This window comes from Dasypus novemcinctus, chromosome 14 (assembly GCF_030445035.2).
Source record: "Dasypus novemcinctus isolate mDasNov1 chromosome 14, mDasNov1.1.hap2, whole genome shotgun sequence".
NCBI classification, from domain to species: Eukaryota; Metazoa; Chordata; class Mammalia; order Cingulata; family Dasypodidae; genus Dasypus; species Dasypus novemcinctus.
The window spans coordinates 40,338,914-40,411,002 of record NC_080686.1 but is presented as its reverse complement, the minus strand read 5'-3'; the positions used below and the strand labels follow the sequence as shown (position 1 = coordinate 40,411,002).

General features: G+C 34.6%; 1 pseudogene; it reads right to left on the bottom strand.

The window, feature by feature from the left end:
• Positions 1-61,188: 61,188 nt before the first annotated feature.
• On the bottom strand, positions 61,189-63,202 carry LOC101426863 (cell division cycle protein 20 homolog pseudogene; annotated as a pseudogene).
• Between the last annotated feature and the right edge of the window lie 8,887 nt (positions 63,203-72,089).

Below are 72,089 nucleotides of genomic sequence, written 5' to 3'. Positions count from 1 at the left end.
GTTGGGAGGAGTGATACATGTGAATTCTGTACATTATGCAAGACTGTTTTGTAAGCTCACGACTTCTCTAATAAAAGATAAAAAAAGAGAAATAAACCATTCTATAAAATTTTAGTGATGGTAGACTTTTCTTCAGTTTAAGGAAATCCCCTTGGATCATGCAGCTATGCCTGAACTATTTAATTTCTTTAAGAGAAACATTATGGAAGGCTTTTGTCCAGATTTGGGAATTGTTAAGCTCTGTTGAAGTCTAATCCTTCAAGATGACATAAATGACCCCTTTGATCGCTCATCCTTGGTACTGCTCTGCATGATCTGATGGAACCTCATTTACACCATTTTCCAAGTCTCATCATTAACATGGCACTGTAGAAAAAGTTTAAATCAGTTTCAATATATTCCTAGGCTATTTTTTTTTTGTCTCAGGACATTTGAAAATTATATATATTCTAGATTCAATGTCTTTTTATTATGTTTCTAAGATTTTCTCTGTGAGCCCATGTTTAACATAAATTTAGTAGAGTATTTCATGCACTAATTATCAGATGCTTAACATCTTTTTTCCTGTGCACAATGTTTTTCCCTCTATTATACTGTATTTACACATATAAATAAATGTTTATTTAGTGGGTGTTTTCAGTTTTTCCTAACACCAATTTCTTCTCAAGACAATAAATTTTTACTATCATGGTTTTATAAGTAATTATGACTTTAAGAAATTTAAAATAATGATTCTTTGAGATGTACATAGATTATTCTCTGAACCCATTTTGCTTGGAGCCTTGAATTTGTTGCTTGGGTCTAATGTTAACTTGATAATTCTGTTTGTGACTATTTCCATCAAAATCCTCAAGACGTATTTATATATGGAAAGGTGACCACCATAAGTGATAAAAATTTGAGAAATGTATCCCTCTTAGAGTCACATAAGAAAAGTTGCTCAAGAGTGTATATATTCTCTTCATAAAAAATATTTATGAATTTGCAGTTTTCTCTGTCCTGTCATGTAAATGTTGTGAAATTCATAATTATTCAAATGCTATTTTATGAACAGATTGCCCTAACATCAAGACACTATTAAAATATATATTTTCGTATTACAGGTATAAGGGATTCTGATGTTTAATATATTTAATTCTAAATTTGCAAGGAAATTCTGTGTATTATCATAGTTCTTTCTTAGTCATAGCCAGCCACAGGTTCAATTAAGTCCATGTTAAAACATACAAGCAAAACTCAAGAGAACAATTGTTAGATACTGGACATTAGTTTTTTTCCTTGGCTGGTAGGAAAAATACTAAAAGTTATGAGTACTATATTGAAGTGTAGGATCAAGAGGTTATGATGAAGAAAGAGAATTTTTACCCAAAATAGCATGTAAAATTTTTCAAACATTTATTTAAACTGTGTGAGGGAGATGGATTACCTATTGCTTTTAAATATCAACTGACAGTATAAGAAGCAAGTTTTGTAAGAAATAGCCATTTTTAATCAGTGGAAAGTAATGTAGCAATCTCCTAAAGTGATAAAAGGAAAATAAAATGTTGCAGTATTCTATAGTCAAAGTCAATAAAACAATTAAGTCAGTGCCATGACTCACAGCATAAGAAATGAATGGATCATGGAAATACCCTTTTTTAAAATGTTGCCATCCATTCCTCTTGCAAAAATTAGCTAAATATAAATGCATATTTTCATTACACCTAAAGTGAGTACCATAACCTCAAGGTAGAATGTAATACCTTGATTGTAGCTTGCTGTAGAAAACGGAAAGACTTAATCACTTATGATACTAGGCCACATTGGATCCCATTCCCTAATGTAAGTGTGAGATTTCAGCATGTACATGAATGTGTATAAGAGAGACTGGAAGGAGAGAGGGAGTAAAATCTTAGTGACTGTGGACTTTGTATCACACATTCACAAGCATACATATACACATACTCATACACACATAAAATCTCCAAATTCTTTGTTTGATTCTATTTTCTGTGTTTTAGAATTTAGAACAATGGATGAAAGCTTTCATTCCTAGAAACTTAATAAAATTATTTTGGAAATAGATATATAAAAGCCAAATTAAAATTTGGGCAAGATAGTTTCTAAGATATAACTAATGACAAAGTAATCAGCTGCCTTCCAGAGACATTAGGGAAGAAATGACCAAAAGCAAAGTGACAATATCAATAGAAGACAGGATAAGTTTGAAGTAATTTTGTATCAGCTCATACTATGTATTTTTGGTGGAAACAGACAAATTTGTAACATGCTGTGTTCAAATTTGTAAATCTTTCTATGCTTACTGAAATTTTAAAGACAGTACTGATATTGAAATGAGTAAAAAGTGTAAATCTTTTCTCAATAATACTATCATAATATAATCTCCCTTTAAAAGCCATTAAATCAGTACCATTAACAAAACTTAATGAAAATGTTCTTTAAAACACATATTTTTAGCACAACAAAATGTATAGTATTTCTAATGATCTAAAATGAAATTAGGTAATGGCTTAATTTAAAGACATTTAATTCGGTCACATTTCTTAATAATTTTCTTATTTGAATGTCACAAAATGGAAGTTTTGTGTAATGTTAAAAAGGATGATAATTTGAACTTTTTTATCAATGCAGAAAACTATAAGTGTGTAATGTCTAATGCTTAACAGAAATGACATAATCTGCACGCATGGTCAACAAAAAAAAATACTTAAATCTTTTGCTTATGAGAACATAGATTCCTTGGCACTGGTTCTAGGCTAATTTCCTCTAGACTTCTTTTGCCCTACAGCTATTAATGTATGCTGATCTTCATGTATTATTGGGAAAAAATAGACATAAACATGAAAGCAACAAAAATAATAACTATCAATTTTAGATTAATTAAAATAAAATAGTTGGGAATTCACTCATGCTATTAAAGAAAAAAGAGCATAATGGTGAACCAGTCATTTTGCATTAAAAATAGACTATCACATACACCCAAAAATGTGTTATAAAGTACAGATGTTCTCTTAGATTAGAAAAATAGTTTGCTTTTAGCATATTTAAACATACCATATGGAATTCATTTTCATCACTTCAATGCTTTTTAAAAATATTTCTTGAACAAATACTTTGGGAGTTTGATATGGAAATGTAAAACTCTCTAATGCTTGCATTTATTCTTTAGTATTAAAAGAGTTAAAGACAATAATTTAGGAACTAAATACTGAATGGTATAGCCAGAAACTAAAACAAAGTAAAGTATAAAAATTCCCCTTTCTTTTCATGGATATATATCTCTTGTGATTTTTTTTTTCTTCATGTAAAACCTCAAGTGTGTATAAATTAACTCTCACGTATTTTTGGTACATTCTTTTCCTTTACTACTTTTAGTCCATTCACATAGTTTTGAAATTTCTCCTCCATAAATCCTTGTAGCCCAGTGTGAGTCTGCACTCCCATTTTCATGACAATTTCTTCTTAATTTCTTTGTTTTCTAAATGGTGGTATTCCCCTCAATTCATGTTAGAAAAATTTTATAAACCAACAATTATGGTATAAATAGAAAAGTTTTGAAGTGCTAGTTTTATTTTTCTTATCTTTTATGTGTCCTCTATAAAAATATAGGTCATAGCATATCTCTATTGTTTCATTTGTTAAAAGTCATTTCAATTTTTTATTCTTTATTTTATATATTTAAAATTTTTCAATATAGTCCATTAAATTCAGAATTTTTAAAATGCTTAAATACTTTCCAACTGATTACTTTTCCTTTGCTCTCCTTTCATTCAAGTCTCTGTTAAGTCATATCTATTCCATGCTGGCAGATGAATTTTTCCATCTTTTCACAGAATGAGCATGTTAAAAATAATTGATAGACATATTCTTCATTCTTAGTTGCATTAGTAGAGAAATTCACATCTCCTTTGCTTTTTCAATGTGTTTTCTGTTTTATAAAATGTATATAAAATTCTTGGACGTGGAAGATTAGGTCAAAGTTTTTTAACTTTGCAAAAAAAATCAAATGGGCACTTCTTAAAAATGCAGATTTCTAATTCTACTTGCTGGAGATTATGACTCAATATCACTGAGTGGAAACAGAGAATCTGCATTTCTAAAGAGTGCATAGATGGTATAATAGATGTCATCCTTGAGCCACACTTTGAGAAACACTGAAATAGATAGAAGCGTGTACTGTCAAGCTTACATCTTCATCAAGATAGTATTCTTTGTATCTGATGCCCCAAATATATTTTCCTCTGTTTCCTTTGCTCTTGTGTACATCTGCCATCAGCATTATCACTGAATCATGAGACAAAGACCTCAAAACATAAGTCAGTATATAATTTAATTTATATTCTTCCCATGTAGATTATACAGAGAATATTTACATACCTATGATTTGTGTTCCTGTACAGAAATAACACAATAGTCTCTTCAATCATACCATGATATTCTACAGAAGCAGCCTGGTGCAATGGAAATTGTACTAAAATTCTAAGTCTTAGAGTTTGTGTCAATGAATTTGTTTCAATCAGATATCCCTAAGTGAATTATGAAGGAACTATTAATAGCATCCTTATTTATAACAATAAAGAATTTATTTTAATCAGATATCTCCAAGTGAATTATGAAGGAGCTATTATTAGCATCCTTATTTATAACGATAAATGTACTTTCAAATACTGAACACTGGAAAGACAATATCTATGGGGAGAAAGACAGTAATTGCTCTGTCAAGTTTTGCTCTCTTCCCCTTAGAGTTTTCTTTTCCTTTTTTTTTTTTTAATTATTTGCTCTTAGGGTTTTCTTGATTAGATTATTATGACTACCTGAGACTAATTCCCATTAATTCTCAAGTCCTCTTTCCAAGTAGCTGACCAAGCACAGATTTTATAAAAGGAAAAAAATAAAATAAATAAATAATAGCACAAATAACTCAGGCAACAAACTAAGTTATTTCTGATGCAAACAATGTTGACTGTCTTCTGTAGTAGAGTGTCAAGCTCTCTCTTAGGTTCCAAGCAGGTTTGCCTTTAATAGTCCTGGTTAACACCGATATAGTTATTATTCATGCTTCCTTTCAACCTCAAGTGTCCCTGTTAGGATCATCAATTATATGCTTTCTCAACCTACATACAATTCTGAACCCACCTCTTATTTCATATCCCAGTAGATGTCTATGTAGAAGACACAACTTTATTTCCATACTCCTGAAATAGAAGCCCTTGGAGAGTTATGTTCCCTTTGACTCCGAGATTAAAGAACATTTAAAACTCTGTGAAAATTCTAATATCTTGCCTGTTCACTTCCAAATTGTCTTCCTTATATAATATATAGGAAAATGATTATTGATTTTAAAAAGTGACTAGTTTGTTAGTCAATAGAAAATGAATGCCTTATTCATACTACAAACAGAATTTCTGCACTATAACATAGGGTTAGAGTGGCTGAAGCATAATTTACAATGGAGAGGAGAAAAGAAGAGTTTAGAGAGGGAGTCCAAAGCCAAAACGTAGGGTTTTTAAGTCTAGTAAGGAGTTGGGTTTTATTGTGATAGGAATCCATTATAAGTTTTAGGGAACACCATAATCCTATTAACATTTTAAATGACTAAGGAGATTAGATTGTAGAAGGTGAGAAATTCAACTAGAAGTCAATTGTATTAATATTTAGCTATAACATTGCATCTTAAAATGATGTGGTAATAATGGAAATAGTGAATAATGAAGATAGAGTTATTGAGAGTTGTGGAGGAGTGCATAGAAGAAAGTAATGAAAACAAATGAATCGAGACTACTGGGAAGGGGACTTGGCCCAGTGGTTAGGGCGTCCGTCTACCATATGGGAGGTCCATGGTTCAAACCCGGGACCTCCTTGATCCGTGTGGAGCTGGCCCATGCGCAGTGCTGATGCGTGCAAGGAGTGCCAGGCCACGCAGGGTGTCCCCTGCTTAGGGGGTGCCCCATAAGGAGAGCCGCCCAGCGCGAAAGTGCAGCCTGCCCAGGAATGGTGCCGCACAGATAGAGACCTGACACAGAGCTGACACAACAAGATGATGCAACAACAACAAAAGAAACACAGTTTCCTGTGCCGCTGATAACAACAGAAATGGACAAAGAAGATGACGCAGCAAATAGACACAGAGAACAGACAACAGGAGTGGGGGGTAAAAGGAGAGAAATAAATAAATAATAATAATAATAATAAAAAGAGAGACTCCCTAAGAGAGAGAAGATTTGGAATAGAGAAGAAATCAGAAGTTGTGTTTCAATTTCATTAATTTTGATAAAATTATTATAGACAATATAGAGAGTATATAAAAAATGTAGCTAAATATTTGAGTCAACTATTCTAGAGAAAGGTCAAGACTAGTAGATAAAAACTTGGTAGTCATTGGTGTACAGATGATCATTTCCTGAATTTGTTCCAGGGTTGGACAAAGGTCTATCAATCAGTTATCCAGTATTGTTCAAATAGTACTATAGTTCTGAAATATTATTTTAATATTCCCTGTTTCTTTAAAATAATGGACCACAGCCCAGAGATTCTCTTTTTGCTACTTTGCTAACAAATATATTAAAAAGAAATACACTACTAAGCAATAAAGATGTATATGTTAATTTCTTTAAGTAAATTGTATTTCAAATAAACACCCTATTTACAGACTCACTGTGTCATCACACACTGTTCCCTTTTTGGGAATGCTGAATGATGATCTTGGCAGGCTTCATACTCACAATATGCTGATTACTCTTTTGTTTGCCCAAGCAACCTGAAACTGAATGCTTACTAAAAATTGTATGCATTAGTTACTAAACTTTGTTATGGCAATTTTACTAGTTATTTAATTAAGTTGCTACATAGATTGATAATATGTAAATATGAAAACAGAATTGGTCATAGAACACCCCAGGATGGGAATTCAATATTCTTTTGGTTATTGTGTGAGTCTCCACACACTGAGACAGCACCCCATAAACACTTGAACATAAACATTTGTGCCTTATAAGTATGCCCCAGGTGAACCCCTCCCCATACATCCCTATCACTGACATTCTGTTCCAGTGATTCTCCCCTGCCACAGCTGTGACCTTTCTGTAATCCAAAACCTCTTCAAAAAGGAAGCCAACAAAATTACCAAATAAAATTAATAAGAAAATGAAATATATTTAAATAATAGCAAATAAAATACAAAAATAAAAAAAATTTGAAATAATTTTTTTTCAGACATTATGTGTTTCATTACTGTAAGATCTGTTGTCTTGTATGTACAGTGACATTTTATTCTGTATGTTCCCCCAGGGTCTTATTTCTTTCATTTTACCTTCAAAGCTTTAGCTTACTGGAAAGTCATATAGAGAATATAGGGAATTCCCATATACCTGGCACCCTCCCGCTTTTCCACTCTTTCCTATTAATAACATTTTACATGCAGATAGTACATTTGTTACAATTGATGTACAAATATTGAAGCATTGCTACTAACTATGGTCAATGGTTTACATTTTGGACCATGTACTTTCATAGGTTTTGATGAAATGTAAAATGCCCTGTCTCTGTTATTCCTTAGTGAAGGAAGACAGACCGTTATGCCAGGCCCTTGATATTGATGAATGTACTTATGAACATTTTCCTGTGAAATTGAAACTTAGCCTAGTATTATATATTGTCTAAAAGTTACCTCCTGAAGGCCTCCTTGTTGCTCAAATGTGTCCTCACACTAGTATTGTTTATGACCTTAGAGTAACCTCCTGAAAGCCACCTTATTGCTCAAATGTAACCTCGTTCTAAGCCAAACTCAGCATATAACCTCACTACCTTCCTCCCACTCCTAGTATGGGACATGACTCCCTGAGATGAGCCTCCATGGCACTGAAGGATTATTACCAAGCACACTAGTAATGCATATGGAAAAAGACCATAACCAAAAGGGATAAATGGTAAATACAAACGTATTTTTATAGCTAAGAAATTTCAAAGTGAGTCAGGAGGTCATTCCAGAGGTTATGCTTGTGCACGTCTCATCAGGATCTCACTGACTGCCACAGTAAACAATGCCTCAAATAGCAAGTTTTCTAAGGACTCTAGAGAAATCCAGACACTATAGGCAGGACAGACAAGCTCAGGAATTCAGCACCCTGGCAGTGGGCCTTACTTTGGAATTTATGGTCCCCAGTATAACAGAGTTAGACTCACTTACAGTTTCCCTACACATGACTCTGATGTCCCTTTTATTTGAACCTATAAGCAGCACTATACTTGTCAAATATATGTCCCATAGATTTAAATCTTTGGTCCATCCATTTGCCAGTGGAACTCTGAATCTCAGCAGAGTTGCAAAACTTACTCTCCAGTTCATTGGACTCACCCAGGACAACTAACAAGGAGATAATGTTGGACAATACCCTTCCCGAGGAACAGAGACTGTCTGCAACAGAAGGCAAGATGGTTCCATTCATCTGATCTTTGTGATCTAAGTCCCCTCTCAATTAGAAACAGAGTGGGCATCACCATCCCCAAGTCCTCAAGATTGGGGAATAGAAAATAGACCAAAAATAAACTTATTATTATTTCAACAATGGAAGAACTGTTATCATTAATATAAAGGCATTAGCCACCAGTGGTACTGCAGGGAAGGAGAGGGAAGAAAAGGTATACTATGGGGGCATTTGGGAACATTGCAATGATGGATAAAGACCATTATATATTTTGTCATAACCTACAAAATTGTGTAGGACAGAGTGTAAACTGTAATGTAAACTATATTCCAGAGTTAGTAACCATGCTTCAATATGTGTTCAGCAATTGTAACAAATGTACCACACTAATAAAGGATGTCATTAATGAGAGAAAATGTGAGGAGGGGGAAGGTGTGGGACAAAGGGGAATCCCTATATATTTTTTATGTAACATTTATGTAATCTAAAGCTTCCTTAAATATAAAAAAAATTAAAAAAATAAATAGAGTTGGATGCTTGAAACTTAAGTTGAATTACATGAAATGACTCAATAAAGATGTCACTTAAAATTATTTCTGTCAAATTGATTAAATATAAAATATAAAATGCTAAAATTATTCTGCACTCAGATTGCTTCAAAAGTGTCTAAATTTTTGTTCCACTTTCAAGAAATTTATACTGATACTCATAGTCAACACATCATTGATAGTTTTTGCAAGAGTTACAGCTCAAAAATGAGATAATTGGAATTATTCTAAGATAAAAGACAAGCTTTATACCAAAAGATTGCCAAATCAAACTGATATTTATATGTTTTCAATTAAAATCAGCAGTGTAATGTCCATTTGTATCATATTTATGATTTGTTGTCTCAACTGCCTTTTGGTTTTAAACTGGCCAGCTATTAGTACTATTCCAATAACATTACATAATAAGGTTTTGGCTATACCTCCAGAGGTTTTAAATGGGGTGGTAATTTTTAAAGTTTAATAGACTTTAAAAAAACAATAAAGGAAAATGTCTTACAGGATAGGTCTTTCAAACATCCTAAAATACATTACAACTAACACTATCTATTCAGAATTCAGAGTTTATTCTAACCACCCCCAAAGAAACTAGCATCATCACTGACATATCACATTATTTTTAAAAAAGCCAAGACAAGCAAAAGCAAATTATCCTTCTACTTTTCATAGTCACTTGCTATTTTCTGCTTAAGGAAATAACTTTCGAAATATATTTAATTTGACTTCCACCTTGTTTCACCTTGTGTACTATAATACTTAAAGAAATACAACATTTGAGCTTCTAAAACAATATCTGGATTTGAGGTCCAATTTTACAAAAGCAGTAGCATGGGAAAATTAATATTTAATGTAAATGGGAATTGCTAAAGAAGAAGAGATGAGATAAGGAAGAATAACTGTTGCTAAGAAATCTGAGAAATCTCTTAGTGAGTGTGTGAAGTCATTGGGATCTTATTGATATTTTTTGGACAAGAAAGAAACAAACAAATTTGATGATCACATTTCCCACACCAGCAAAATGTATACACATTTGACCAATTCAATCAGATGTGTGGAGCCTGCCCTTATGAAGAAAATCATGATGTCTGCTCTATGATGGGATAAGATAATGACTGAGAAGGTTTAGAGAATGTGTGATGCTTTGAGAGGAAGGATGCATGGAAAATACATTTTATGTAATCTGCTTAGTGTCTTAGTTTATCAGCGCCACTATGGCAAATCCTGCACAATGGGTTGTCTTAAACAACAAGACTTTATTATCTCATGATTTTGGAGGATAGATGTCTGATAGGTGTTGGTAGGGATTGCTTTCTCCAGGAGTATGTAGCAGTCTGGCAATCCTCAGTCATGGGGCATGAGGCATCTCTCTTATGTTTGCTCCTCTGATTTCTGCTGTATTCTGACTTCTTCTAACTTCTGGCTTCTACTGACTCACTGCATCTGAATTTTCTGTGATTATGATTTCTTCAATCATGCTGATTAAGGCCTAACCTGATTCAATTTTGGTCTCATCTAAATAGGGTCTTCAAGACCCCATTTACAAATGAGTCCATACCTTAACTAATGTTGCCATCTTCAAACTTCTATTTACAAATGGATTCATGCTCATAGGACCAGAAGTTAGGAAGATGTCTTCATGGGGGAACATGATCCAATCTCTCACAGGTAGTGATTCTGAAGTTATTTTCAGATCAAACTGAGTGACACAACAATATTTTATCCCAATCTTAGTCACAATACTATTTAAAAACTCTGGCTTGAAACAATATCTAAACAAATAGTTTATGTTTTCTTTCTAAATAGGGAGTCCGTGAGTTTTATTCAGAAATAGGAAAGAATATTAAAAATAAATTGCAGAAATATTAATAGTGGTTGGTATTTAAAGGGAAAAAGTAATTACCCTAACTCCTACTAACCACCTACAAAATACAACAAAACAGATATTGCCTGGGAGTAGTTGTTTTTTAAATTATTTATATTTTTCTAGAGATGAAAATTTATTTATTTTCTTTAGTATGATCTTATATTATAACTTAAGTTTTTAAGGAAAATATATGTACATCATTTGTACTGTTTCTTTGATAAGTGATTTTTTAAAAATAAAAATGTAAAGTCCTGGGTCATATGATATTCAGCAGGAACTCAGAGTAGGCAGAGTCTATTCTTACTGCTTTCTTATCTTCTTCCCTTCATGGCTATTTTCGATAGAGTTGTCCACATTTATTGACCTCAAATCATGCTTTGCCACTCACTGTCCAACCTACTGCAATCCAGCATTTCTTGACATTGCTTATGTTATGAACAGTTTTCATTATTTATCTAACATTACATTTATCACATGACATTGTGGAAATTCTTTCCTCAAAATATGTTCTGCCTTTGTTTTCAGTGACAAATTCATTCTTTTTTTTTTAAAGATTTATTTTACTTATTTTTCTCCCCTTCCCCCCCTCCCCCGCCCGCCTGCCCCAGTTGTCTGTTCTCTGTGTCCATTTGCTTTGTGTTCTTCTTTTTTGTCCCCCTCTGTTGTAGTCAGCGGCATGGGAATCTGTGTTTCTTTTTATTGCGTCATCTTGTTGTGTCAGCTCTCCATGTGTGCGGTGCCATTCCTGGGCAGGCTGCACTTTCTTTCGCACTGGGCAGCTCTCCTTAAGGGGCACACTCCTTGCGCATGGGGCTCCCCTACGCAGGGGGCACCCCTGCATGGCACAGCACTCGTTGTGCACATCAGCACTGAGCATGGGCCAGCTCACCACACCGGTCAAGGAGGCCTGGGGTTTGAACTGTGGACCTCCCATGTGGAAGACAGACGCCCTATCCAGTGGGTCAGGTCCGCTTCCCCAAATTGGTTCTTGATTTTCCTCCTTTCTCTCTGGATTCATAATGAGGATTTTCTTCATGCCCCTTAAATGTTAGCAATGAATAGATTCTTATCATATGACCTTCTGCTTCTTCTCCTCTACTACATAACTTATTCTAGTCTCAGTTTCAACTGATATCTCTATATGATGTTTCCTGTTCTAAACACAGCCAGATTTACATCCTGAGCTGTAGTCTTTACCATCCTACTGCTTACTAGTAATGGTAGCTGGGTGTTCTACAGGCACCTGAAACTCAATAGAAAAAAAGTATACATGGAAAATGAATATGGCCAATAATAGTAAGGAAACACATGAAAAGGTAGAAAAAGTAGAAGGCACAGTCTGATATCAAGAATAAATTTAACAGTAAAATATAAGGATCTCATAGTATTGGTTAAAATATAGGCAGATAGGCCAATAAAACTGAAGAAAGTACAGAATGCAGACTCACATAGATATGGACAACAGATTTATGGAAAAGTTGGCACTAAGAAGATATTAAAAATAAAGTGTTCTGAGCTCACTGGGATAGTTATATGGGGAAAAAAAAACTTACTCTATACATCACATCATAGAAAAAAAAACAGTAACTCTACATGAATTTTAGATTTAAATTTAAATAAAAATTAATTAAGTAAAAATTAAACCTTTCAGAAAAAAGTATAGTAGCAAATCTGCACAACTTTAAATAAGCGAAGATTTCATAAGCAGGGCACAAAAGCATTAAACATAAAGGTAAAGAATTTTAAATTGGAATATATTAAAATAAAAATTTTTATGTATCAAAAATGTGACAGTTTTAAAGCTTTTGTGAATCCCAGAATATGATCATATTCTTCAAAATAGTCCATTCCTGTGAGTGACGGACTCTGATTGCATTAGATTTAGTTAGGGGAATTTTGATTAGATTACTTTTGATTAGATCTTTTTAGGGCCTTTGATTAGAGTATATCAGTGAGCTGTGACCTAGGTTGGATCTTAGCCCTCTTGCTGGAGTCTTAAATAAGTGAATAAATGAAATCAGAATCACAGAGAATGTCAGCTGCCATTTTACCCTGCCATATGAGATAGGACTCCGGGATCACCTATAGCTGCAGGAAAACAGAGAAATGCCACGAGGCTGAGAGAGAGGCTAGAGTCTGGAATCAGCAGAGCAACCCTAAGTGAGGAGAAGGGAAAGAGGAGCCATGTGCCTGATCATGCTCAGCGGAGCTCAGAGAGAAAGTGAGCTTAGAGTAGAAGGCAGGGATCTCCGCAAAGACTGGCCTCCACTTTGTCTTGCCACATACAAGGACTCCAGGATTTCCAGCAGCCAGTTTGGTGAGAAAGCATCTCTGCTGATATCTTGATATTTTTGCGGTCTCAGAACTATAGGCTTCTAACCTAATTAATCCCCACTGTAAAAGCCAACCCATTTCTAGTATTTTGCTCTCAGCAGCATTAGCAAAGTAAAATAGAAAGGCATCATTCAGATTATAAAAACTCAAGTCATTTACCTGAGAAATTATTTGCATTACATTTATTAAACAAAGGATTAACATCCTGAATGTATAACTGACTCCTGCAAACCAACATGAAGACTACCAATTCAATTCTTAAAATGGGCAAAATGGGCAAGTGATTTGAACAACACTTTATAAAAGTTCAAAAATATATGAAAATGTTCTCTTTATTATTCAAGGAGGTGCCAATAAATACAGTCATTATAGATGGTGAAACATTTAAGTCTGAAATGCTGATTGTTAGAGAGGATGAGGAAAGACTGAGACACATATATTTGTACAAACTCACATGTATTCCAAAACTCATTTTAACTCCTAGTTTAATTGCAATAGACTTGAATACACCTATGATCCTTGAACAAAAATATTCTAATATCAATTATTATAATAGGCCCAAATGAAAACAATCTATATGACCATCAATAATAATGTGCATAAATAAATTCTGTTATGGAAAACCATATATACCAATTAAACAAACAAGCTTCAATCAAGCAGAACTACATATACATATTGGTTAGTCAAAGGGATGCTAATACAAAGTACCAGAAATCTTTTGGCTTTTATATAGGGTATTTGGTTTAAAAGCTTATAGTTACAAGGCCTTAAAGAGTCCAACTCTAGGCTGCTTTCTCACCAAAGCTATTTGCCACTTGGTGAAGAAAGATGGTGGGAAATCTCTACCTAGTCTTTCCTTCATTCATTCTCTTAAGGCTCCATGGTCCCAGCTTCTTCTGATCTCAGTTGTAGGCTGTCATAGGGCTCATATCTCAGGGCTTTCTGTATCAGTTTGGCATAGGCTCGTTTCTTTCCAGGCTTTTTCAACTGCTCAGTTGCAAACTATTGGCTGAATGACTCAGCTCTCTTTCCAGAACTTCAGCTGTTTGAAACTTCTTTATGTCAGATGGCAGGACAGAAATGACCAAGTTCTCTTCTCTTCAGTGTGTCTTCTTGAGTGAGTGTCCATTTATATTAGTCCATCAAGGGGGTGGGGACTCAACCAGAGTCATGCCCTACTGACTTGGTCAATCAAAGCCCTAATCTTAACATAATTTAATCAAAGACACATCAGCTGAATCTAATACAATCAAAGGGTATCACACCCAGAGAAATAGATTCATTTACAAATACAATCTCTCTTTTGGAGATTCATAAATAATCTCAGACTGCCACAATATGTAACTCCAACATGTATAAATTGAATGAAAGAATCCAAACCAAAAGAATATCTACAGTATTTTGATATGATTAAAAAACAGACAAGAGGAATCTATGGCATAAGATTTTATGATATTTAATACTATTGGGGAAGATCGATGAGGTAAGTATCCATACATGAGACAAGGGGCTTTCTGAGATGATAATAATGTCCTAAATCTTGAACTGTGAATTTATAAAATATGCACTTTTCTATATGTGTGAATTATAGATATAACAAGTAAGACTACCTAGACTCCCTAAGACTTGGATAGTTTACACATCTAAAATACAGAATATTAAATGGATAACACAGGGTTTTCATTTGAAAAAAAATGAAATCTAAAAAAAATCTAAAGCCAACTATCGCTTTCAAATAATATTTTGGGAAAAATATTTCTTTATACAGAGTTTTAAAATTAATTGTACAATTTTAAACATCTCATATTTATTTAAAGAACCTTTTTGAAACCTAAGGAAACACATATTTTCATATAAATTCACAATGATATCTCTTAGGTTTTACAAGAATCTGTGGCTATGTTGGGCAGAGAAGGGAAATGAAATTGAACTAGGCACATCTTCTGCTAAAACAAATACCATTCAATGGGTTGGCTCAATAACAGGAATTTATTGGTTCACAATTTCAGAGGCTAGAAAGTTTAGTTACTCCTGAGGTCATTATCTTCTGACTGGTGGTAAAATTTGGGTTTTCTTTAGCTTTCCCATCACATGACAATGCATATGCAACGTATTATGCTTTCTCTTCCAGGTTCCATTGACTTCCAGCTTCTGGCTACTACCTGTGTCTTCTCTCTGTGTCCAATTTTCTTTCCTCATAAGGACTTCAGCCATATTAGATTAAAGCCCACCCTAATTTAGTTTGGGCACACCTTAAGTAATAACATCTTCAAAAGCCATATTTACAAATGGATTCATACCCACAGGATCAAGGTTTGGGCACCTGAATGTTCCTTTTGAGGGGACATGATTTCATTCTCAAAAGGGTGCCAAGAAAGGCCTCACTGAAGAACGATACATAAGGAAATAACTAAAAGAACTTGGAAGGCACATCATGTGCATATCTGGGGGAAAATCATTCCAGTCAGAGTGCATAGCAGGTCCAAATGTCCTGATGCTGGTCCTTGACAAGCTTGCTCAGTGGGCAACTAGGAAGCCGGGATGACTGCATGAGAGCAAGCAAAGGGGCAAGTTGAGCTAGATACCAGGGCTCAGAGGTGACTGGGTAGCTAGAAAATGTACAGCCTGATAGACCTCTGACAAGATGTCAAGCATCAGATGTTTATAATAGAAAGAGAGAGATGTTTTCTTATTTTTGATAGGATCAGATTGATTGCTTTGTGAAGACTAGACTGAGGGGCAATCATAAGAATTAAAAGAATCAATAAGAACAGTTAAGAGGCACCTGTAAAAATCAAGGCAAGAAACAATGGTGGTTTACAGCAGTGGGGTAACTATGCAGGTGGTGGAAAATAGTCAAATTATGGATGTTGTGAAGATAGATATTTATATTCATGGAGAGATTAATATGGAATGTGAGAAAACAAGTTCACAATGATGCTTAAGGTTTGGAGCCTGAACATTTGGAAGATCTGCATTTTCATATACTGAGAAAGGAGAGAGAGGAAGAAAAACATGTTTTCTCTGGGTGGTTAAGAAGAAGACAAAGGAGTGAGTAGATATTAGGGCTGGAAATAAAGTTTGAGAATCACCTGCCTAGGTCAGTGTTTAAAGATGTGAGACCATGTGAGATTACCAAAAGAATGAATGTAGATAGAGGAAAAAGAGTTCTTAGAACAGAGCCCTGTAGCACAGCAAGGTATAGAGGTCAGAGAGGTAAGGAAGAAATAGGAAAAGGGCTGAGAGAGAGTATCCAGAATCGACCAAGAGTCAGGAAAAAAAGAAGAAAAACAATTGAGAAAGTGATTCAAGGGAGAGCTGGTGATCAGATAGGTTAAATACTATGGATGGGTTAATTAAATGAGGAAAATTCCAGCATTGGACTTAGCACTGTACGTTTCTTGTTAAGGGGATGGCAGTTTGACTGGAGTAAGTAAAGAAAATGGGAGAAGAGGTTTCAAAGATAGGGATTACAGATAACTCCTTCAAGGAGTTTTTCTTTAAAATCAAGACGATAAATGGGTGGTAAACCAAGCAAGAGAGGAATGCTCAGTATAGAAGAAAATAATAACACAGAAAGGAAAAATTGGTGGATATAAGAAGAAATGCTTAGCTTAACCCTTAGTTTTAAGATGGTCTGTATAAGATATTTGAGAGTAGAACAGGTTTGAGGTATTTGTGATGGAATGGAAATGTTTCTGCTTGTGCAGTCTCATAAATAAGACATGCCAACTCACTGGAATTGTTGCTGGCATTTACAATTTCACATTTTAAAAAAATTAGAAATAATAAACCCTGAGCAAAACAAAATATTAAGTCAAGTTTGAGGTTTTAGAATATAAATGCACTGACATTATATATCTACTCTAAGCCTCGTTGTTAAATTTTTGAATAACTATGTTTTATATTATGTTTCAAAACCACGTTTACAATTCTTCTCTCTCGGCACGTCATGAATTTGTCCCACTTAAAGAGCTTCCATTTACTTCAAAGAAAACATTCCATGTAGACTAAGACTAGGTTAAGAACTGAACCCAAAGAAAATGCAGATACTACAAATACAATGGGAGAGATGGTGGACCATACAGCTAAAGGATATTTGCAAATGTACAGAAAGCCCATTCCAGAAATGTATCCTTTCATAGGCAAGTTGAATTGTTATGACACATTTTATAAAAGTGCATCCATGCGCTATTTATGCGTAGAAGAAGAAAATGCACCTGTATCATCTTGATATAAAGCAAAGCCAGAATCACACTCATTAATTACTTACTTGTAGAAATACATCATGATTTTGAAATATTTAAAATTTTTGTAAAATCATTTTACTAAATATCTGTAAATATGTACAATGAGCCATATGAAAATATTTTGAAATTTAAACCAGTTTAGTTATTTAAAAGAATTTTAACAACCATATATTCAATTATTACTGAACAGAATACAATTTACCAGAAACTCTGTGAACTACCAGATAAACATGACATCTAGGAGGGCAGAAAGGGTATTATTTATGGAAGAGAGATGTTGTACTTAAACATATTCAGACATAATGATATGATTATTTATATATGGCAAACAATATCCATGTAAATTTGGGGATTAAGGAATAACATCTAGTAGTTTATAATTTCATTACCGATAATGACAGCTTTTTCTTATATAGGCAAATAAAATTTGAAAACTATCATTAGACTCATATCACACTTATGGAATTATTTCCCAAAACAGCAATCATTTCATTCTCACCATCTAATTTATAGCTTATGCTGCTATTTAATTCTATTTGAGTGACAAGTTCTAGATATAAAATATCATGTCACATACCACTTAGAAGGGCCAGTAATAATAAAATAATAATAAACCAGCCAGTATTTTGTGTGTACCTATTAACAAATTGACTCTTAGATTTTAAAAATAAAATTGAAAAGTTTTTCATAAGTCATTCTCTCCCTACACCCCTTCTCTCTTACCTTAGCTCTATTGACATGATTGCCAAAGTAATTTTTTATAAATTAAAGCTTAGTAACATGGTTCCGTACCAACAATATATTGAGCTCTGTATTCAATTGCGATATTCCTCCTGAGGCCAAAACATTATTTTCACAAAGAATAATGCTATGCAAAATAACAGGGAACATACTGTGAATAATGTCTTTCATATGGAACTCTTGGTGCTGTTACTAAAACATTGGTGTTGTGTATGCAAATCTCAGTAGCCATAAAGAAAAGACAACTTAACAGTTTGTGGATATATTAAGTAGATTTCAGTTGTGAGTATTTTATCAATTATTAAATAGAGTTAATTTTCCTCAAGAAAAAATGTCAAGGTTATATTTTTGTGGGTATCAGAAAAGTTCACAGCTTATAATTTTACCTCATCAAACCTATTCAAAGGTGAACACTGGTACACATATATGTTCTAGTGTTTACTTTTAAATGGCATATGGCCATTTCTTTAAAGTTATGCCAATTTCTCAGAATCAAGGCTATAATATATATGGTTTAATATATAAAGAGTACATGGGAAAAATATTTCCTGCAGGTGTGGAACAAAGGTCAGAGGAGAGGTCCTCTCAAGCACAGAACCCGGAGTAAGTGTCCTGCTTTTCCAGGACTAAGGATGATGAAGGAAAGGCCCTGAGACATAAAAATGCTCCTTGAGTTTGAAAAACAGCAAGATGCCCAGGATATGTAAAACAGAGTCAGTGAGAAAGAGAGTAGCAGGAAGCAAAATAGAAAAGATTGCTAGGGGACTGATCTTGGAGGCCCTTAGAAATAGTGTCAGGAGCTTAGATATTATTTTAAGTATGATGGGAAGGTTTTGAAGAGGGACGTTACTTGCTCTCTTTTTATGTTCTAAAAGATCATATGACATCTCTCTATGGAGAATATATAGTTTGGAATCAAAAAAGGGGACAGGGATATTAGTAAGGAGACAACTGTTTCACCGGAAGAGAGATAATGTGGCTTGGACAAGAATGCAGCAGGTGGAGGTGGTATGAATTGGTTGGATTTGGGATCCATTTTGAAGGGGGAGCTCACAAGATTTGTAGGTAAAGTGGCCTGTGAGGGGCAAAAGAATTAATGATGGTCATAGGCCTGCAGCCTAAGAGACTGAGACAATGGTGATGAAATTTGCTGAAATGGAGAAAAGAGGGGTGAGGGAGAAAATTATTGTTTGGACATGTTAAGTTTGAGATGCCTAAGAAAGATCCAGGTGAAACTATGGAATGCCTATTTGGATATGAGAGGCTAAATCTCAGGGAGAAGAGAGGCATTTATGTACATGAAAGCACCAAATGGAAATGATGAAGTCATAGCTGGAGTAAGAGAAAACCCAAGCAGAGATACGGTATCATGAAATCCAAGTAAAGATTTTGAGAAAGGTGTGATAAACTTTGTCCGTTGCTACCATAGAGTGGAATAAAATTAATCCAGAGGCTTGATTTGGTAAGATGGGGATTGTTGTTGACAAGAATAACAAGAGTAATATAAGTTCTTGAGAGTAGAGTGGTAGGTAAAAGGTGAGTATTTCAGTGATATATTGATCTATGTAAACACCTATGTAGCAAGAGGGAGTTACTATTTCCTTTTTCCCCAAGACTTTTTTGCTCTCTGATAAATCCTGTGCCTTTTCTCACTGGTCTCTGGAGATAATGCCCTGATCCTCATTTTTCAATATGAGAAGTATGCTCTTTAATTCATCCATTCCTGGGTTTGAACCCTTGTAAACAGGTCACTGTGATGAGGCTACTTCAGTTAAGGTGCCGACCAGCTCACTCAGGATGGGTCCTAACCCCACTGTGGAAGACCTTATAGGGAAGGTCAGAGAGAAAGAGAAAACCACAGGGAAGCAAATAGAAGCTGGAAGTCAAGGGAACCGAGAGACCAGGAGAGGCTGCCAAGTGCATTGCCATGTGACAGAAAAAGCAAGAACCAAGGATCACTAGCGGTAGCTCCAGAATGTCACAGCATTCTGGGAGAAATCATCACTTTGCTGACACCTCAGTTGTGGGCTTATCCTAGCCTCAGACTGTGAGCCAATAATTCCCACTTGTTTAAGACAACCCATTGCATGGTATTTGCCTCAGCAGCCAGGAAACTAAATCACCCCTAATGCCCCTTCTCATGAGGCTGTCATCTCTTCCACTGATGCAACACACTTTCTGAATGGACAAGTATGAACATACCAAGCTCTCACATGTCAGTTAGCTCCCAAGTTCATACTGAGTCAAACTCAGACTCTTTTAAGACTCACCTGGAATTCAAGGCAATGACTGTGTTTTTTAAAAACCACTTCATTTCTTGGTAGACTTTCCACTCCGTGTCATGCAATCTATCTTAATTGCCCTGCTTATGCCTTGCTTAAGCTATATATTTACCTTTTTATTTCATTAGCATTTAAAATATTGGTGAAATGGGAGTAAGAATTATCTATAAAACTATCACCCCATTACTTGAAACAACTGTTTCTGGTGTATATTAAGGTAATGAAGAAAGTATAATACTTTACACAAAATATATACACAATAAACATGTTTAATAAAGCAAAACAATGCTTTTATCACTAAACCTTAGACTTTAAAGAGTGGCTAAACTGATTCGTTAACAGCTGTTCTTGCTGTCTAAAGATGTTATAAAGCTCACAGTACTCAAATTTATTAAGGCATCCTGTAATTTGTCTCTTTTTATTTTCAAATTTCCTTCCATTTTGGCAGACTTAGAGTGAGCAATGAAAACTACTTTCATGCAACAACGTATTTATTTATTTATTTTATTTTTTAATTGTCTTTTTAAAAAGTTAATAGAGCACACAAAACGTTACATTAAAAAACATGAGGTTCCCATATATCCCACTCCCCACCCCCACCCCATCATTTTTTTAATTGTATTTTTTTTGAAGATACATAGATCACAAAAAAGGTTACATTAAAAAATATGAGATTCCCATATACCTCCCACCCTCTCCACCCCACTCCTCCCTACCCCACTCCTCCCCCATCAACAACCTCTTTCATCATTGCAGCACATTCATTGCATTTGGTGAACAAAATGTATTCAACATATTTATTTTTAATTCTACTTCTTTGGTCCCATTCATGAGAGATTAATAAACCAAATAGAGATTATACTACAAGGAATGTTTTGGGATATTTGAAGACCAACTGCATAGCATACTTTTTACAAGATAATATAATACTAATACTGATATTTTATATTTATTTATGATAAATGGGTGATATGAATTACCTATCTACATAAAAACTCTCTAGTCTACTTAAATTATTCCCCATGATGACTTCTGCTGCTGTTTTCAAGGACAACAGAAGTTTTCTTCCATTGTAACCAGTGAGTGTCAAGGTCACATAGTTGCCTTAAAGGTAATATTTCCTATCATCTATGTTACCTATGCATATTCTTGGAATGAGTTGCTTATGTACCAATGACTTATTTAACAAAATAAGTCTATATGGCTTTTATTTATATCTCTTTACTTTCCTTTTCTCATTTATATTCTCCTCATCTGTTCTTGTCTTCCCAATATTTTCTTATATTTCCTTCTTCTTCCTCTCTCTTTTCCTAGGGTAAATACATGTGTTAAGTACAGCTGTGTTTAAGAGGATCTAAGCTGTACTTAGGATCCTATTTCTTTCTGACAATTGTAACATCGTTATTGATGTAAATCATTGTTCTACATTTGCTTAGGATGTTTTACCTCCTGGGACACTCTTCTTTAATACTGAATTGACTTCTGCCAGGCCAGTTCCAGCAATACCTTGTCAGTGCCTCAAATTTCTAGACTAAATATCCAAAATAAAAAGACAATCGATGTCTGTGTTTCAAAGTTTAATCACGTGAACTTACTCAAGCTCTTAACATTTTATCATCCTTTTAATGTCCATGTAATCAGTAGTGATGGTCCCTCCTTCATTTTTGATATTGAGAATTTGGTCTTTTTTCTTTTAGTCTTGGTTTGTCTGGTTTGAGAGTTTTTACTGGTCTCTTAAAAAGCTAGCTTCCAGTATTATGCTTTCCTTTTTTGCTTTTGTGTTTTCAGTTTCATTGATTTCTGCTCAAATTTTTAATATTTTTTTCTTCTGCTTGGTTTTGGCTTACATTGCTCTTCTTTCCTTGCTTTCCTAAAATGCAGGATTAACTTTTTATTTTAGATCTTTTTTTCTTTTCTAATACATGCATTTAATGCTATAAATTTTTCTCTAAGAACAACTTTTTCTGCATTACAAAAATTTTAATAAGTTGCATTTTCATTTTAATTTCTTTCATAAATTTTTGTTTTCTCTTGAGACTTATTCCTTGTTCCATTTATCATACAGTAGTGAGTTGTTTGATTTCCAAATATCTGAGGATTTCCCAACTATTCTATTTTATACTATTGGTTTTTATTTTAATTCCAGTGCTGTCTGGGAGCATCCTTTATATGATTTGCATTATTATAAATTTAGGATATGTTTTATGCAACAAAATATGAGTAATGTGCCTTGGCAAATATTCCATGTGAGATTGAGAACACTGTATATTCTGCTATTGCTGGATGGAGTATTCTATAAATGTCAATCAGATCAAGTTGATTGCTAGCACTGTTTAGGCCAAGTAAATCCTTACTGAAATTCTGCATGCTTAACCTATGAATTGCTGAAAGATCAAGTTGAAGTCTGCAACCTTTAGAGTAGATTTGTCTCTTTCAGTTCTATCAGTTTTTTATAAATTTTATTGAAATGTATTCATAAATCATATAATCCATTTAAAGTGTACAATCAATAGCATTTGCTATAATCACAGATTTGTGCTTTCATCACTGTAAGCAACTTTAAAGCATGTTCATTAGTCCAAAAAGGAAAAAAACCCAACCCCTTAGTAGTCAACTCTCAATCTCTCTATCCTACCCCTGCCATATGTAACTGTTAGTCTATATTCATCTCTATAAATTTATATGTATTTGCATTTTGTATAGATGAAGTGGAACAGCATGCAGTACTTTTTGTCTAGTTTCTTTCACTTAGCACACCTCCTTTTTTACAACTGTTGGAAGACTATTAATTAATTATTATACCATACAGTCCATAGTTTGTTCTTGTATTTTTACCCAAAATATCACTTTATTATTAAAATCTTGTAACATTAATGCACTTGCTTTATTCAGAGAAAAATATTCTTATATATGCATTATTAAGCACATTTGTTTTCCATATGATGGTTTACTATGATATGGAGTCCCATGTTTCCTTTTTTTACTTTTTCTTCTAGTGATAGACACGACCTTAAACTTTCCCTTTAAACCGCTATCATACCAAATATTAGTGCTGCTAATTACAAATACTATAATGGGCTTCTGACATTTCCATCTATTTCAAAACATTTACAATCTTTTTACTAATTCTGTGCAGATTAAGCCTCAACTTTCCATTCTCTATCCTCAGTCTTTCTTCTGGTAAACTATATTCTATTAACGCCATGAATTTGCTTATCCTACTTAGTTCATAATAGTGAAATGATAGAATATTTTTCTTTTTTGTGTCTTGCTTGCTTCACTCAACATTATGTCCTCCAGTGTAATCCATTTTGTCCTATGCTTCATGACTTCATTTCATCTTACAGCTAAATAATATTCCATCATATATATATATATACCACAATTTGTCCAATCATTGGTTGATGGACACCTGTGTTGTTTACCTCTTTGGGCAATTGTGTATAATGCTACTGTGAGCATCAGTGTGCAGATGTCTGTTCATGTTACCGCTCTCATTTCTTTTAGGTATATACCTAGTTATGATATTTATGGGTTACAAAACATATATATACTTAACTTCCTTAGGAACCACCAGTCCTCCACAGTGGCTGCATCATTATACATTCCCACTAACAGTGAATAATCATTCCTATATCTCCGCATCCTTTCCAACACTTGTAGTTTCCTGGTTTTTTTTTTCACATTGACCATTTCCATAGGTGTGAAATGGTATCTCATTGTAGTTTCAATCTGCATTTCCCTAATGGCTAGTGATGTTTAACATCTCTTCATGTACTTTTTGGTCATTCATATTTCCCCTTATAAAAATGTCTATTTAAGACTTTTGCCCATTTTTAAATAACATCATTTGACTTTTTATTGTTAGGTTGTAGAATCTCTTTATATATCATTGATATTAAACATTTTTATGATATTTCTACCATTAAGTAACCTGCCTTTCACCCATGACAAAGTCCTTTGAGGTATAAGAGCATTTAATTTTGAGGCGGTCCCATTTATCTATTTTTTTCTATTGTTTCTCCTGCTTTGTGTGTGAGGTCTAAGAAACCACCTCATACCCCCAAATCTTGAAGCTATTTTCGAACATTATCCTCTAGGATTTTTATGATTCTGGGCTTTGATATTAAAGTTTTTGATCCATTTTGAGTTGACTTTTGTATAGTAGTGAGATAGGGTTGTCTTTCATTCTTTTGCTTATGAATATTTTATTATTCTATTTGTTGAAAAGACTCTTTTGTCTGATTAAAGTGGATTTAGTGGGTTTGTCAAAAATCAGTTGACCATAGAGATGAAAGTCTATTTCTGAACTCTTAATTAGATTTCATGGATTAATGTGTCTATTTTTATGCCAATTATGCTGTTTTGAACACTGTAGCATTGTAATATGATTTAAGGCCAGAAAGTATGAACCATCCAACTTTGCTCTTCTTTTTTTTAGGATGTTTTAAGCTATTCAGGGCCCCTTTCCATTTCAAATAAATTTGGTGATTGACTTTTCTTTTTCTGTAAAGTAAGCTGTTGAAATTTTGATTGGGATTGCACTGAATCTATGAATCTGTTTGGGTAAAATTGACATCATGAGAATATTTAGTCTTCCAATCCATGAATGCAGAATGTCCTTTTGTTTATTTAGTTCTTCTCTGATTTCTTTTAGCATTATTTTATAATTTTCTGAGTACTTTTCTTCACATCCCTGGTTAAATTAATTCCAGATATTTGTTCCTTTTTGTTGGTATTATAAATGGATTTTTCTCTTGATTTTTTCCCTCAGATTTTTCATTACCAGTGTTATAAAACAATACTGATTTTTGCCTGTTGGTTTTGCATCCTGCCACTTTGCTAAACCAAATTATTAGCTCTAGTAGCTTTATCATAGATATTTCTGCATTTTCTAGATGTAAGATCATGTCTTCCATGAATAGTGAGAGTTTTGCTTCTTCTTTTCCAATTTAGATGCTTTTAATTTCTTTGTCTTCTCTAATTTTTCTAGCTAAAACTTCTAGCACAATGTTGAACAGCATTGGTGACAGTAGGCATCCTTTTCTTGTTCCTGATCTTAGAGGGAACACTTTCAATCTTTTCCCACTGAGTATGAGGTTGGCTGTGGGTTTTTTATATATGCCTTGCATCATGTTAAGGGATTTTCTTCTATCTATCTTTCAAGGTGTTTTTATCAAGAAAGGATGCTGGGTTTTGTCAAATGCCTTCTCTGCATCAATCAAAATGATCATGTGGTTTTTTCCTAAGATTTGTTAATGTGGTGTACTACGTTAATTGATTTTCTTGTGTTGAACCACTCTTTCATACAGGAATAAAACCCATTGATCATGGAGTATAATTATTTTAATATGCTTTTGGATTCTATTTGCAATTATTTGGTTGAAAATTTTGTATCTATATTCATTAGAAAGACTGATTTATAGTTTTCTATTCTTGTAATGTCTTTATCTGCTTTTGGTATTAGGGTGATGTTGGTTTCATAAAATGAGTTGGGTAATTTTTCCTTCTCTTCAATTATTTGGAAGAGTTTATATAGTATTGGTATTAATAATTCTCGAACTGCTTGTAGAATTTAGTTCTGGGCATTTCTTTCTTGGTAGATTTTTGATGACTGATTCAATCTCTTTCCTTGTGATCTGTTTGCTGAGGTCTTGTATTTCATATAAAGTCAATGAAGGTTGTTTATGCATTTCTAGGAATTTGTCCATTTCATCTAGGTTAGCTAATTTGTTGGTATACAAATTATACCTCTTATTATCCTTTTTCATTTCTGTGGGGTCAATAGTAATGTCCCCTCTTTCATTCCTGATTTTATTAATTGCTTCATCTCTCTTCATTTGATACTGTAGGTTAGGGTTTGTTGATTTTATTGTTCTTTTCAAAGAACTAGTTTTTTATTTTGTTGGTTCTCTCTATTGTTTTTTGTTTTCAGTTTCATTTATCTCTGCCTAATATTTAAATTTCTTTCCTTCTGCTTGCTTTTGGATTTCTTTGCTGTTTTTTTACTTTTTAAATTTTTTTTTAAATTTTAAATTTTAAATTTTTTTCTTTATTTTCTTTTAAATGTTACGTTCAAAAAATATGAGGTCCCCATATACCCCCACCCCCCTCACCCCACTCCTCCCACATCAACCTCTTCCATCATTGTGGCACATTCACTGCACCTGGTGAATACATTTTGGAACATGGCTGCACCACATGGACAGTGGTCTACATTGTAGTCTACACTCTCCCCCATTAGAAAATGCCCCACATCATATCTCTTCTTCCCTCTCCCTACCCTCAGCAGCTACCATGACCAATTTCTCCACATCAGTATTACAATTTCTTCCTTTACTAATTGTAATAGTTCCCCCACAGAACCAGTAACTCCATTCTATTCCATACTCTATTCCTCCATCCTGTGGACTCTGATATGGTTATGTCCAGTCCCCCTCTACATCAAAAGAGGGCTTAGATTCCACATAGATGATGGATACAATTCTCCTGCTTGCAGTTGTAGGCACTCTTGGCTCCCTGGTGTGGTGGTTGATCTTCACCTCCCTGTTAGCTGGCCAGGGTAAGTCCAATAAACCAGAGGGTTGGAGTTGCAAGTCTGCTGAGGCTCAGGGCCTGGCTATCACATGGACAGTCCAGAGATTCAGGTCTCCTGAGTATACACCAACCCAAACACCAACCACAGGTCTGGTAAAAGTAACAGAAGAGGCATGTGTAGAAAGGTCATATCTGAATCCAACTCTATCACACTCATTAACACAAATTCCAAAGTAGGGCCAACTGACATGGCCCTGAACTCCACAACCATCTGCCATGACCATAGAACCTGTGGGTCTCCATAGCCCTCAGCAGAACCAGTAACTGGGTTTCTATCTACTTCCGCTGTCTCTGGTACCCTGCTGAGGCATGCATAAGCATTACCCCTCTGATGACTGCCCGACTCTTTTTTGGAGACTCATATCCATATAAACTCATTTGTCCTTTCCATTTCCCCCTTTTTTCCAAAGTCAAAAAGCAGTTTTTAACGCCTAATATTACAGGTAGCTGAGATATTCTGCTGGTCTTTCTCTAGCTCCTCCAGATATTCAGCTGGGTCTTTAGGTCTTTGATTTTAACTATTTCTTCCTTTTAAATGCTTTTACAACACTAAATTTCCCTCTCAGCATTGCCTTCACTGCATCCCGTAAGTTTTGACATGCTGTGTTCTTGTTTTAATTTGTCTTGTGATATTTACTAATTTCTCTTGCAATTTTTCTTTGAGTCACTGATCGTTTAAGAGTGTATTGTTTAGCCTCAATATATTTGTGAATTTTCCCCTTTCCCACCTATTATTGATTTTCAGCTTCTTTTCATTATGATCAGAGATTGTGCTTTATATAAGTTCAATCTTTTTAAATTTATTGAGATCTATTTTGTGACCTAACTAGTGATATATCCTAGAGCAAGATTCATGAGCCCTTGAGAAGAATGTATAACATGCTGATTTGGTGTGCAATGTTCTGTATAGGTCAGTTAGGTCTAGCTCATTTATCATATTCTTCAAATTCTCTGTTTCCTTGTTGAGCCACTATCTAGTTGTTATTTTTGTTGATGTGAGCGGCATTCTGAAGTCTCCAATTATTATGATAGAGACCTCTATTTCTCCCATCAGTTTTGTCAGAGTTTGCCTCAATTTTTTTTTGTATTCCTGGCTAAAAGCGTAGATATTTATGATTGTTACTTCTTCCTGGTGGATTGTCCCTTCAATTAATATATAATGGCCTTCTGCATCTCTCATAACATTTTTCATTTAATGTCTATTTTGTTCAATATTAATATAGCTACCTCTGCTCACTTTTGGTTACTATTTTTGTGAAATAATTTTTTTCAATCTTTCACTCTCAGCCTATTTGTATCCTGGGGTCTACAGTGAGTCTTTTGCAGACAGCTTACGGATATCTCATATTTCTTTGTCCAACTTGTCAACCTCTGTCTTTTGATTGGGAGTTTAATCTGTTAACATTCTATGTTATTACTGTAAAGACATCACTTACCTTGATAATTTTATACTTTGGCTTCATATGTTATGTATTATTTTTGTCTGCCTTTTTAACTTATTGAGTACCCTTTCTGATAACCTTAATTTCTACACTCCCCCCAAATCCCTCTTATTTCTTTTCCTTTCAGGCTGCAGAGCTCCTATTAGTGATTCTTAAAGAGCCAGCCTCTTGTTTATGAACACTCTTAGTTTCTGTTTATCTCCCAAAATAATGAACTCACCCTCATTTATGCAGGACAATTTTGCTGGATAAACAATTCTTGACCGGCAGCTTTTCTCTTTAGTATCTTAAATATATCATAACACTGTCTTCTCATCTCCATGGTTTCTAATGGAAACCACACTCTTACTGGATGTTACTTGTATGTGATGGATAGCTTTTATACTACTGCTTAAAGAGTTTTCTCTTCATCATTGACATTTGAAATCTGAACAGTATGTGTCACAGCATAGATCTATTTAGATTTATTCTGTTTGCAGTATGTTATGTTTCTTGGATATGTATATTTATGTATTTCATGAGAGTTTGGAAATTTTTGATCATTAGTTCCTCAAATACTCTTTCTACCCCTTTTCCTTCTCTTCTGTAAGTCCCATGGCACGTATCTTGGTACACTTCATGCTATCATTCAATTCTCTGAAGCAGTTGCTCAATTGTTTCCATTCTTTTCTTTATCTGTTAACTTTTCTATTTCAGCTATTCCATCCTCCATTATGCTGATTCTTTTTTTTCTGATATTTCAAATCTGTTACTTTATGCCTCTCATGTATTTTTAATTTTTTTGTTATAAAAGTTGTAAATTCACAAAACAGTCATGCATAATGTGTATAATTCCCATATATCACACCTTCACCAACACCTTACATTGCTGTAGAATATTTGTTACAGATTATGAAAAAAAACATGATTGGACTTTTACCTCTATGTTCCATAATGTACACTTGGTATATTTTTTCCATACACCCCTTATTATTAACATTATGTATTAGTATTGTACATTTGTTATAGTTCATGAGAAAGCACACTCATATATTTTCTGTTAACCACAGTCCATCTTCCACCATATGGTTCACTGTGTTATATAGTTCCATGCCTTGTACATTCTATCTAAAGTGTACACTCAATGGCTCTCACTTTCATCACAGTATTGTTCAGTCATTGCCCCAATAAACCCCTGAACGTTTTCCTTAGTTCAAAAGAAAAAATCCCATACCCCCTTTTATTGACCCTTAATGTTGATATAGTACCCTTCTTTGATATTGATGCAAGAATATTACAATACTGCTGTTATAGTCCATAAGTTACATTAATTTTTCAATGCATCACAATATTTTGCCACCTTGTAATAGTGAAATTTATTTGTTCTAGTTCATAGAAGAACATTCTCATATTTATATTATTAACCACAATCTTCATTCAACTCCATGTTCACTATGTTATTTGGTCCCTAGATTATTCTCTATCTTTCTTTCATTTGACACATATCCCTAGACTACCCTTTTCAGCCACAATCCCATTTATAAACTAGTCAAGTTAGTTATACTCACTATAATGTGTTGCCCTCAACTGTATCCATTTCCACATTTACACAGTCAAGCTAACTGAAAACTCTAAGTACACTAAGCATCAATAACCCTTCTCAGACCTCATCCCATCTCCTAGTAACCTATAGTGTTTCTAATGTAATTTTAATCTCATTCATTTTGACTTGCATTCCCATAAGCTCTGTCATTTTTCTTTTCAAGCTTTCCAATTCTTCTTTGTGCTCACCCAGTTTTGTCTTCATATCCTCTATCTTTTTAGCCATATTTTCCTTCAAATCCTTGAATTGGCTTATGAGATTTATATGAACATATTGTTTAGTTGTTTCAAAACTTGTGTCTTGTCTGGCATTTTGATTTGTTCCTTTACCTGTGCTGCATCTTCCTGCTTCTTAGTATAGTTTGTAATTTTCCTGGTATCTAGGCAACTGATTATAATGATGATTATTTTTGTCATGATCGGTTTCTCTCTCTTGGCTACAGATTTGGTGTTGAGTGGCTTTGTGTTATGACTCTTCTTTCATTCTTGGTTCAATTTATTTTAGGTCTTTAGGATTTCCCCTGCTTAACCACTCAAAATAGTACTCACTAATGGAGTGGAGACCAGTTTCCAAGGACTTTGAGGAGTGGGGGCAATAAAGGCACTAAAAAGCCTCTTTAATTTATTTGTTTTCCCCCTGGTGTTCACTTTCCTGGACTGCCAGCAGATGGCATGCTTCAGCAAACTTCTTGGCTCAAAGCCTAGGGGGGCATGTATTCCCTGGAACCTTGCCCAGATGGGTGCTGCAGAAGCTATGTCCCGGAGAGTCACCCCCAAGGGTGGACTATTCAGAGCCATGCCTTGCAATTCAAGCTCCCTGATCAGAAGCCACTTTTTTCCCTCAGTCACACACTCCATTTTCACAAGAAGGAATAAGATTTCCACTCTCCTCTGTCCCCAACATCCAGTACATATCATTAAGGAAGGTGTTTCAGAAGGCATGCTAACTTTAACTCTCTGCAAGCTCCCAGGTGAAGACAATGGCACAGACAGGAAGGGTGGGACCTGTGGGACACAGCAGACCAAATTTGCCAGTCAAAAACTGGGTCTGCAGTGTGCTATTTCCCTTTCTCTCCCCTTTCCCGGAAAAGTGTCCACTCAACCCATAACTGCTGGCCTAGTACTACAGGGTCTAATACTGCCTGCTCTAAGAGTGGTGGTTGGCCTCCAGCAGCTGCAGTGGAGAAAAGTTACCCAAGTTATTTTATTGATCCTCCCTCTCGAGTCTCCTTTTCTTCACCCCTCTCTCTTCTGTGTGCTGCCCAGCCTTTCCTGGTCTCCTGAGCCCCAATAAAGTTTCTCCAGACAGTATCTGCCTGTCCTCTACCTATTTTTCTGGGATCCCTGTACCTCTCTAATCCTCCATCTTCCAGGAAGTCTTCTCCAGTTCTGTCAGTTTTTGCCTCACATATTTTGATGCTCTGTTGTTAGGTGCATGCACTTTGAGGAATGCTATGTCTCTTGGAGAATTAATCCTTTTTCCTTATGTAAAGCTTTCTTAATCCCTAGAAATATTCTTTGTTCTGAAGTAAGCTGTTTCTGTTTGCCAAAGGGCTGCCAAAACAAAATACCAGAAATATGTTGGCTTTTATGCAGGCCACTTATTATGGTAAAAACTTCCAGTTTCAAGGCTATGAACTGTCCAAATCAGACATGTTTTCTCAACAAAGTGCTCCTCTCATTTGCCACATGGTAAAGTAAGATGGCCACTGATCTCTGCTGAGATCTCTGCCTTCCCTTCCAGAGCTCAGCTGTGGGCAACCAGTCATAGGACTTGTCTCTTTCCAGGCCTCCTCTCTCAGTCACTTGGGGTTTCTCTGCCTTCCTGCAGCAGTAGGCAAAGTTGGAGTCCTTTCTCTTTCTCCTTTCTTTCACATGGCAAGATAAAAAATGGCAGCCTCCTTTTCTTCCGTGTCTCTGCTTTTATCAGATCCAACCAAAGGGCAGATACTCAACCTGAGTCACATCTCACTGACATAGTCCAGTCAAATGGGTCTCACACACACAGGAATGGAATGGTTCAAAACATAATATCTTTTTGAGATGAATAAAAGAGTTTCAAACTGTCACATTTCACCCTCTGAATCCCAAAAGACATGTTCTCTCCATACTCAAAATGCATTCATTTTATCATAATATTTTAAAAAGCCTTAAATAATTCCAGTAATAATGCTAAGTACAAAATCTCAAGAGAAATCAGTTATGGGCATGCAGTTTGTCTTGGGCCAAACATTTCCCTCCAGCTGTAGACCTGTGAAACTCAAAACGAATTATCTGCTTCCAATATACAAAGGAGAGACAGACATAAGATAAACATTTGCATTATCATAAGGAGGAGTTGGAAGAAAAACAAGTGTCACAGGTCCCAAATAGTTCCAGAAACCTACAAGGCGTACTCCATTAGATTTTAAAGTCTGATTGTCATCTCTAGAATGATGTCTTCTTCTCCTTGGGACTCATGGGTGACAACACCTTCCACAGTCTTACCTAATGGCCATTTTCTTGGTTCCACCCTCATCAAGCATCTGGGTGGCAGTTGAGCTCTAAACCTCAATGGCTACATTTTACCCAGTCTCTGGGGGACAGTCTCAATTCCCTTAGTACAGTATGGTGGCAGCAACATCCTCCCTAATCTCTGGTTTACAGACCCAACCACCTCAGAACAGTGAGGTAGCCAACTAACTCTCTCCAATCTATGGGGAATAGGGCAAAACCCCTCAGAGCAGTGAGGTGGTGATCTAATTCTCCCCAACCACTGGGGAATTCCTTTCACACAAGGAATGGATTAGTTCAAAAACATAACCTTTCTGTTTTTGGGATTCATAAAAGAATTTCAAACCGTCACATCTACCTTGTCTCAAGTTAATAAATCCACTCCATGATTTCTTTTGATTGATAGTATCACAATATATCTTTCTCCATTCCTTTACTTTTAACCTATCAGTGTTTTGATATTTAAAGCAAATTTCTTGAGAGACATTGATTTTCATATGTAGGGCATAATATTGTATTTTTAATCTATTATTTATTTTTAACTTCTTAATCTCTGTTCTTAATTTGGTGTGTTTGAGTTATTCACATTTAAATTCAGTATTAATATAGTTGGATTAACACCTGCCATATTTGTTTTCCTTGTTCTTTGTTCCCTTTTCCATTCATTTTCTTTTCCTGATTTTTAATGAGCATTTCATATGATTATATTTTATCTCTTCCCTTACCATATCAAGTATATGCCTTTCTAAATTATTTCAATGTTTACACTAAGTTTCAGTACACTTTTTAACTAATGTAAGTTCATTCTTCATATAACATCATGTCTCTTCACATTTAGTGCAAGGGACATAACAGAGTATTTCCAATACTTCCTTCCCATCCCTTCTGGCAATTCTGTTATTTATTTCACTTTCCCATTTGCTGTAATCACCTAATTCATTGTTACTACTATTAATTTAAACAAACAACTTTTACATCAATCAAGATAAAGAAAAATCTTTAAATATGTATTTTAGCTTCACTTATTCCTTTTCCAATATTCTTATTTATTTATGTAAATCTGAATTTTTTACCTATTTTATTTTACTCTTTCTAACTAACATTTCTTTCAAGGAAGAAGTGAATTCTCTCAGTTTTTCTTGGTCTGAAAAAAATGTTTACCTTTTCTTTATATATTTTCCTATATAATCTCACTGTATGTAGAATTTTAGATTGAGATGTTTTTTCTTTCAAGGTATTAGTATTTCACTCCATATATTCTTTGCACAGTTACCAATGAGAAAGTCCATATAATTCTTAACCTTGTTCTTCTAAACGTAAGATTTTTTTAAAAACCTATTTATTTCTTTCAAGATTTTCATTATCTTTCTGGTTCTCTGAAAATTAAATATGATATGCCTAACTGTAAGTTTTTGGGTGGTAATCTCCTGTTTGGCATTTTCTCAGTTTTCCTGGAAATGAAGTTTATTGTCTGTCATTAATTTTGGAATGTTCTCAGTCATATAATTTCATTTAAGTCTTCTCTATTTCCTCTTTCTTATCCTTTGTTATTCTGATTTTGCATATGTTACAACTTCTGAAATTATTCCATTGCTGTTGAATGTTGCATTCTGTGTTTTTTTCCCATTCTCCTTTTTTTTTTTTTTTTTTTTCATTTCATTTGGGAAATTTTCTATTGACCTGTCTTCAATTCCAGTAGCTCTTTCCTTGGCTGTGTTCAATGTGCTTATCAACCCATAAAAATAGTCTTCAGTTTTGTTACAGTGGTTTTTTTTATTTCTAGAATTTCCTTTTAATAATTTCTTAGAGTTTCCATCTCTGAGTACCCACCCATTCTTTTGTGCTCTTTTTCCCAGTAGATCCCCTAATTGCGTTAATCATTGTTATTTTAAATTCCTCTCTGATAATTTCTTTTGTCATTTTTGAGTCTCATTTCAGAATGATACTCCTGCTTTATCTCTTCAGAATTTGCTTTATCTTGTCTTTTAATATAAATACCTTTTAATTTTTGAAAACAAAATATGCTGTTTCGGGCAATAGAAACAGGTAAATCAGCCTTTAGCTTGAGGATTTGTGTTAATGTGGATAAACTTGGACTGTGTTTAATGTTTGTTGCAGCTGTAGGTGACAGAGGCTTTAAATTCTTGCATTTTTGTTTGTGTCTTCCCTCTAAACTTCCCTAAGTATTTCTCCTCAGACAGCATCTGTATTTTGCTGCTCTTTCAGTTATATTCTACTCTAATTACACTAGAGCCCTACTGGGTGATGGTAAAATGTGGGAGAGGGAAGCATCTATAAACTTTAAAATTAAAACTCAGTCTTTTAGTGGGTGAATGACCTTCACAATTTTTTCTCAAGTGGTATAGCTCTTCTCACCCCCACTTTGATGGAATAGGAAGGCTAGATAGGGCTGTGGGAAGCAATAGCCTCCTTAAACTGGGATAAAACTCTGGTAAAGATTTTCTTCATGAGTGAGGCGATCTCTGTTATGGAGAATGTTCTGGGTGTATTTCACAATGATAGTCTTCTCTCCCTACTAGAACCATGAAGAGGTTATTCTTGGTCCCTGAGACTCTGATGAAGTTCCTGGAAATAAACCCTACACAAGTTTTGGGATTCCTCTAAGATTGCAGCCCCCAGGAGTTTTTTACTCTGATGTCAGTCCACATTTAGCCTCCATCAAGCCATCAAAATTACCATTTAACTCTTATTTCTAGTACATGGACCCAGTGACTTCTGCTCCTTGTAGGCAGATCTCATCTGTGACTTCTGGATTCTCCTGTATCCTTAGATTCCATGGTAAGGATTTGCCTTACAATCTCAGTTTTCTGATGTGTCTAAGAAAAATCTTTGGTTATCAGTTTGTCAGATTTTTTTTTTTTGAAGAATAGAGGTGATAATTTCCAAGCTGTTTACCTGTCAGAGTTGAAACTGAAGTCCCACTTTAACATTTTTTTTAAATTTAGAAATTATCAAAATAAAAGTTACTTAGGAGATGAATTATTGGAAATGAGTTCTATTCCAAATTATTATCATTGTTTCTGCTGTCTATTGCTGCTATTTCCAAGTAAATATAATGAAGCCTTGCTTATACTTTACTAACTTTTTTACACAAGTTAGAAAAACATGACTATCATAGCACCTTTAGCTTGAAATTTTTCAGCTGTGACTCACGTATCTCAAAAGGTCATATGCAAAATCTAAAATCATTAATAAATTCCATTTTGCATTATTTCAAAGGTCAAAGAAGTTTAGGTATAAGGAATTATGTAGGCAAAGGTGTCAATCTAAAACTAAGTGACCATTTACTGTTGTCCCATAAAAACTCACAGCGCTGGAATTTCCTATGTATTTGTGTCATTTGTATAATTCTTTAACTGAAAATCCTGGTTCCTGACTGAATTTTATTCCTGTGTTTATTTGTGATATCTGTTCATCGGATTTATAAATGTGTAGCAGTTGTAGTTCTATTTAGGTATGTGAACATAAAATAATGAAAACAAATTCTTTCATTAACACAGCTGCTTTGTAATATTTTGTAAAATAATTGTGTTTTGCTTCCCACAGACAAAAGATGTAAGAAAAAGGAAGCAAATATTTAAATACAAAAATATCCCTCTTTCTAGTCAAGAACCCAAAGAACTGTTAGTTGGGCTCTAAAAGCACATGGAAAGTAGATGTTAAAGACACAAATAACATAAATGTTACTCTAAGAACATCACCGTTATGGTGACATCCAACGTGAATGATAAGGACAATTTCTGGAGACAATGAGTTATGTCTTTGCATAGTTCAGGTTTTATTTAAGACCCTGTAAAAATTAAGAAATTTAACTGCAAGAGGGAAACATTTCAGGTCACCAAAAGAAAAAGCCTACCAAGAATTTATCTCATTATTCCCATGCAATAAAAGATTAAACAACATTCATATAATTGCACTGTGTCTAGCTTTCTCACTAAGGTAGAATTATTATTATTTTTAATTGAACTAAGTGTTGTCCTGCCCGGATACATAATTGGTGGAAGACAAGTTGATAGGAGGGCTTGTCACTGAGGGTTTGCCTATAACTCACAGCCCAGCATACAAACACATAGAAATCCTGGGTAGAATATGACAAATAAGAAAAGAAACATATTTTTGGTCTCAAATCCAAGAGACAAATGGGCAGGTGCCAAGAACAAGAGGGAAAATCAAACCTAGAGTATTGAGAGGGAGTAGATTATCCAGGAAATCTCTAGTACCTTGTTACATACAAGGGAGGTTTCCACCACAGAAGCCCATGAAGGATGCCCAAATAATTTGGGTTTGTTCTATTGATGATCACTAAAACCTGCCAAAATGCTGAATCACTTTAGTTTGTTTTTGCATATTTCATTGTTAGCTTCTTATATTTAATTATGTATAGAAGACACGATATTGAACACAAGAAGTGAAACTGAGTTTTTAACCCAGCTTTGACAATTATCAAGTCATTGACCTCATGGAACCTCAATTTCCTCACCAATAAAATAGAGATTACCATAAATTCTCTGCCTACAATACCTATTATTGTGAACACAACATGAAACAATGAATTTGCAAGCGTGTTGAAAGCTAGAAGATGCTATGCAGACCAATGTAAGGGATTAAAAGGCTTTGAAAACTGTCCATCATTAATCCAATATAAACCCATGTAGTCAACATTTAAAGGTTAGTAGAGCCAAAAAGATTCAGGTCTAATAGGAAAATCCTAAACCTGGCTAGATTTTTTTTCTCAAGAGAGCAGAGAATTTTTATCATGTTTTTCTACACAAATTACATGATTTTAAATGATGAAAGTAAAAGTAGAAGAAAAAAAAAAAGAAACCAGACATCATCTTTATAATGTGAGCTAACTAGTTCAACTATTATTAAGCTTTAGACCATGTTTAAAGGTTCATGTATAGGTTTAACCCAATCTTTGACTTTGAGGCAAGGTCTGCAGTAGATTTCTCTGCTGGCTCTTAGGCAATTTCACTGGTATTTCCTGTAAAGTTATACTCCAAAAAAAAAAAAAACAAAAACCCACAGTCACTTACTAACACTCAGATCCTAACAGGAATGAAAATGTCTACTCATGAGTTCAAATCACAGAGTTAGCTCTGTGCAACAAAGCATTTCCTACTATATCCCATATGCTTAAGTATCATTACAAGAACATCACTTTACTTCCTGGCACTACAAAAAATAAGTCAGAGGCTTTTTTTGCTGTACAACTTTGCTTTACTATTTCCATTGCAGAGAAATCATGGCTCCTAGGGGCTTCAGAAGTCTGAGAAGAGAATCACAGTAGCTTTCTAACTTTGGGTGAATCCCATGCTCACTCTTTCATACTATGCAGAGACCAAATCAGAGTTCAATTGAATTTAACTAAATACCAAGACTATAACTCCTAATCCCTGCTGTGTGATTCCACTTGACTGTTTACTTATTCATTCTCTCCAGTCAGGAGAGACACCTGACAGGAAGTCTGTTGGGAAATTGGTTAGATTGATATTTATATTTTGTTGCATCTTTCTCCCATCTTATTAATAAGGTAAATACCATAGCTTTTAGTACTGAATCAAAAGGGCAAACTGACCTTCCCATCCCTTCTGTCCAGTCCATATAATGCCAAGCAAAATTGTCTCTTCTATTGTGCACACATTTGTGAAATTGAGTATGACTAATGAATTCACTTGAGGAAACATTTAAGATGTCAGATTGTTGGAGCATTTAGTTCCCCATTTAACTCAACGAGAAGAGGCAAATTCTCAACAGAAAAAAGTTGTGGCAATAATCCCAGCTCAGGTCTCTTTGCTAACTTCCACTTTGGACCACCTTTTCTGGGTCTGCTTTTCCCGTTTTTCTTCCCATTGCCTCTTACCTTCCCATCTGCTACACTTTTCCACACAGAGAAATTTGTGTTGTCTTGATTTTGAATCATCCTAGAATATGCTTCTCATCACTTTCTTCTCAGATTCATAAATTGCACACGCAGGACTAGTTCCTCCCCACCAGGAGAAGAAAACCTGAGTATCAGGGGACACTAAAACTGAGCTGAAACCCCCCAGCTCTATATCCCCTTTCTTATGATAAGGAATTTGTCATATGTCAGCCGTTATAGTAGGTACAAAGATTAAAATATTAGAAAGATAATTCTCACTTTCAATAGTATGCATTTCCAGGACAGACATGGAAATATATAATGGTAACACATTGCAGTAAATTATTAAAAAAAAAAAAGATGTTTCCTGAGACCTATCAGAAAAGAAATGATAAAACATTATTTTTGCTTAGATAGATGGAACACTGGGTAAATGAGAAGTTTGAATTGATCTTTTTAAGAATATGTGGGGGTCCTATGGCTGAGAGGCTTTAAGGTCAGATTAAGGTATTTCAAGGAAAAAAAAAGCATCATCATATAGGACAGATAAAAACAGGAGACTAAAGTTCTATGGGAAAAAAAAGGAGAAATCCTATTACTCTTGTTACTTTGAATTATGTTTCTTTACTACACAATTAGCAAAGAGAAGGCATAATTTAAAACCAAATTTGCCACTGAATATTTCTGCTTAGGTGTACCCTTGTACTGCATAATAAAGTGAATTTGGGAAGTGTTTCTTAAATTTCAGAAACTTCAGTACTACCTTCAAACACAACTTTAATATTTTTATCACCTGTAGTATCATGTATTTAATATATTGAAAGCTTTTTTCCTATTTTATTTTACTTAGCCTAACCCTAAGCCACAGTGACTGTGAATTAATGAATATAATATGCTATTATACAAATACATACGTTACTGATGACCCAACTATAAATAATCTTGGAGCCCTTGGAACTCATACCACAGTTTGGGAGATGGTAACCTGTAAGTCTATAAAGGCTTCAACTATTCCAAAATATATTCATGTAACAGTCCTATGGAGACTATGGTTTCCACAGTTTTAATCTGGGTACTGAGTTTTATTCTGGGTACTGAGAATTAAGAACTTATGTGTGAATATTGTATATACTGCTCACCAACTGGGTGACTTGGGACAATTTATTTAATGTCTCTGAGTCTTAGTTTTCTCACCTGTAAATTAGAAAATGACACCTACCTCATGGAGTCAGGATTGAATCACAGTATACACAAAGCCTTAGGTATTACCCTTGGCACTCACTAAGCAAATTGCAAACCATAGATGGTGGTATTATATTTGTATCATCTACAATGTGGTACAATTACCTTCAGAAAGCAGCCAATAAATTTTTTTTTTTAATTATCTGGGAATAGTCTCTTACCCTTTCCCATTAATCGATTCTTTGAAGTAGAAGAAGTAAGTGCTTTTGGTATATGACGCCTTCATGAAAATTATGAGGACTAGAAAATTTCACAGCCACAAACATCTCTGAGTGACAGAGAGCCAAACACGGGCTCATGAATACAAGAACAGGCCTAAGATGATTTCTTGCAGTAGCTGACTTTTTATGCTCCACATTTATATTGTGTCTAGTTAATCCCCACAACAACCTCATAAGTCATGTAATTTAATAGATGAGAAAGCTGAGACTCAGAGGGTTTAAGGAACTTGCCAGAATCAAAGTCACAAAGCAGAAGCAGATAACGGAACCAGAGCCGTCTGACTACAGAGCACAAGCTTTTTATACAACATCTAAGTAGCTGTTTTGTGGCTACTAGAAGGTCTTCCAAGGAGCTGTGGTACCAACCACAATGGGAGAAGAGAACTTCAGGCAAACTTTGCTTTCTGGACTGTTTTGTTCAGGGATATTATGGAGCAATATTTCAAGTAATACAGCCTGTTAAGCAATCTAAGAGTGGTAGAAAATCCTATCAGGAAAACTAATCACTTTTCCTTACATTTACTTTCACGATAGTCCTATAAGCATGTCAACTTAAATGGAATAATTAGAGTAAGAGCTTCAACATTAGATACAACATGATGGCAAGATTAATCTTGGGTATTTAATGAAATGCCATTTCTCCTTTTAACCAAGTCTGACAACCTGGTGACAGGACATATCTGTCCCACAGGCCATTTAATTAAGAACTAGCATTATAGAAACCTTTTTTGATCACCAAATAAAAATTTCTCTAGTTTATATTGAGATGTTTGAAAGGAAGGCTCTTTGAAGTCAAGGATTTCTCTTGGCCATACAAAAATAATCTTTGGCTTCTTTTGGATTGAGTTATGATTAAGGTAGCCTTAATTTCTCCAAGTTGGTATGATTATTTTACTTAAATCTTAAGCACTGTGAAATTTTTATTCATTTAAATGTACTTATCTTCACCTGAAAAAAACTGTTCTTTACAATATACAATCAAATGCTATCCTGATAATATCTAGTGTGCTGTTTACATTGTTCAACTCTGCCATGTACGTTCTAGTAACATGTCAGGTAGTTATATACTCTGAATTTTTGATAAGGACATTAATGCACAAAGTTTTGCAAGAAGAGGAGAAAGACAAGCCTTGAGAGTGTTAAATTCTTTTGGCATGGGATTTCTTTCTTTCTGTCTGTCTTTTTTTTTTTGACTCTGAGAAATACTTGACCCATGCTCTCTAAAGCAAAGGAAGTTTCCAGTCACATTTTATATAATTATGTCTGGTTAATTCTTCTAAAGGTAGTTTTGGGAAACATTTGGGAAAAATTAAGACAATGTATTTATAATATCACCCTGGAAAGAGATAGGAAACAAGCAGGAAGAAAGAAAGATGGAAACTCAGTATTTACATTATAGTTATATGATGTGAAATCTCTTTAAGATGAAATTCAGTCTATTTACTTCTTATTTTTATTACCTGGGGAGTATGGCTTAGATCTAGTTTCTCTGTAAGAAAACTTTGTTTTGCACTGATAACATTTTGACACTAATAATTTCATTTTTAAATATGGTACTGTCCTTACAATCTTTTCAGAACTGACATCTCAGTTTGAGCCTCATCTATCTGGTGAAGAAAGTACAAGAGTTAATATAATACCACTTTTGAAAAGCATAAAATGAAATCCCAAGAGCTTACAAGACTAGTTAAACTACCACGAAGTCTGACAAGACCTGTGATAAAGGAAAGGACTTCTCATGCTTAGAAGCTGCACTAGTGCTCAAAATTTGAAACCCAGTTTTAAAGCATAGTAAATAAGCCTCCAATAAGATATTTTTTTAATAGAAATGAGTACACTGTAACATTTTCCTTTATATAGAATTCATTCTAAGTAGATAAAATACCTTTAGATGTGTTATAGATGTTACCTGATAAGCCTGAAAAATTAGATCCCATAAAGAATAAAGCAGAGAAGTACATATATTATTCCAATTTCATAGGTAACAAACTGATAACCTAAAATGTCAAAAAGCTGTTGCAGAAGCCCAAATTACTTTGCAATTTGCCTATACTTCCTTTAAAATCCCCCTTTCAGAATTGTTGAATTTTAAGCTATTAATCTAAATGATGTGGGAAAGAGTATCTTTCTTTTATTTACAGCATTTTAAATAGTCCTCTTTCTCTATAATTAAATTGCAAACATTTTAGCACCAAGAACATATTTTAATATTGAAGCATCTTTATTTTGTCTGTGTCTTCTACAGCTGGACTCACACATCATATATAGGTGAAAATAATTATCTTTTCTTAATGAGTAGATTTTTGACAACATGTTCTTATCTCCACTTTTAACGAAAAAGAATGAATGTTTGAATAGATCATATTATTTCACTGACTTCTTTGAAATCAACCACACAATTTCTTAATAGTAGCCAACCTAGCAATAGTAGCCTGGATTAGCAGGCACAATGAAAAATAATATCTGGTCCATTCCCAGTGTGTAAATGGTGTATTCAATGATTACTACTTTCTCATTAAGAATATGTTCAATTATGCCACAGATAAAACTCCATTTGGTTTAATGAGGAATTAAAATGGATGGAATTAGATTTAAACTAGAATCCCGTGAGCATTAATAGAGTGATTAAAGTGGGTGTGGAAAATCTTTAGTTTTTTTATTTATTACCAGTCCCAATCAAGAAGCTTCATTCTAAGAAAAAGATTAGAAAGATCAAATGGTGCAGGTTATTTTTATTGACGTTGTTAGTTGCATTAATTATTTTTTTTTCAATCACAAAATGTTTAGAAATATTTAGAGAGGTTTTCACAATTAAAAGATTAGATTGTTTAATTAGCTAATTAAAAACACTCAAATCTATAAAATAATTGTGAACATTTATTAGATATTTATTATTAACCAAATAGTTTGCTAAATGCTGTCACATATTACCTCTTGGGAATCCTTTCAACCATTCTATGAAGTAGGCAATGATAATTTTTCATTGTATTTTCAGGGAAATTAGTTTAGAGAGGCTAGATGACTTGCACAGAGATGGAAAAATATAATAGGGAGAGTACAAGATACTCAGGAAATGTTTGCCAAATGAATTTTTAAAATCTTCTAGGGAAGATAGGAACTTAGAAGAAATACTCTTCTTAAATTGCATAGTGACGGGGGAGCAGATGTGACTCAAGCAGTTGAGCACCCACCTCCCACATGGGAGGTCCTGAATTTGGTTCCTCATGCCTCCTAAGGAGGACAAACAAACAACAAGCAGACATCAAGCAAAGACAATAAGCAGACATTGAGCCAAAACAATAAACAGACATTAAGGAAAAAAATGAGACAATGAGCGAAAACAACAAGCAGACAAGAAAAAAAAAGCAAAACAACAAGTAGACATCAAGCAAAATCAAATGAGCGGGGATCAGATGTGGCTCAAACAGTTGAGTAGCAGCCTCCCACCTAGGGGATCCTAGATTCAGTTCCAGTGCCTCCCAAAGAGAAAAAAGCACAAGCGACCAGAAAACAAACAAAAAACATCAAGCAGACAAAGTGCAAAACAATGAGTGCAAACAATCAGCAAAAACAAAGAGCAAATGAGCCATCTCAGGGGGTAAAACTATATAGAGATGAGCTATGAGCTTCCTATTGAAGATTTCTGGTTGGTTTACCTTGGTACAGTGATCATAGAATAAACATTTTGAGTAACAAATGCATTCTTTAAAATTCCCCTCAGTGAACATTAAAAATAATTATTTTGTTTAATAGTATGAGGCACTGGTATATAAGTAGAAAGTTAAAATAGGGCATATTTTAAAGTTGTTATTTTAGAAAAGCCATTAAGAAAGTAGAACTGGAAAATGTGTTTTTCCAAATAAAATGTACTCAAGCTCTGTGGTGTCTGAGTTTTTACTTAATTCAAATCTGTTTTCTTTTTGGAAAATGTTGCTTCCTGAATCTAAGGGGAAAAAAATCTAGAAAAAAATTTTCAAATATTTCTCAAACATCAAATTTTTCCTACCAAAGACAAGCTTTAATGAAATTTAATGAATTGAATTGTGGAAATCTATACACATGCATTGCATTTAATATTATTTCCATACAGATTATATGTTTATACATTATAAGCCCATCAACACAATTTTATAATTTTTTGGTTTTTTAAAAAATCCTGTAGGAGAAGACAGGAATTATAAGAATCATACATTTATACTGTCCTTTATATTTTCCTATTGTTACCTTTCCAGTTGCTTTTTATTTCTTTGTATGGATTGAGATACTTCTATTGCCTTTTGTTTTCATCATGAAAGTTCTTGTAGGGCAGTTCTGCTAGAGATAATTTCTTTAGTTTTTGTTTAGCAGAGACTGTCTTAATTTCTTCTTCAAACTTTTTTTTGGAAATAATTTCATGTTTACAGGACAGTTGTAGGAATAATACAATCCCTATAAAGAGAACTATGAAATATGCTCACCCACAGATATCCAGATACAAAACTGTTGACATTTTGTGACATTTGCCAAAATATTCTATCTATCCATTTACCAATCCATCTATCAATTCTATCTATCTATCTATCTATCTATCTATCTATCTATCTATCTATCTATCTATCTATCATCTATGTATCTTTATATAGCTTGTATTTAAGAGTAGGTTGTGGCAGTGGACTTGGCCCAGTGGTTAGGGCGTCCATCTACCGCATGGGAGGTCCGCGGTTCACACCCCGGGCTTCCTTGACCTGTGTGGAGCTGGCCCACACACAGTGCTGATGTGCACAAGGAATGCCCTGCCATGCAGGGGTGTCCCCCACGTAGGGAAGGCCCATACGCAAGGAGTGCTGCCCAGTGCGAAAGAAAGTGCAGCCTGCCCAGGAATGGTGCCACATACACAGAGAGCTGATAAAACAAGATGATGCAACAAAAAGAAACACAGATTCCCGCACCACTGACAACAACAGAAGCGGACAAAGAAGATGCAGCAAATAGACACAGAGAACAGACAACCAGTGTGGGGGCGGGGGAAGGGGAGAGAAATAAATAAATAAATAAATAAATAAATAAATAAATAAATCTTTAAAAAAAAAAGAGTAGGTTGTATGCATCACTCTATTTGAACACATAATTCTACATACATTTCTTAAGAACAAGAATATTCACTTATGTACATTTATTAAGCTCAAGAAATTTAGTAATGGTATAAATTTAAAGTCTATATTCTATTTTTTCATTTGTTCCTATTAATGTCCTTTTGGACCTTTTCATTCCATTCTTAGATCCTGCCCAGAATCACATATTGCATTTAATTGTCACTGCCTCTTTAATTTCTCCTTTTTTTCATTTTTAAATTGTGGAGGTATATATACAGAATAAATTTTCTCATCTCAACCACTCCCAAGCATACCATTTAGTGACTTTAATCACACCATTTATTCACAACACTACCATTATAGGAAAAGCCCCATTATCCCAAACAGAAACTTCATACACATTCATATGCATTAACTCCACTTTTCCACTGCCTCCACCCCAGTGATCTGTATTCTAATTTCTTCTCCATGAGTTTCCATATTCTCCAATATTTTCTTTGTTCTTACCACAGGGCTTAAATCTGATAGCCTAAATATGTATCAATCACATTTGGTTTGTTACAAATAAGTTCAGTAGTATATACAAACTACATTCTTATAACCCTCCACCAACCTTTAAGTAGTTCTTGTCATAAATTACATGTTTATACATTTATGGATCTAAAACCATGGATATTTTCATTATATTTCATTCATTTGCCTTTCAGAATTTGTAAGATGTAAAAAGTGGGTCTACAAACCAAAAATACAACAGTACTGGCATGAATACTTAGCCATGTTATTATCTTTATTGAAGAACTGTATTTCTTCAAGTGATTTCAATCTATTTTCCAGTGTGCTTTCCTTGCAAACTGCAAAACTCAGTTTAGCATTTTTTGTAGGACTGGACAAGTGAGGACAAATTCCCTCAACTTTTTTTTGGGGGGGGGCAGAATATTTTAATCTCTCCCTCATTTTTGAAAGACAGTTTTGCTGGATACAGATTTCTCGGTAAGCATAATTTTCCTTTCAGCATTTTAAATATGTCATCCCACTGCCTTCTTGCCTCCATGGTTTTGAATGAAAAATCGACAAGTAATCGTATTGAGGTTCACTTGTATATGATGTGTTGCTTCTCTCTTGCAGCATTTGGAATTCACTCTTTACCTTTGGAACTCTAAAGTTTGATTATAACTTGACCTGGTGCATGTCCATTTGAGTTTATCGTGACTGGAGTTCATTGAACATCTTGTATATACATATATATTCATGTCTTTCATTAAATTTGGGGAAATTTTCATTATTTTTTCTTCTAATATTCTTTCTTACACTTTCTCTCTTTCTTCTCCTTCTGGGACTTCTACAATGCATATATTGGTATGCTTGATCGTGTCCCACAAGTTCCTCAAATACCGGTTCCTATTGATTCATTCTTTTTTCTATGTGCAACTCAGACTGAATGATTTAAATTGTCTTATATTCAAGTTCACTGATTCTTTCTCCTTCCAGCTCCACTCTGCTGTTGAAATCCTCTAAGGAACTTTTTTATTTCTTCAGCTCTGTTTACATCCTTTATATAATTTCTATCTCTTTTTTGATATTCTCGCTATTTTCATCTATCGTTTTCCTCATGCCCTTTACTTATTAGCAGTAAAGTTTTCCTTTCACTATTTGATATATTTAGGGCCATTTTTAAAGCCTTTGGTATATCAGGTCTGTTCCTCCTCATTATTGGTTTCTTATGCTTTTCTCTTCTCTTTTATTTGTCTATTGTTTCCTATCTCTTTGTATGTTTTGTAATCTTTTGTTCCAACCCAGACATTTTGAAATTGTAATGAGTTATTAGTCTGAGGCATCTGTTCCTTAAGATTATATCCAGCTAGTGTTATGATAGAGCTTTCCTTGAATTCTAGAAACTAACAAAAAATCAAAAAAGGAAAAAAAAGAAGACACCTTTCCTAGTTTTGGTGAATTGGCATGCAGAATTTCCTCATTCAGAGCTTAACCATAAAATGGAATTTAGAGAATAGCATGAAGCAAAAGTGTTGGTACTCCCTGGTCTTTTCTGTACATGTGTCTACTCCTGAGCATGTGAGTTACCCTAAGAATTTCCCTGTTTATACTGGCATCAATGTCCTCATTCCCCTAGGTGACAGTGTTTCCTCACAGGTCCAGGTGCTTCACTGTATGTCCCATAGCTGGTACTCCTTTGCCTCGAGCATCTGTAATATGACCGTTCTTCTATAGCATTCTATAGGAAAGCTCTCTGAGCTGCCTCTAGGTATAGGGTAAGTTCTGTGATGGTGAGCCTGTGATGTGTGTCCTCATTCAATCCTTCAGACTTATCACAGCCAGACAGGCATGGGCATACATGCATCCCAATGTATGCACAAAGGTTACTCTGCTCCCTCCAGACCCAGACCAGGAATCTGCACATGAGTTCTGCACCAAGCTGATGAGGTAATGGCAGAAGGGCCAGCAAGGGTGTTAGGAGTTCCTCCATTTTTATGTTCTTTTTTTAAATTGAGTCAGCACTTTCCCTGTTATTGCAACCCTTTAACAGTTTTCTGGAGCGTTGAGAAAGATGTTCTACTGCTCGACTTGCTGTTCAAAGCTTCTGTGGGGATACAGAACCCTGGAGCATCTCTTTCTGCTAACTTGATTCGGAAGTCTCCCCTACATGTTTGAAGCATAGTTTTGCTGATATAGAAGTTTTGATTGAGAATCTTTTCCTTTTCCTTTTCCTTTTCTTTTTATTACATCATCCTACTTCCAATTGGACTCCATGGTTAATGATGAGAAGTCAGGCATTAACTCTTGTATGTAATGAGTCATTTGAGTCTTTCTGCTTGCAAGATTCTCTATGTTTGGCATTTGATAGTTCAGCTGTGAGTATCTAGGCATGGTTCTCCTTGAGTTTATCACACTATGCATTTGTTTTGTTTCTTGGACATGTTTGCAAAAATTTTTTTTCAAATTTTGGAAGTTTTGTCTATTATTTCTTCAAATAGTCTTTCTTCAGCTTTTCTTTCTTCTCTTCTTCTGAGACTATCAATGTGCAAATGTTGGTATGCTTAATGATGTCCCTTAGGTCTCCAAAGCTCTGTTTATTGTTCTTCCTCCTTTTTAAAAAATTCTTCATAATGGATAATACCAACTGACCTATCTTAACATTTATTTCTGCTTCTTTTAAAATTTAAATATGTTATTGAGTCCCTCTAGGGAATTTTTAATTTTAATTATTGTACTTTGCAACTTCAGAATTATTTTGATCCTTTTAAAACATTTTTTATAATTATATTGATATTCTTGACTTGATAAGACATTGTTATAATTCTTTACTTTAATTCCTCAGGCTTGTTGCTTTAGTTCTTTGAATAACTGTATTAGAGTTAATTTGAATTCTTGGTCCAGTCCAACATCTGACCTCTCTCAGGGACAGTTTTTTGACTGCTTCTTTTTTTTTTTTTAAACCAGGGTGTGTTTTATACTTTCCTATCATTTAACTGTCTCATATTTTTTTTTGTAGAAAATTGGACATTTTTGAAAGTTTAATGAGGCAACTCTAGAAATCAGATTCTCTCCCCATTGGTTTATTTCTAGTAATTTTTTTTTTTACTTTGTTATTTTTTCATGACTTTCCTGGACTTATTTTCTAAAAGTTATATGATCTGTCCTTTTGATTCACTATAGTTTCTTCTCAGTTAACTTAAGGTTGGATATAGGTTGATCAGAGATTACCTTATATTTCTGAATCAATAAACTTTCCCCACCTTTTGCTGAGCGTGTGTGTGTGTGTGTGTGTGTGTGTGTGTGTTTTGGGATGAGACCGGTAGTCAGGCAGTTTTCAACTCTGCCTTAGACTTTATGATTGCACAGAACTCAAGGTCAGTCAGAAAGAGAGATATGGGCTCTCTCAGGAATTTCCTGGGCATGGACACAGCCATGCCTATGTGTACAGCCTCCTAGATCCCCAAGAATATGTCAGAAATTTTCAAGGTTTAGATAGATAGATAGATAGATAGATAGATAGATAGATAGATAGATAGATAGATAGATAGACATTTTTTCCAAGATCTTTCTTTTAAATTTTGTTCAGGGTCTTGTTTTCCCCAACTGGTATTACAGTTTTAGTTTTAAGCAGCTGCAATATTAAACAACCATCACTAATTATTTGCAACAAATCCCATGGAGTTTGGTCCTGATCAGTTCAAATAACTACAATGGCCTATGAATGGATATTTTCTAAGTAACTAGGAGACAAGCCAAATAGTCACAACACTTTGGGAATAGGGAATTTTAAGATGTTCCAAATCTGGTCTTCCCCCTCAGGTAGTTGCTAGGGTCCTTGTTTTCACTTCTATTGTCATTGCCAGGCTGTTATTTTGCTGTTTTTCAAAGCTACTGCAGAGAAAGGATAAAGGATACAAACAGATAAAATCCTTGCTGTTCATTTTGTAGATTCAAAAGTTTTCCTTGAATAAATGCACTTCAGATTTTTACAGGCATATAGTGGATCTCCTAAGTATATTTTCACAATTTTTTCCAGTTCGTTGCTTTTTTAGGAGGTGCTATTTACATGGGTGTTCACTTGGCCAATCTGGAAGCTGATTTATGTTATTATTAAAATAGTAAGATTTGGAAGGAATTGAACTGGCTTAGGAATGCATATATACTGTTGTATGTTACTTTTTAATAAAAATTCTGAAAACAAAGAAATTTGTGCTATTCCCATAAATACTAAATGCAGTGCTTGTGATTCATTAAAATAAACCATATAACATGGCCATTTTTTCAGGCAGTTTCTGGAAAATGGCATAACCAATGCTAGAAACTATAGGAGGGATTGTTTAAAAGATATTTGGTAGTTAACTCCTGCTACTTTTTACCTCATCCAGAAAAACTTTTAAAAAGCAGTCAAAAAAAAGAGTAAGGTCATACTTGACTTGTAAAATATAGTGCATGTGATGGTTAGGCTATTGTGTCAACTTGGCCAGGTAATTGTGCCCAATCATTTGGTTAAGCAAGCACTGGGCTAATTGTAATACAAGGGCATTTATGGACTTTAATCACCATTGACTTCACTGCAGTGGTAAATCATAGATAGCTGGTTATAATTACATCAACCAGGGAGATTGCCATCAGCAAGAGTGATGCTTAACCCAATCAGTTGAATGTTTTAAAAGAGGAAGCGATTCCAACATTGAGAAAGAATTTCCCAGCCTGTCTTTGGACAGCCAACATCTCCCAGAACTCGTCAAGAACCTTCATTGGACTTTCCTTGCCTGCCTGTGGAACCTGGACTAGTGCATCCCCATGGCTGCATTAGAGACTCATATAATTGTATGCTATTGATAGATATCTCTTGTTGATTCTGTTTCCCTAGAGAACCTTGACTGATACACTGCATAAAAAGATGATTAAAGGTCACATATAAATTTAGTGATTTTGAATAATTTCAATGAAACATTTACACACAAAGCCTCAAATAAATAAATGTATTGTTATAAACTCTATAAACTCTATAGAACGGGATAACCAATCAGATTAATTTTTTCTGCAGTTTATACATCTCTCAGGGAGATAAATGAATCTTAGTTGGTCATAATCTTTGTATTTAACTAGGTAATATACATTTTCAAAATATAAATTTTGAAAAATCTTGTGAAGAAGAAACACTAAGCACAGAAATAAGATATTGATGCTTATTTGTAAAACATTTAGAATATATCATGTATCATAAACATTTAAGAGAGAATTAATTTAATAGAATGGGATCTACATTTTTATTATGTTCTTAAATATCCATTCTAACAATTAGTAAACATTAGCAAAAATATCAAAAACATTTAAAATAGTAGTCATAATTAAAGAATAAATAAACATTCTTGTAACATATTTGGAACAAAACTAGCAGGAATTCTTCTTGGGGAGGCCATATATGGACTTCAGTGAGTCCATGAAACCTTGAGAAACAGTGAAACTCTAGGGTATTGCTTTTTATGGTGAGAAATTGGTGTCTTCCAGTGAGCTAGTCCTTTCCATTTGGATAGAGAAGGTGAACTCCTAACTCAGATACTGCCCTGAGAATGATTCTTTGACTGCTGCTATAGGATATTGACAATATCACTTTATTGATATTTCTCTTTTCTCATATTTTGCCTCACAAAATCATGTGCTACTTACAGAATCATAACTATTTCTAAAGAAGGCCTCTTTAAAATAAGTTTTAAGCAAATGAATAGATCTAATATACTTTGATGTTGAAGCAGAATCTAATGGAAGAAGTTTGGACATATTCCTATTTTTTATCAGTTCCTGGAAAAGAAAATTCAGGGGTCTCTTTCAGTTCATTGTGCAACAATGTCAGCATCACTAATTTTTTGTTATATTTTTTTACTGATTCTAGATGGAATTTTGAATTAAGTTGTTTTATCTATTTTCCTCTTCATTATTCAGGACTTACCATCTAAGAAATCTATGGAATCAGTCTCACAGATTCCTCATCTCATTGATCGCATTTCTTTATTTTTTATCGGTTCATCTCCACTGCTGTCATTTTACAAAACATATATATATATATATTTGATTTTTCACAGGAAAAACTTTTTAAAAAACATGAAATAAAAATAACAAGCAGCACATTAAAAACGGCTTAAGTGCAACTTTCAGAGATTCAGATTTAATAGTCTTAGCAAAGCCTTTCTCAATGTAGTTACCTTGAGAGATTCAAAATTTAATGCACCAAATTATCAGTTGTATATAATGAATTAATTTCTGTCTGACCATCTAGAATGGCACAATGCTTGGTACAGCACTGAAATCATCTACTGCATTATGAATTTCAGTTGAGACAAAAGTCTAGAGGGTGATATCAAGATATTGAGTGTGCAGCCAAGACTAAAATAACTGAAATTATACAGACTTACACTCAATTAATACAGAACTGACTGTATTCTTCCTTTTGTGAATATGAATATCCAATACATTTTTTAGACATGGCATCACTCATTTTGTTTAGTTTATTACCTCTAAATATAATTTATCATCTAGATAACTAGCTAATATCAAATAGGTATCTCTCACTCTGAAGTTCATGCCTTATGTCTTTTTTTAAAATATATATTTTTTTTAAAAGACACTTAGATTACATAAAATGTTGCAGAAAAAATACAAGAGATTCCTTTATGCCCCACTCCCCACATCTTCCACTTTTCCCCACATTAACATCTTCTTTCATTAGTGATATATTCATTTTAATTGATGAACACATTTTGGAGCATTGCCACTAAGCATGGATTATCGTTTACATTGTAGTTTGCACTCTCTCCCACTCAATTCTGTAGGTTATGGCAGGATATATAATGGCCTGTATCTGTCATTGCAATGTCATTCAGTACAATTCCAAGTCCTGAAAATGCCCCCTGTATTACACATTTTTTCCCTCTCCCTACCTTCATCCCCTCCAGTGGCCATTGTCTCCACATCAATGATATGATTTCTTCCATTGCTAGAATCATATTAAGTCTATAGTAGAATACCAGTTAAGTCTACTCTAGTCTGTATTTTATTCCCCAATCCTGAGGATTCTGGGATGGTGATGCCCACTCCCCCTCTAATTGAGAGGGGCCTTCAATCCCATATGACTGATGGATGGGACTTTCTTGCTTGCAGTTGTAGACTCTCTCAGTTCCTTGTTGTGGTGGCTGTCCATCCTCACCTCCTTGTTAGTTGTCTTGGGTGAGTCCAATGAACTGGAGAGTAGGTGTTGCAACTCTGTTGAGGCACGGGGCCCAGCTGGCACATGGACAGCCCAGGGATTCAAGTCTTTTGGATGTACACCTACCCACTCCAGCACCAACTATAGGTTCAAATAAACAGATAAAAGAGGCATGTGTAGAGAAATCACATCTGAGTCCAACTCTGTCACATTTGGGAGTACAACCTCCAAAGTAAGGCCCACTGGAGCTATCAGCCATGACTGCAGGACCTGGGTGTCTCCAGATCCCTCAGGAGCACCATCATTTTGGATAGTATCTACTTTTGCTTTCTATGAGATCTTGCTGAGATGTGCATAAAAGTTATCTCTCTGATGACCTCCCAACTCACTTTGAAGTCTCTTAGCCATATAAACTAATTTGTCTTTATCTTTTCCCCCTTTTTTTCAAGGACTTTTTGCAGTTGCATCACCAGTCAGTGCTTGGTAGTAATCCCTCCATGCCAGGAAAGCTCATCCCTGGGAGTCATGTCCTAAGCTCAGGGGAAGGTTGTAAATTTATGTGCTGAGTTTGGCTTAGAGAGAGGCTATATTTGAGCAACATGGAGACTCTCAGGAGGTAACTCTTAGGCAACCTACAGCACTAGGCTAAGTTGCAGTGTCAAGAGCAAAGGCTCATAAGCATAGTTATCAATATCACAGCCAATCGATGGACCATCCTTCTTCAGTGGTCATTGCCCTTGTACTTGGGGGGAATTGTTGCTGCTCCATTAGAGAATGTGGCAAAGCTCCCCAGGATGAGAGTTCAATATTCTTTCGTTTGTTGTGTGAATCTTCACCGACTGTGGCAATGCTCCTTGAACACTTGAACATATTTATATACCTTATATGTATGCCCAGGTGAATTTCCTCCCATGTATCCTCCATCATTGACACCCCACACCAATGATCCTCCCCTGCCATAAGTTGTAACTCTTCTTTGATCCAAGACTTCTTCAAAAATGAAGCCAAGAATGTTGCCAAATTCAATTAATAGGAAAATGAAATACTAATGATAGGTGTAAACAGAAGAAATAAAATATATAATAATTTAGAAAAACTAAACCATGCCATGCCTTATCTCTTAATCCTTTAAGAATGACATTTCTTCTGAGTTTTCTTTTGTTGAAAATTATTTATTTTCACACGTGATCAAATAAATTTTCTCTGTTTCAGCTTATTTAACTTTAAGAACTTTAAATAAAAGAGATGCAAAATTTCATAGCACAGTACTTGGTACATGATTACTCAAAAATGATATACTTCATTTGTCTTTCTAATTGTTATTAAGAATAGTTACTATTTATTGAACACTAACTCAGAGTTATACATGATATTTACTACCCACTTCATACACATAGATGCTTGCTTGAAACTTCTAATAACATTATAATTTACAAATTAACATGTCCATTTTAGATGTGAAGCTAAAGGATAAATTAACCTGTAAAATCAACTTTCCACAGCATGAAGATGGTAGAGTTGGGATTAGAACCCACATATGCTGACTCCAAAGAATCTATTTTTCAACAATATCCCATTACACTTCTCTTTGTTAAGATTAATAACACTTTGAAATACAGTTAAACATGCGTTAAATTAAAATAAAAGCTTAAAAAAGGCAGAAAATTACATTATATATTGTGTACCTACTCAGTTTCTGGATTAAGGAGACATTGTGGCTATATAACTGGATTTGTTATAAGTAGATGGAAGCTCAGAAGCAAAAGTGTACAAATATAAGATATACATAATAAAAATTTAACATACATATCTGTAGCTAACATACTTATTTAGGAGAACGAAAATAGGTCATATCACCACACTTAAACTCTCTCCTCTTCTGACTAGAGGTATAGAAGTGTAATCTGAAAGCCAAATTGTCTATTCAAGCTTTAAATTCTTATTATCACTCCTGTGAAATGTGTAATTTTTAAACTGACTGAAAAGTTTAGCTTTTTTTGATTTTTGTTAGTGTCTGACCATAACCCCTTGCATTCCCACAAAAGTCAGTTTTTCCAATAAATTCAGAGAACACAAGCCATGTCCCCAAATTGTTTACTGACCCTTTAAAAAAATTTTTAGTTTTTCTAATTCAGTGTGTTTCCACCAGTATGATATGTTCTTGATAAAAATAACAAAATTATGTTTTTGCAGAGTGTTAGCTAAAAGTCAATAAGCATCTATATTTGTGAAAATATTCAACCAATTATCTCTTTAGAGTTAATTAAGTGTGGCTTTTAAATTTATCATGATGTTTGGTGTTGGTTTGCAGCAATCCAGATTCTCATAAAAATTCTAAAATGGAAAAAGCAATATGAAGGAGGACATAAAAATAGGTAATGTAGTATGTTTTATAGTATAATAAATAAAAGCCTTCAGGAAATATAATGATTCACAAGAGGTTTCTTGTCTAATTATATGTTGTTTACTCGATAGGCCTTAACAGCTTCTTTGGAAAATTTGTATAGAAAACTTTTTTGTCACAAAAAATTGCTGAAAGCCCTTTTGGATACTGTATTGGCATCAGTTTGTGGAAAACAAAAATCAAATCCTATTTACTTCCAAAAGTGTTTCTGGCCTGTCTCTTTATTCCCTAGAGTCTGACTGTATGTCATATTAAGTAAAGTGTCCTGTTGAAAATTCTCAAGGTTATGTAACAATTATGCATTACTATGTTAAAGGATGCCATCCACTGTGCAAACAACAAAAAAAGGCACTTCTCTCTGTTTTGTAGAACAAATTAAATGTGTTTTGTATTTTATTCAGTACAATCTCCCTCTAAACAAACAGGATTTAATCTACAAAGTTATAATTTGAGGAATTTCACAAAATATAGTGCATCAGGTGCTTCCCAAATTGACAAGTGGTGTATAATATCTGGTGATGAAGATTCATATTTTGGAGCACTTAATTCATTCAGTCATCTGAAAAACAATAAGCAATGAGAAAAATCCACCAATATTAGGACTTCAAGAACATAAGCACTTTATTACTCTGTACATGAAAAGGAAATTTAAAATGTGACACATTTCCCTTAATGAGAATGAAACCAGTAGTATAGCTGAATTTGAATCCTATGAGCATAATGGAATCTCAAGTACTTTCCCTTACTCAGCAGGGTCATGCCATTTCTTTTTCTTCCTTCCTCTCTCTCTCCCTTCTTCTCCTCCTATTCCTTCTTCCTTCAGCAGCATATACTGTCACACATTCCCTGAAGTCACATTAAAATCACCACATAATCCCCCCAAATTGAGACAATATCACTCAGTTCTCTAGGAGTTCCTCGCTCTTCTCTGATACCTCTAGCGCTACCGACATCAATGAGTTCATAGTCACTAAGCGTACTTGCCTTAGCCGGATCAATTCCCTGAAACAACACTGCTGGCTGCAACTTTCTTTTTTTTAGTTTAATGCCTAGTAATTTATTTCCCTAACTGTGTATTGCATCTACAGTTTTTCTTCCTTGTCTTTAATGTCTCTGACTAAAAGTACATTGCCTATAGATCAAGGCCTTTAAATATCACTCAATCATTCTGCTCTCCTATATTGTTTCTGTATTATTTTAGTAGAAGTACTTCTATGTCCTAGTGATAATAGTTAAGCAATATAAATGGAATCATAAATATTAGTAACCTCAAAAATTTTTAGGTCTCAATATGCAGCTTATACAATATCAATTCTGTCCTCAGTTATGGTTTTTTAAAAATATTAAAACATTAATATAAAAAAGACGTTTGTTATTTAGTTTGAAACTTTCGCAAAAAAAGTTGTTGGAATTTATTCTAAATTTATACCTGGGTTACTGGACTTATCAATATCAGTAATGATTCATTCTTTTGCTTAAGAAGTGACTTGATCTGTAGATGTCAGATAATTACTGAGATGAACTATAATGAGAACATTTCACAACTCTCTGACTTAAATTTCATAGTCCCTTAACAACATAATGACTTCCTCCTGGATCTTTTTATGCATAGTGTCTCTATGCTCTTGGGGTTTCTTTTCATGATCAGTCACTATCAGGGTATGGTACTATCATCTATTTTTAGAAAAAGAAATACTGTAGCCCTGTACAATAAATAACTGTGCTGTGTCTAGATTTTTTAGAATTCTGGCATATTTCCTTAAATATTTTTTAAAAAGGTTTATCCCACAACATCTGTACATAAATTGTACAAAACTGCAATTGGAGGGTTGATGTAGGATACTCTTTCTTATTAGTTAAGTGCTCTGGGAGGGATTTAAGTGGTTTCTTTTATATAAAATATTAAGATTAGAAATGCAATATATTCTTCTGATCCTGGGATCTCCCTTCATAAGACTTTCATGCTAATGTGCTGGAGGTGCAGTTAATGTTGGGGTTTAAGATATATTTAGGGGATTTGAATCTCTGGACTGACAATGTGATAGCCAGGTCCTGAGCCTCAACAGAATCCAGCACCTACAATCTGATTTATTGGACTTACCACACTCAGCTAAGATGGAGTTGAAGAAGGACAACCACCACACCATGGAGCCTAGAGTGATTACAACTGAAAATGGGAGGATTGCATCCAGCATCCATGTGGAATCTGAGCCTCCTCTTGACATAGAGGTGCAATGGACACAACCAATCCAATGTCCACATAGAAGAGGTGGCATTGGATTGGGAAAAGTGGACATAGTGGACGATGGGTATGGGGATAGGCAGGAAGAGATGAGAGGTGCAGGCGTCTTTGGGACATGGAGCTGCCCTGGATGGTGCTTCAGAGGCAATCACCGGACATTGTAAATCCTCACAGGGCCCACTGGATGGAATGGAGGAGAGTATGGGCCATGATGTGGACCATTGACTATGAGGTGCAGAGGTGCCCAAAGATGTACTTACCAAATCCAATGGATGTGTCATGATGATAGGAACGAATGTTGTTGGGGGGGGGAGAGGGGGGTGGGGGGGTGGGGTTGAATGGGACCTCACATATATATTTTTAATGTAATGTTATTACAGAGTCAATAAAAAATAAATAAATTGATAAAATTGAAAAACAAACAAAAAAATAAAATAAAAGAATCATAAAAAAAAAGAATATAGTATTTAAAAGTGAAGGAAAAATGATAGCATCTTGATGACACTCACTATATGAATCTTGAAATTCATAGCAATAGCAATATACAAAGAACACTTTGTTGTATAAGTCATAAATTAGTTGTTAAATGACTTGATTCTTCCTCAAAACATTTCTAGGGGATAGAACATTATATTAACACTGTAATTTCTTTTTAGAATTACTAACATATTTTTTAAAATTCAGAAATCATTACTAATATTAAAATATTTCTTAAATGTTATGGAAGTTGCATATTTATTTTCCTCCTGCTAAAATTGTGAATTATTTTGTATTGAATTTTAAAATGATAAACAAGTTTTCCTCAGCTGTCAGCTTTGTTAGTTCCTCCCTGGTTAATGTCTGGTAAAATAAAGTGAGTGATCTTTTTTAAAAATTATGAATCTTTGTTAAAGCAACATGGATAGAGGGCAAATGTTTATACACTTTTAAAACATTGTTACAATTATTTGTTTTTAACACTTAAAAGCACTTTCATTTTCCAAGACAAACTATTATAAGAAATGTCGCCCTACTGATCTGTAGATTCTGTCCTAAGAAGTAAGAACCTTAAACTGGTTAATTATAGGTCTTCATGCATCATAAAATTTGCATTTCTGTTAGGCACAGAAGTTGCTTAAAGAATTAATTTAAAAATGACAATTCAGTTGATAGATCCATGCTTTTTACACAGAATCATTTCAAAGTAAAGGTGGGTTTTTTTTTTTCTTGTTTGGAAACCTTGAATTGTTGAGTGATAATCAGATACAAAAACAAGACCGAACAAAATACCTTTGAAAACAATTCAGATCTATTTTTATTAAAATATCTCATTCTTCTTTAATTCATAACTAATACCCATTTCAGTTTCAGATCTTACATTGAAATTATATTCATGAATGCTAACCAATTAAATACAGCCAACCCGAGATGGTCCACCTTCTGGACATGAAAATCCGTCAGAACAATGATGAGTTGTACAAACAGAACAAGAAATGTAATGACCTGTGTTAGAGATCCATCTCTTTATCCAATTTACTATGTCAGAGTGCCTAAGTTTTACCATCTGAAAAATGCATGGTCCTCAGAACTTTATCCTTTATATATTTCCATTTCAAACTTCTTCATAATTCTACAAATCTACAAACAGATCTCATGAAAAGACTAAAATAAAAAGCAAATAAAATAAAATCAATTTGTTAAGATCTAAAATTTTTAATTTATTTTATATGGAATTTAAAAAAATATATATGACAATGATTCAGATGTTATTTCTTTTCAATTTAGTATGTAATACAGAAACTGATTTAATCTCAATGAAATTTGATAAATATTGAGTGCCTGTTTTATGCTCAACACAAGAATTATTTATGAGGCCAATACATAAACATGTACAATGCTCCAATTGTTTTATGTTTTATCAGTTTTTCCTTTGTTTTTCTTTCTTTCTTTCTTTCTTTTTTTTTTTTTTTTTTGAGATACCAAGGGCTGGGGATTGAACCTGGGACCTCTTATGTGGGAAGCCAGCACTCAACCATGAGCAACACTGGCTTCCTTGAGTTGGCTTTTTGTTTGTTCATTTGTTTGTTTTGCTTTGCTTTTTTTTTTTTTTTCAGGAGGCACCTGAGGAAACCAAGTGCAGGACCTCCCAAGTGGGAGGTGGGAGGTGGGGCACTTGAGCCACATCTGCCCTCTGTAATCAGTATTTGCTTCATCAGTCTGGTAGATAACAAGCAAGTAAACCATGGAAAAGCTCAGGCTACAGCTTTGCAGGTTATTTGGTAACCAATCTTATTCTGAATCTGATTCCTATACTAAAACACTGGGATAGGAAAAGTGCCTTTATTTCAGGAATAAGTGGGGAATATTTATAGAGATGGCATTTTATAAATTTTTATACAAAAGTATTTATAAAGAACACAATAACTGAAACAAGAGAACATATGTAATGAAATATATGTAATGATTACACTGTTTGAAGACCTAAATTTATTTTTTAGTAAACATTATACATATATAAATATCACTCATACATACATTCACATACTTCCTCTTTCTCTTTCAATCTCTCAATCTCTGTCTCTCTCCTACTGGTCCATCTAGATTATAAACTCTAAGTGGAGAGTGACGACGCAGATAAATGAATATACAAATATACAGATGTATAAAAAGATGTATAGAGAGATACAAATCAATTTTTAAAGTCCCAGGTAACATTGTATGTGACCTTAATGGCATAAAATTAGAATTTAGAAATATATTTTTTTAAACGGTGATATTAGTTTACAATAACTTAAGCTTTATTTTACTTATGATTCTACATGCTTTGCTGCTTGTTTTATTATAATTAGTCAAACTTTGTCAAAGAAAATGTAAAAGCCAAATGCCAGGGTATTAAAACAGAGTTGTTTTCCAATTATCCACTTTATGATTCTAATTGTCATACAAACTCAATAATAAGTGTCCCTAGAAAACAGGAAATGCCAGAATTCATATTGTACCATGTTTGAAAAAACAAGCTAGTTTCTGAGAGGAACCAATACAGGAGGGTTTTTTGTTTTTGTTTTTAGTTCTTTTTTAAAGTAGCTTTATTGAGGTTTAATTTGCATAATGTAAAACTGACCCATCATACATAAATAATTCAGTGACTTAGGTAAACTTAAGAAGATGTACAACTGTCACCAGAATCCAGTTTTAGAACATTTTCATCACTTCATAAAGTTCCATTGGCCCATTTGCAATCAATTCCCACATCCTTTTCTCCCATCTCCAGCCTCAGGCAACCACTGATCTGCTCTCTGTCTCTAAGGTTTTCTTTTCTGGCAACCTTTTATAAATAGTGTCATACTTTATGTACTCCTTTGTATCTGGCTTATTCCAGTTAGTTTAATGATTCCGAGACCCATTCACATTGTAGCATGTATGTGTGGTTCATTCCATTTTATCGCTGAGTATTATTCCATTGCATGGTTCTGTTCCATTTTGATTACACATTTGCCAATCGAAGGACATTTGGATTGTTTCCAGTTTGGGCTGTTATGAATAACACTGCTAAGAATACTCATGTTCAAGTCTTTGTGTGGACATATGTCTTTATTTCTCTTGCATACATTCCTGAGTTATACTGTAAGTCTATGTTTAATCTTTTAAGAAACTTCCCAGCTTTTCCAAAGTGCCTCTACCATTTTACATTCCCAGTAGCAATGTATGAGAGTCTCAGTTTTTCCACATTCTCACCTCCTGGTAATGTCCGTATTTTTTATATTAATTATTCATGTTGTGCATATTGGTATTTTATTGTGTTTTTATTTTCATGCAAGAAGAAAGGGGCTATGTCTTAATTAGAAAAGCTGAAAAAACACAAGAAAACCTGCGGATGAGTTGGTTCTTCAATGGAGACCTTGGTGGATGAGGCTGCTTCTGGCTGCATGAGCCTTCTCTTGCTCCTGCAGGATCCAAATCAAAGCAGCACCATAGATGCAGGGTCTTATCTGCTGCTGCTGCTACCACAGTGGCCCCATCTGGGCTCATGACCAGACTTAGGACATGGACCATGTGGCCATCTTGGCCATGGTTGGGTACTTCCAAATAAGCAGCTGATTTTGGGAAAAGCCATGGCCTGAGATATGCTTCTTGTAATGGGGAGATCAGAGGTTGGAGCACACCTGGGAATGGTGATCCACAGCATTCAGACAGGCCCGGAGCAGATGTTCCAGATACAGATGTGTTGATCACCCATGCTCCCTCCTGTTGCCAAGACATTGGACTGCTAGGGACACCAAGCTAAGCTTTGTCAGCACCTTGGTGCTGAGTGAAGAGCTTCAGGGGAGTCCACCCATCTTCTCCAGCAGCACTAGGTCACATATTAACCAAATTATAGTTGCTACCTCTAGCCAAATGTTATCCATCTGGAGTCCAGTGTAGCCCATATACTTCTTGACTGTGGCCAGTCAATGTGGCCACATGGTGTTCTGCTACCCAGACATCATGGTGGTGGATGTGACTGGAGCATGAGCGACTGGACAAAATAGTCTTTTGATGAACTAGGGTGAGTGAAAATCTGTTCCTAGGTCTCAGTAAAAAGTGTGGGTCACTTATTGGACAAAATAGGGCCCTGAAAGATAGCTAGGAAATATTTTTTTTTCACTTTGATTTTTGATCAGAATTAAATTACGCCCCATGATGAGGCAGTATAGTTATACATTGTTGAAGACATCTATTAAAGCAACAAATGAAAAAACCAACTCAGGGTTGCTGATGCAGCTCAGTGGTTGAGCTGAGTGCCGGCTTCCCCATACGAGGTCTTTTAGTCCTCTCATCTGTAGAAAGGGGGTCTATATTAGTCAAATTTCTCTAGGGAAACAGAACCAACCGTAGATATCTGAAAATAGTATGAGATCTTATAAAATTGTGTCATGCAATCCTGGAGATGTACAAGTCCAAATTTCGATGTGGGGCAGGTTGTAAGCCAAGTACTTAGATGAAGTTCCTTGATGAGTTCCCAGGAGACACCGTCTAGATGGGGATTCTCTCTCTGAATGCTGAAATTACTTATTTTAAGGCTTTCAACTGATTGTATGAACTATCACTCATTGCTGATGGCAATCTCTTCAGTTGATTGTAGATGTAAACAGCCATCAGTGCAATCAACTCACTGATGATTAAAGTCCACAAAATGTCCTTGTATTACAGTTATCCCAGTGCTTGCTTGACCAAACAACTTGCATCATTGCCTGGCTGAGATGACACATCAGCCTAACCTTCACAGTGCACCCCTTGTCAACTTGGGAGCCATACACATCACCTTAATCCATACTTTGTCTCTAAATAAAAACAATAACAGACATAAATATATTTCTGCCTAAAAATACTCAACTGTCATGTGTATAACTGCAAATGCACTAAATCTGTCCAGAATAGGGTGAAAGCCCTTGGATAATATTCATTCTTGAAGCCATTTCTCTTCTTGTACATCCCACAGCTGCACCTCAGCACTGCTGGTGCCCACAGCCAGGTAGTTGCTCTCTTTGCTCCATTTGCAGCAGCTGCAGGATATCACCAGGGCTAACACTCCACAGGTATACACTGCTGTCCAGTGCCACAGCTAATATGTGGGGAGTACTCCAATCCGCAAGGTTCAGGTAGTAGTCATTGGGCAACTTAGGGGTATGAGGATGGGTCTGGCAGGGAAGGAATGGATTGGCAGGTCTTCCAGCTGGAGCCAGGCATGGCCTTCCGGCTATACAGTGTTAGATTGTAACCACTTTTGCTTGGTTCAGACCTTACACCTAATAAGTTGCTGCTTGTTCTCATGTAGACTGGGTTATTTAAGGAGCCCCTTGTAAACAATAAAGTTGTCTGAGGAGTCTCTACTCGCACACCCCCTGATCCCAGCTCTCTCATTCTTTCTTTCATTTTCTTCCTTCCTTCCTTCCTTTCTTTCTTTCTTTCTTTCTTTCTTTCTTTCTTTCTTTCTTTCTTTCTTTCTTTCTTTCTTTCTTTCTTTCTTTCTTTCTTTCTTTCTTTCTTTCTTTCTTTCTTTCTTTCTTTCTTTCTTTCTTTCTCTTTCTTTCTTTCTCTTTCTTTCACTCTCCTTTTTCTCTTTCTTTCATTCCCGATCCCTTAGGGTTCAAATCTCCAACACCGAACCTTCTTGGCTTTGCATTACACATAAGGGATGCACTGGGGATGGGTGCGCCCAGTGGGAGCAGTGCAGGTTGCTCTAGAACAGGAACAAAGCCATGGATGCACCTGGAGGGGGATCTTTGGAGTTGCTTCCTGCTTAGCTGATCAACTCCGGATTACTTAGCAGCTCTAGCCTCTTCAACTTTCCTCTGCAAGCATGCTTTGTCTCCTTTATATGCAGACCATGGCAACTGTGGCCTTTGACCATTTGTTGTTGATTTTGAGAGAGGTTCAATTATTTGCGTATAGAAAGACCAGGACTCGGGAATGATTTTGAGAAGGAAAAAAGGTTTATTGATGGTTCACCGGACTCGAGAGCTTTCTGTTTCAAACCCAAGCCTCGAACAAGAATTTTGAGTTGCTTTTATACAGAGGAAAGGCTAAATCGTTCTTTGTTTCAGTGCTCAATAGGTTTGAATAAGCATATATATCTTCCACATCCTAGGTAAGCTTTTAGCATGGACTTCATACATCCTAGATAAGCTTTTAGCACATTTGGTTTGCATTTTCCCCGAATATTTAAAGTTTATAGAGTTTGCATTGATAAAATGTTTCCTGGGACTGGAGTCGTTGCCATGGTTACCAAGGGCAGGGCTGCAGCCTCTCACCATCCCATACCCACAAGTCAGGACAGACAGCTTAGGTTAAGGTTATTTCCGAAGAGACAAAGAGCCTCCCACCCATAGGCCACATCACATTGGCCTCTACAGCATAGAGGGTGGGAACTTTGGGCAAGTCAGACCGCTGGCCAGAGTTCAGTTGCTGGAGCATGAATTGAAGGGTGAATGAGATATGCTTGTTAGTCATTTGTATGTCTTCATCGTGAAATATCTATTAAAAATATTTTAATTTGCACTGTTTATCTTTTTATTATTGAATTGTAAGAATTCTTTACATATTCTGAATGGAAATCTTTTATCAATTATGTTATTTGCAAATATTTTCTCCCAGTCCATACTTGGCTTTTGATTTTCTTAATGCTGTCTTTTCGAGAGCCACTTTCATAATTTAATGAAGTCCACTTCACTGATGTTTTCGTGTATAGATAGTGCTATCGGTGTCATAGCTAAAAAATAGTTGTCTAACCCAAGGTCACAAAGATTTGCTCCTATGTTTCTTCTAGTTGTTTTATATTGTTAGCTCTTACATTAAGTTTATAATGCATTATAAATTGATTTTTGCATATGCTATGAGGTAAGGTTTTAAGTTCATTTAAAAATCTATGGATGTGCAATTGTTCCAGCCCCTTGTGTTGAGAAGAGCACCTCTTAGCCACTGAAATGCCTCCATCCACACCCATATCAGTCTGCTAAGGGGTGCGAATGCACTACCAGAAAATACTTTCATAAAGTATTTTATAAATACTTTTATAAAGAGTATTTATTTGGGGTAAAAGCTTACAGGCTACAGGCCATGGAAAGTCCAGCTCAAGGTACCATAAGAGGTACTTTCTCACAAAAGTCACCTGCCCCTTGTGACAGGCGATCTTTGCTGAGTTTCAGCCTTCCTCTTTGGACTTCCTTCTTGAGTCTTTGTGGGTCCAGCCTCTTTCTGGTCCCAGCTAGTGGCTTGCATCGGGCTTTATGCCCAGGGCCTTCTGGCTCACTTCCCAAGGTTATCTTCAAGCTTTTAGGCAAATGGGCTGCTTCTCCCTGGGGCTTTAGCTCTTTGAGCCTTCTCTCTTCTATCACCTGAAAGTATCAAAAATGACAAATTTCTCTCCTCTGTCAGTTCAGGAGGTTTTATTCCAAAGGGATTAGCATGGACCCAGAGGACTTCTTTAATAACATTGCACTCAGCACAAACATCTTGGGAACAAAAGAGAAGCCCTCCCTTGCCTTCCCTCTAACCATTTGGACTTTAATAAGAACTTTATTTTTTTCTATGGGAAACTATAAAATTTTAAAAATTCCTCAAAACTTCACACATAGGTAGCTCCACTGCCTCTCATCATGAGTTCTATGGTCTCTTAGGGCATATTTCAATTTTACCAGGCTTAACACACTTCTAGGATATGGCCCAACACTGAGCAAAGGGAAAATATATTTCCGCCTTGCTAGACTAATTGTTGCTTGTCTTCTTTCCATTTATTTAGTCTCCATTTTATTCTCTGGTTGCCCATTTAAAAATAACATCATGGGAAACTTGGTATGCAGTATGGTGAGGGGTCAGGTATAACTAATTAACTAGTGATGGAGTCATCTTGGGTGGTCAAGAATATTGTGGTTTGGGAATATTTCCTTCAAAATGACTTGTATTAAAAACACCTGCATTGAATTCATGTTAGTATTACTTGTTCAGAAATATTTCACATCAGTGTAAATTCTATCATTAAATGATGTGCTAGTATTCCAGTTGATACTTAGGCTTAGTTAAAATATTTCTAAGTAAGCATGCTAGTTTTTTACACTGAGAAACAGTCAGAATGCTTCCCTGATGAATTGTTTATATTTCATGTCAACTGGGGCTGGCTTTTTAAACTCATCCTCATTGTAGAATATTCTTGCTTGTGTTTCTACAGAGAAGAACTTCTCATTGCTTTGGGTCTTTGAAATATTGCAACTCTTCAATATTTCAAGAATCAATCATGCTAATGAATAGTAAAAAAATTATGTTGAATAGTTTCAGTTAGACAAGATATTCAAAGAGTGCCTTTATTATCGCTGATGTCATATTATGTAAGACGTTAATTTTTATTCTCAGCTTCACACACACAAGCTTTTCGGAGTAGACAGTCATGATCAGCAGCCATTTACAGAGTACAAAGCACTCATTTTATTTTTCTTTATTGGTCCTCACTATTGTATCAACTTAAGGATATGATATTCAGAGATATTGAGTTTTCCCAAATTTGAACTGTGATTGGAAGATACTACAATGTGTCTATAGGTACCCAAAAAGTGCTGGGCAAACCAGAGAAAAGCAACTTAAAAAAATCATGTTGAAAATACCAAAATTTTAAAAGAAATAACCACATCCAAATGAATAAATTAGCATCATTTTTTAAAAATTCACCCTTCAGTATGATTTCCACCCTTTTAAAACAATTTTTCCCCAAGGAAAGAAAAAACAAGAAAGCTTACTGGGAAGACCAAGCAGGAGATTTGAATCTTTGTTACCTTCCTTCCATTTGTAATGTTGACAATCTTCAGACTCACAAGAATTCCTGAAGAACAGGGTTGTCAAGACTACAGAAGGCTAACAAATATTTAACAAAATCGCAAATATCATGATTCTTCACTTCTCTAGAGGCAGTTTCTAAAGACTGAATTCAATTCAATGGTAAGGAAATGGTAGGGGAAATCTGGAATTTTGTGGCACAGATTTTGTGTTTGACTTTGGTGGAATATAATATGATGATAGTAAAAAACAAAATGAGGAAGTAACAGTTCTTTGTTTGCTTCTACACAGGACCAGCTCTCAATGAACCAGAAATCTCCCACTTAGTTCAGCCAGTTTGTCCTGCCTCTTTTAAGCTGTTCCAGTGTAAATTCAAGTTTTCAGTGAATGGTCTATGAACTGTGAAGCACAACTTCTTTTTACCATGCTTAAATTCAGTTCTGTTTGACCCATTTAGCCATTGTGGATCAAACTAAACCTACCATTAGTTATAGTTAATGAATAAGAATGACCAAACATTCATTGAATTTAGATTTAAAGGCCAAAATCATTTTTTGATTCCTTTAAAAATATCTAAATAGCTCAAGTTAAAAGAACATATGAACAGCAGAATTACATGTAAAATTCCTGCAAACTGCTCAAGAAAAGAATAAAAGCACTAGAAACAGAGGTGAAATTTCCTTTGACAAGAATGTTAGGAAAGTATATTGAAAAGGAAATGCAGGCAAAGCTGTAAATTTTCCTGCCATTTGCAAAAATCCCATTTATTTATTATTTCATACAACAAATATTTATTGAATGTATACTTTATTCAAGACATTGCTCCAGAAATTGGGGGTGTACTAGTGGAAATATAAAGGAAAAATTCCTGGCCTCAAGGACCTTCAATTCTGGAAGGGAGAAAAAGACAAATAAGAGAAATATTTCTATCATCTATCTCCATCCATCTTTCTAATCTATCTACACATCCATCTATTTAGTTATAAGACTAATAGTGCCAAGAAAGAAAATTAAGTAGAGAAAGGGGATAGAAATGTAGGACTCGATTTGCAATTTAAAATAATTTGGGCCTGTAATTTCTCACAGAGTAGGTCATGTGGAATTATGGACTGAAGTGATAATGGAGTTAGCCTATAAGCTGTTGGTTTGTCTTGTGGCAGGCACATACAGCAAGGGAGGCAGCATTGCTGGAGCAGAAAGAAAGAGAGATGAAATAGTAAAGGTTGGAGAAGTAATGAAATTCAAGGGCTCAAGTCTTATAGGCCATTGTAATGATGGCAGATTTTCAAGTAAAGAATGAACATGGTTATTGAAGAAGATGATGCTGGTTTCTCTGTAAAGAATAGGTAATTGGGAGACAGAATTAAAAGCAAGAAAGAGTAGTTAGGAGGTTATTAAACTATCCCATACAAGAAGTTATAATGAACTGGACTTGAGTATTACAAAATAGATAATAAAGAGAGGTTAGATTTTGGGTATATTTTGAAGTTAGACTCGACAGGATTCGCTGATAGAGTTAGTATGTAGTGTGAGGGAAGGAGTGGGGTCATGCATGACTTTAGGTTTATTGACCAGAGCAACCAGAATAATGGAGTTGCCATTTATAGAAATGCAGAGCAGTTTAGGATGGGGAAAATGGGAATCAATTTTGGGCATATTATATCTGAAAAAAATAATATACATTAATTAGAATCATTAAATAGCTATAATATGGGTCTAGAGTTTGTGGAAGAGGTCAAGAACAAAATGGTAAAGCCAAACTAGGATTAGATCCCTCTCAGAACGAGCATGCACAGGGCAGATAATATATCCAAGAACTAAGTCCTAGACACTACAGAGTTAGAAAGCTCAGGAAACTAGGAAGAAACAATAAAGGAGACTAGTGATGTGGCAAGCATAGAAAACATATTTTTGCAATAAAGAAATTACTTTGTGAATGGTTTACAAAAAGATTTGGCCATATTCTGAATGGAAATATATTCCATATCTGGAAACTTGATATTAACCAATGATCTCTTGTAAGAAATATAAAGGAGAATATATACTTATTAAGGACAGCCTAGTGCCCCAGAAAACAAATAAAATTAATTAACTTTAAAGTGACTCTTCAAAATTCAAGACATTGAAGGGTCTCAACCAAACTTTATAATTGAACATGAAAATAAAATTCTCAAGAAATGATTATGCTAATATTGTTAATTCATGAGTTGGTGGCTACAAAACTCATTTTTTTAAAAATGTACCTGAATGGAAGAATTAGAAGTTATTAAATACACTCACTTTTTAATATGCATTTTCTTCAGTTGTGGAATCAGAACAACTTTCCTCTCTTAGAGAAATTATATTTCAAACTCAGTATCAACAATGTCAAACCATTTCCATTTGTTATATACTAACATAGCTAAGCTTATTTAATTTGAGGATCATGTTGAAAACAGGACTCAGAGCACCTCATTATTTATTTCATAGACAGTCATGTTTTTTACTTACATAAATAAAGAAAAAAATGTTTGCATTTTGCCTTTAGAGGTGTCTTTATGAACCATCTGAAAAAGTAACAATTTATCTCAAGACACATGATTCATTTTAACATTATTTCTTTTTTGGCTAGGGAGCTATGTTAGGTATAAGCTCTTAAATTTTTTTCGATTATTTTGTTTTTATCTTTGAGAATAAATGTGATAATTCTTTTTAAATGTGATAAATGTTATAATTAACATGATTCATTTTAACATTATTTCTTTTTTGGCTAGGGAGCTATGTTAGGTATAAGTTCTTGAATTTTCTTAGATTATTTTGTTTTTATCTTTGAGAATAAATGTGATGATCTTTTTAAATGTGATAAATGTTATAATTATTAATTTAAATGTATATGTATAAATATATATTCTTTAGGTTTTATTTCAGAATTGGAAACATCATTCTCATACAAATAAAAATTGAACATCTGTCTAAGATTTTATTCTAATTAACTAATAAAGAATCCAGGAAAACATTAAACTTGGTTTACCAATAGATTTACTAATAGACTAAAAACTGGTTAATTTTCTACAAGGCAATAAACCATAATATTCAGAGTTTTCTTATCTACAAGACAGAAATTCTTTACATCTCTTTGACAACAAAATCTATACATTGTTATGTAACTTCACTAAATTTGGGATCTTTAATCAACATTGATTCACACTGTTACCATAATATAATAAAAGTCGTATTTCAAAATAATGTTTGCACTGCAATTTGACAATGACTTGGCATGAAAAGAGAAATTAGTTCTCTCACCTAATTAGATTTTGGTTTTGAATGAAGTCAATAGTTTTATATCTGTAAAGAGTTAATATTATTCAAAGATGTTTTATCTTTCTTTCACACACATACATGCAAAATGTATTGGTAAATACAGAATTTAGGTTAATGTTTATAGCAAAAAAAATACTAAATGAGTTTCATGCTTATGATTCTATTTACACATCATATTTTAAAGCAAATTATTTGCCTTAGTCAAAATTATATTGTTAAACAAAAGTAAGTAACAGTTTGAGAACGTTTGAATAGATTGTTCAAGATATGAAAAATAAAATAGAAAAATCCTCACTGAGACAATATTTAGAAATACCACTGGAATTTCTTTCTTTGCTTGGTAATTTAATTTGGTGTTCATGATAGCCATTAAGTCTGGATTGTGAGACTGAGGTTTTCTACACCAGAGAAGAGAGCAAAATATCATTTATTGGCTTTGAGTTTCTAATTAGCTTTTTAAAAGTTAATGTCAAGATAATAGCAATGAAAGCATTTTATACATACTGCCCAAGAGAAGTGATGGTTTACATATAAATGCAAAGTTAATAGGATGAACTCTGGAGTAAAGGTTGAAGCAAGTTGGAAAGAGGAAGGGACAGAGGAAAGGGTAAGAAGGTCAAGCGGTTGGAAGACACCTCTCAGCAATAGTTTGAACTAGTAGGTAAGGGGTTAGAATTATTCGAGAGTGGGAATCCTAGATGCAACACAGGTAACTGAGGAAGCTCCCTTTGTCTAGCATGGGGTCTTAATTGAGGAGCAGAAATGAGAGTTGCTGGGTAGAAGGCCTGAGTCAGTGGCTCACGTTTTACAGGCCTACTTTGAGGGAAATCCACAGTGTTGCTTTCTGAAATGGCAAATACCATGAAGAGCTGATGGAGCATATCATGGGGAAGATCACAGTAAAGAAGCAAAAACCCAAGAGCTGGAGAAATTAAGGGCTGAGAATACGATGCGGATCCACTTGGCCAGAATAAGCCTGTAGTAAGTTTCAGCAGTAAAGTATGACTACCACCCCAGTTCACCTGCACCTGGAGGGCAGGCATGTTTTCCCAGTAGGCGGACACCATCTTGAAGGGTAGAAGCTGAAGGGGAGAACCTTGAGTAGTCATCTGAGAAAGACTTACTTAAGTCAGAGAAAGAATTGGAATAGTTTTTCCTATTTGGGAAATTAAGACCCTGAAAGAAAATTGACCAGATATAATGAAAATTTTAGAAATATGTCCTTTTTATTGAAACCTGGGAGTTAAAACTGTAAAATAAAAAATCTGATAGAGGACATATGGGGCTTTTAATCAGTTAGAACTATTTATATAAGCAAAATTTTATTATTGCCATGTAGTTGGAAATTTTTTTAAAAAAGCACACACATGAAAGTTTTCCCCATTTATAATTATTTGGGGCTTAGTCCAATACAGCATTCACTAAGGTCACAGTGACTGCCAGCACCCCCACCCACACAAGGCACATTTTTCAAACACATGTTTGGGTTAATATAGATAGATTCTGTGAAAATTATCCATTCAAGATTCTTCTATTTCTGACATTTAATACCATATTCTTCTTAATGTGCCTTAGTGCCTTTTGCATCCACATTTTAACCAAATCACTTTCAGTGGGAATAAAATATAGACTTTTAAATGAGCTGTTGAAAAAAAAACCAGAGTTAAGACAAATCCTCTATTCTAATTTTTTTAATATATTACTGACTATGGGCTTTACCTGCATTCTGTCTTTTACCTATCAAAACAAATCTGTAAGAAATGTACCATTATAATATTCATTTTCCACAATTAGAAAGTGAAGTTTATCTATTTTTCAAGACTTGCCATAAGGCACACAACTAGTAAATGGTGGAACTGAGATTCCAGCCACCATGTCTTTACTCGAAAGTTTCTACCTCACAGCGTTGGATGGCTATGTAAATATCTAGTATTATACCTAGCACATAATTGTTACTCAATAAAAATATTGTAAACAATGAAGTTATTAAATAATATTTCAAAACACAAATGTTTCTGAACATATATTTTACTTGTGCAGCAGCACTGACAAAAATATGTCCTAACCAAGACTGAAAATTAAGAGCAAACTTCATTCTTTTTTTGCTTTAAGAAAGGGCACCTAGCACAAAGAGAATCTGGGAATATTCACAAATGGATTAAATGCACAGATAAAGAACCAAAAG